Consider the following 72089-nt stretch of genomic DNA (forward strand, 5'->3'; position numbering starts at 1 on the left):
AGGAGCGTAACAGATGTGACGTCACGCCGAAGAGAAGGGCGACCGACTCTCGCCGTCGCAAGCCGCGGCGGTGCCACCACCGGCGCCTAACTCCTGCGCTCTCCGCTTGGAGTGCGATTATGGCGTTACGCTGAAGAGATTAGGCTCCACTCACGTCGCTAGAAAGCAGTAGCTGTGCCAACCACCAGCGGCTTAACATTGCTTCGCGATCTCGCGCCGTCCGTGTGCGACGGCGGTGCACATGAACGGCAGCCTGACTGGACTGGATTGTACTGGACTGGATTGGATTGGATTAGATTAGAATGGATTAGATTAGATTAGATTAGATTACATTGGATTGGATTGGATTGTATAACAGATGCATCGCCACATGTCTAACCACAAGCACCACCACCAGCTACACTACCAGCTGAACCATGGCGTAGGTACGGATATTGCTTTCGCAATTACCGGGCTTAACCAAGCTAAGCCACAGCGATTTTTTTAGAGCGCAGCTCTTTGGCGTCCGTTCCTGGGTTTCGCGTCGTCGTCGGCGTTGTCGTCGGCCTCGTAACCAGCTCCGCCCCCCTTTCATCCCCCCAGCGCTAGCAGCGACCGACTGATACCGCTGGATGCCGCTGACGCCGCTAGAGAGTCAAGATAACGTGACTGCATAGAACACCGTCGCCGCCATGCAGAAAGAGGAGGAAAGGGTCCCCCCCCCCCTGTTCTTGTGTGGCGGATAGGGTGCTCTTCAGTTGCCGACGCACCGGTTATTTCACGTAGGCCCCGGCACGTCGACGAATACGTGACCACCTTCCCACGGCTAGACCTGGTTCTTAGCGCTGCGGAAGCGAGGGTATCATATTGTTTGTGTCGGCATCGGCGGCATCAATCTATCGAAAAGGTGAAACAGCTTATTTGCTGCGCTCAAATTTCGCATTAGGAAGTAACGTAATCGTCGGTAATTTTTTTCATTTCTGCTCACAAGAATAAGAAAAAAAATATAAAATGAACAAACTGCTCACGAAATGCCTCGCCACTCACTGCTCACGAAATGCCTCGCCACTCACCGTTCCTGCTGTTCCAGGTGCTGGTGCTCACCGGCTATCACCTGCCTGTTTCACCGACTTGCCGACCGGTTCCGCAATCTTGCGGCGCTAGCTGGTTTCTGGACGGCTGCGGCTGCTCATCCGATCATCTGTGCGCACCCCTGCCGATTTTGGACACTTTCCACGGTCGGGCCTGGCAACATGCTACATTATCAGCTGACGAGGACACCTACATAAAGCACTCGGATTTCACCGCCCCCTTGGGCCACGGCACTGCTCACGAAATGCCTCGCCACTCACCGTTCCTGCTGTTCCAGGTTGGTTATTACGAGTGTTCTTGTTACCGTGATGATGATGTCTGTCTTGTAGCAGTGTCGTGGCCACCCCATATTCTGAAACGTTTCCGCTCGGCGGCAGTGTACATTTGGCGCATTTTGGTCCTGGGTGGGGACGTTGAAACAAACCCAGGCCCTATGACGAAGGGCCAAGAGGAAAAGCTCGAACTGGTATATGAAACTGTTCAAAGGCTTGAGATGAACCACACGAATATCCTCGAAAGTGTTAACAAGATTCTTACAATTCATATTGGCTTGCAAAATGAAATGAAGACTTTAAACGATCGTGTGCATGAACTTGAACTTAAAATCGAGTCTATTCCAGTTCTTCAAAGTGACTTACTGTCTTTAGCTACCCGTGTGCAGGAACTGGAACTTAAAAAACAGTCAGTGCCTACCACAGTATCTGCCACGAGTTGTACACACGATGTATCCAACATTCAAGTAAAACTTGACGACCTGGAAACTCGTTCCCGCGGGTCTAACATTCTTTTTTATGGTGTTCAGGACACTGATGAGTCTGAAACTTGGGAAGACTCTGAGCGTCTTGTGAACGAATTCTGTTCTAGCAAACTTGGTATCACGTTGTCTTCCTTAGCCCGTGCTCACCGCATAGGCCGTTTTTCTCAGGAAAAAAAGAGACCCATTATTGCAAAGCTGTTCAACGAAAAAGAAGTCGAAACGCTTATGAGTAAGGGCTATAAACTCAAAAATACCGATTTCAGCATTTCGCGAGATTACTCGAAAACGGTTCGTGAGAAACGCAGCCAACTGTGGAAGTATGCCAAATCAGTAAAAAAAGAAGGTGACAAGGTCCGTTTGTCTTTTGATAAACTGCTTATCAATGGTGTCTCGTATTTCTGGGATGATCAAACCAGTAGCGCAGTGCGCGTGTCCCTTGCCTGACGCATCCCTTCCAGTTCTCGTAAAGTGGCTGGCAAACCACCCGGGCGGCCAAACGCGCAGCTTTGCTCCAATTACGATGTCAGTTTTCTGTACACTAACATAAGGAGTGTTCTTTCTAAAAACGTAGCTCTTTCTTCTTTAATTGATTCATGTTGCTCCTCGGTCATCGCGCTTACCGAGACTTGGTTAAATGACATGGTTCCTGATGATGTCATTTTCGCCTGTGACTCCGAATTCAACATATTTCGTTGTGACCGCACGGGCCGTAGAGGTGGCGGTGTCCTTCTGGCTGTCAGTAAAGTGCTCACTGCTGTGCCTATCGAGGTCACGTCGTACATAGAATCGGTATGGGTTCGGTTGAGTTGTGGTCCCACGGTCGCCATCATTGGCGTCATTTACCGCCCTCCGGACATGAATTCTTCATTCGCAAGTCAGTTTTCTAATTTACTAAGCGATCTTACTTGTCGTTTTCCGAATTCAAGCTTCCTTTTACTTGGTGACTTTAACTTTCCGGCTATTAACTGGTCGTCTTTAACAGCCCCTGCCAATGATCCCGAAGCTCAGGCTTTCCTCCAGTCCTGTCTCGATTTCTCTTTGCAACAACTTATTTCTGAACCTACGCGTCGTTCCGCCACTACAGCCAATATTCTCGATCTTATCTTGACAAGTGATCCTTACCTTTGCTCCAACATTGCGCTCTTAGAAGGCCTTTCCGACCATTCCATAATCACGGGTAACCTGAATTTTGTGCCCCATAGAAAGGTAACTCGTACTAAACAAATAAGGTGCTACAACCGAGCAAACTTCGGCGAAATAAACGCTCAGTTGTCAGTCTTTGCTGATCATTTTCTTCGCGATTTTTCGTCACGCTCCGTGGAAACGAACTGGAACCTGTTCAGCGTGAAACTTGCTACTCTCATTGACAGATTCATACCCGTCATCAGTATCCCCTGCACTAACACAGCACCTTGGTTTAATAGGCATCTACGTCACCTTAATAACAAGAAAAAGCGCCTTTACAGACAAGCCGACAAGAACAGACACTCCGAATCTTGGCAACGGTACAAATTATGTGATAAGGAATATCAGTCTGAGTTGATATCTGCACGTAGGCACTTCTTCACACACGATCTACCGGCAATGCTAACAAACAATCCACGGAAGTTCTGGCAGATAATAAACCCCGCTAATCATCCTGACATTACTCTTACTAACGCGGAAGGCAGCAATGTTCCAGTGGCCGAATGCGCCGAACTTTTCAATAACGCATTCACATCCGTTTTTACCCGTGAAGATCTCCCTCTACCTCCTGTTTCTGTCAGCACTTCTAATACATCAATGTCCGAAATATTTATCAGTGAGACCGGTATCTTATCCTTACTAGGGAAGCTTAAAACAACATCAGCATCAGATCACCTTGGCTTTAATAACAAAATACTCAAAAATTCATCTGATGGTATTCATCGCATCTTGTCCGCTATTTTTTCACAATCTCTAGCATCAGGCGTGATTCCGCTGGACTGGCGTCTAGCTAAAGTTGTGCCAATTTTCAAGTCTGGCGATCGTTCCTCACCACTAAATTACCGACCCATTTCATTAACTAGCACTGTTTGCAAACTTCTTGAACACGTAATTCACTCGCAGGTAATTAACTATCTTGAAGAACATAATATTATCTTTAAATATCAACATGGGTTCCGTAAAGGCTACTCTTGCGAAACGCAACTTGCCGGATTCATTCAAGACATACATTCATCGATTGATGCTGGCATTCAAGTAGACTCCATATTTCTTGATTTTTCTAAAGCTTTCGACAGAGTACCTCACAACCGGTTATTAATGAAACTAGCACTGCTTAATATTAACCCTCTTGTCATTGCATGGGTTAAAGATTTTCTGTTTTCCAGGTCTCAATTTACAACTGTCAATAACCACAATTCGTCTTTCAGCCAAGTACACTCTGGCGTCCCACAAGGAAGTGTGCTTGGCCCCTTACTTTTCCTAATATTTATCAACGATTTACCGGATTCCATTTCTTCCCATATCAGACTTTTTGCTGATGATTGTGTAATTTATCGCAAAATTTATTCTAACACCGATTGCCAATCCCTTCAATCTGACCTGGATTCAGTAACAGCATGGTGCTCAACCTGGCTTATGCAACTTAATCATTCAAAAACTAAATTGATGTCTTTTACTAACCGAATGTCTCGAATTCAAACAGCATACTCCTTAAATAATAGCTCACTCGAGCTAGTCACCACGTATAAGTACTTAGGACTTCACCTTCATTCAGACTTAGCATGGAACCACCATATTAACCTTATGCTTGCATCTGCTAATCGGTCATTAGGTCTCTTAAAACATAACCTAAAGCATGCTCCTCCTCACCTCCGTGCTCATGCCTATACCACTCTAATTCGACCTAAAATTGAATATGCCTCGGCTATTTGGGACCCTTACGAATCTTACCTAATAAATAACATTGAATCATTGCAGAACCGCGCCGTTCGTTTTATTTACTCCGATTATTCAAGTAACACCAGCGTCACAGCCTTAAAGAAACGCGCAGGTCTCCAGGATTTATGTCTCCGCCGTAAAATTGCACGACTGTCACTTTTTCATAAACTTTATCATCATCCATCACTTCATAACGGCTTTTTTTCTTTGCCTACTTCGATTTTTGACCGCCGCGATCATCCCTTTAAAGTTAGACGTTTCACGTGCAGGACATTTATCTATGCGCATTCATTCTTACCACGCACAATATCTGACTGGAACACTCTGCCTTCACATATCGCAACCACCACTGATCCTGATAAATATTTTAAACTTATATCTTCAATAACTACTGCTTAACTCTTCGCATACATTGTTATTTTATTTGTTCATGGCTTCCTTTTTTGCAGGGTTTGTTACTAAAAAGATTCATTGTATTAGTTTTCTGTTTATATAATTTTAATAATGCAGTAATCTTCGTTCTTTGCAGCGCTGCCATTCTTTTGATTCTTTTGCTTACTTATATGCCATGCAAAGTGTCTTATTTGTGCTTTTGATTGATTCTTTTGCTTACTTATTTCATCCAGTGTGTCTTATTTGTGCTTTTGTTGTTTGTTTTATATTTGTGGTTATTTTTTTATTCTGTTCAATTGCCTGTGCCCCCCCCCCCCCCCCCCTATGTAATACCCTCTCGAGGGCCTTTAGGGGTATTCTGTATAAATAAAAAAAAAATAAATAAAAGCCGCGATAGTTTCAGATACTGGCTTACAGGCAAGTGGGTTTAAGGAGGGCTGAAGGAAGCGCTAGCAATCTTCTTTTAATCGCCTTCAAATTGTTGGGGTGGCGGACGCCATCCCTCGCCTCTCGTTGGCGCCATCACTGGCGCTTTTCAATGATCTGTTCAAGAAGCAAACCTTTTCAGCACATATTAATGAGTGCGTTTCAGAAAACATTGAAAAGTCGCCGCCGTGGCCCGTAGTTCATTCGGTATATCTATAGTCAACACGCGAACACTGCATAAGATGGAAAACCGAAACTAAACGACGTCGCGGCGGCTGCGTTTGATATTTTCTGAAAAATGGATAGCTATCTTTTCGTAGAATTTTGGTACTGTTCTGATGCACAGTATTGTTCCGATACAGCTAGCAACGCAAATCTGCCACAACTTGGTGTCGCTGTCGATTGAGTGCGTGGCTATTTTTGTCGGCTTAGGAACGAGCACGAAATATCACTGAACGCTGACAGTTCACATGAAGATGTCAGCCCATTTGCGCATATGCGTTGCGAAATAAAATTCTTCAAGCGCCTCCCACTCTTGCACTGCTTACACACAAAGCAGCTGCAATGCAATGGCTACTGCGAAATAGGAAAATACCATAGAGAGCACGCACGGACCGCATTCGACCGCCGCCTGCACATTCCAGCAGCCGTAAACGCTCGCGCCCGGCCACGTTGGCACAGCTGCGACATAAGGCGCATTACAGTCGGCGATCTGGAGCAGACCGTTACGGAGCACAAAATCCGTCTCGTTCGATAAGAACTCAGCATTTCAGTTCCAATCGCCCACTGACGGATGTTTTTGGGTTCACCGAGCAAGAAAACTTGAACCGTATGGTTGATTGGAATGCGCCGTTGAATTCTTGTTAGAACAGCAGGAAACTGGCCAAGTGAAAATGAGCCTTGGTTTTAAGCAACGGAGAGAAACATATTAACCTAATACGGAGTCCTTCACAAAGTCGTTCCTCATATCACGTGTGTCCCTTCGGAACATCGAGCCCAGCTGTTTACATTTTTTTTTTTTTTGTATTCATTCGGAGTAGACCTCAGGCGCGTCGTGAGAGATGGGAGTGAAAGAAGGGAAAAAGAAAGAGGCGCTTGGAGGGCTGTGAATATATTTAGACCACCAGCGGGTCTTTAACGTGTATTGACATCGCACAGCATACACGGGAGGCTTGGGTTTTGCGAACGTCGGCGGCTATGCATTTCGACTTGGGTGTGCGGGAGAAATGGTGTCAGGAGTAGTGCACTGCACGGGCTCGGGCCAGCCCGAAAGCCCGGGCCCGGCCCGGCCCGCGGGCCGGGCCGGGCCGGGACATGATTTATTTTGCCGGGCCTGGGCCGGGCCCGGGCCTGTATTTGCGGGCCCGGGCCGGGCTCGGGCTTAAAGCTGCGGGCCCGAGCCGGGCTTGGGTTCGTACAGAAACGGCTGGTGTCTGACTTTTCATTCACTATTGCAAAGTGAAGTATACAATTGCGGCATTGAAACAGAGACACGGATGAGCTATGAGTTATAGTACGCGCTGAGAAAAAAACTAAGCTTTATTCATTGACTTATTCATTTCCTTATTTCCACGCCGCGGTGCAGTAAGAGTAAAATTCAACCGGCCTTAATCGGCCATTGATCGTTCGTCATCCCAAAACATACATATACACTATTAGAAATGCATTCGGGAAGAACATATTAGTTTAGGACGCTTGTAGTCCTCAAGCACATACCGTGAAATACTCGAGCCTTTTAGCTTTTCGTTTCTGTAGAGAGGCGACCAGCTCGGCTATGAGCTCAACCTGTGAGAACGCGTTCACTAAAAAAATGTCATCCTACTGCTTGCTAGGCAGCTTTAATATACTTCGCGGGCGGCAGAATACAACTGATTTAAAAAAAATGGGGGAACGCAAAGTAGACTACTACGCGTGTATGCAGCCCTTTTTGTTTAGCTCTCGGAACTTCCGAGTTTATCATTGCGAACCTACACCAGATCGGTCTCAAAAAAAAACCGGGCCTGGAGAGCACTACTCTTTATCACTTCCTTCTGGGTTCCAGCTTTCTGGAAGTCAAACTGCGGTTTCAGAACCTTTGTCGGCCAGTTCCTTATTGGCGTAGTAGCAGTCTACTTGCTCAAAGTGAGCAGTATACCTCATGGTCAAACATAATTGCGCAAATAATTTGCGCAAAAAATTGCGCAAACATAGTTCCGCAAACATAATTGCGCAGTATACCTCAAGCGTTACTTTGAAACGGGCCGGGCCGGGCCCGGGCTGGGCTTCACTACGGGATTCACGGGCCGGGCCGGGCTCGTTAGAGTGATAACTTAGCGGGCCCGGGCCGGGCCCGGGCTTGAAGTCGCGGGCCTGGGCCGGGCTCGGGCCTCAGGTCTCGGGCCCGGGCCGGGCTCGGGCCTCAGATTGAGGCCCGTGCAGTGCTCTAGTCAGGAGTGCGCGCAGCTAGAGAGCAGCGCGCTGCCCCGGCTGCGGAGCTGGTTACGAGGGACAACGGCGACGCCGCGAAACGCGAGGAACGGGCGCCAAAGAGCTTCGCTCTAAAATTCAAGCCAGCCGACGGGAAATCTGCGGATATATTGATTGTTATAGGGAAATCTTACAATATATGAAAAAATTGTGCTCATAAACTCTATTCCGTTCAAAAATGCTTTTATCCAGGATTATTGAGTATGACCTGCACCATTTCGCGAAAACACTTTGCATTTAAAAGTGAGACTGTGCTTCACTTTCTCTTAAATTATGCAGACCGTCATTTTCTAAGATGTTAGATGTAACGATGCCCCAAATAATACTCTCTAAAACTGTCTTTCAACACACACACGCACACGCACACGCACACGCGCACGCGCACGCACGCACGCACACACGCACGCGCAGGCACACGCACACACACCCATATTCAAGAAGTGGTGACTGCAGTCCACCGAGCAGGAAAACAGCCAGAATGGCTTCTAAACGAACCTCTATATTTCGGCTGACTTGCGACAGCAAAGAACTGAATTACTCGGCGGCGACGTAGAAACAAGTTCGCTCGGCGGACGTCGAACAAAATGCCCGCCGCTAATTCTTGGATCACAAATAAAATGATAAAGCGGCGCGGCGGCAGCTTTAAAAAATGAACAAACAAACGCTACAGAAATCTGCGGCATTGCTCCCCTCTCAAAGACACATCGACCCAATGCTTTGAAACATAAGGCGACTACAAACAAATAAAACGGATTGTGCAAAAATAAACACCAAGTGTGGAAACAGTGTTTTCAGCGCGCATAATTTGACTTTAGACAGACGATATGGACAAATTCTGGTCGTACGCGGCGCCGCTGGGATGCAGTCATTTCGTCAGGGACGACTTCGTAGTCCAGTTCATCGAGCCAACGAAGAACCTTGTACGGGCCGTAATAGCGGCGCAAAAGCTTTTCACTCAATCTGCGGCGGCTAATGGGCGTCCAAACCCACAGTCGGCATCCTGGCTTGTTATCCGCGTGCGCCTTCGTAGGTTGTAGCGTCTGGCGTCGGTCCGCTGCTGGTCTTTGACCCATAAACAGGCATGTCTTCGAGCTTCTTCTACGCGTTGAAGGTAGGTGGCGACGTCGGCGTTATCTTCTTTGATAACGTTGGGCAGCATGGCGTCTAGTGTGGCCGTGGCCTCCCTGCCATAGACGAGCCTAAAAGGCGTCATCTGGGTGATTTCGTGCACTGCGGTGTTATAGACGTAGACGATGTAAGGCAGGATGACGTCCCAGGTCTTGTGCTCGGCATCGACATACATGCGAACGTATGGTCGATGGCTTTGTTCAGACGCTCGATCAGTCAGTTGGTCTGCGGATGGCATGCAGTTGTCCTCCGGTGGCTGGTTTAGCTGTAATGCAGGATGGCGTGCGTCAGTTCCGCCGTGAAAGCTGCTCTTCTGTCCGTCATGAGCATATCGGTGGCGCCGCGTCGTAGAAGAATGCACTCCACGAAAAATTTGGCGATTTCTGCTGATGTTTCGTTCGGTAGGGCTTTTGCCTCGGCTTAGCGCGTCAGGTAGTCGGTCGCTATGATGATCCACTTATTTCCAGACGTTGTCTACGGAAAAGGGCCAAGCAAGTCCATGAAAAGGCCTTGCAGGGGGTTCATGGGGTTGAGAAATTCTGGTGGTCGGGTGGGAGGGCTCTTCCGTCGTTGACAATCTCGGCAGTTTTCACATATTGCGCGACATCGGCAGACAATCGGGACCAGTAATACTTGTCTTAAATATGGCGGAGGGTGCGAGAAAACCCGTGAAGTCCAGCTGTCGGCTCGTCGTGTGAAGCCTAAAGACCTTCCCGCAGACGTGCCGGTACAACAAGAAGGTAGGCTGTTTTGCTCGCAGTGAAGTTCTTCTACGCGAGGACAACTTTCTGTACACCGAACGAAGACAATTATCGCCTGAATGAGGCGGGGGATGAAGAAACCTTGCCTTCCAAGTATTCGATGAGGCATTTTATGTCGGTGTCCGCGCGTTGCTATTGTACAAAAGAGCTGGAGCTGATGGGTCCCAGGAAGGCGTCCTCATCGTCCTCCGGCAGCGGCGCACCTACAGGGACTCGTGACAGGCAGTCGGCATAAGAGTGCTCCTACTAGTAAACTCCTGGATTCGCAGGCTCCATCGAGCGGGGTGGCCGGTGGGGTCCTTGAAACTCGCAAGCCAGCACAGTGTGTAGTGATCACTGACCACCTTGAATGGTCGTCAGTACAGGTAGGGGCGGAATTTCGACGTAGCCCAGATTATGGCAAGCCACTCCTTCTCAGTTGTCGAATACTAAGCCTCGGCCTGGGACACAGAATGGCAAGCGTATGCGATTACGTTCTCCAGCCCGTCGGTATTCTGAACGAGGACAGCGCTTAGCCCAACGCTGCTTGTGGCGGTATGAATTTCACTCTCAGCGTTTTCATCAAAGTGCGAGAGGATCGCTGGGGAATGTAAACGGCGCTGAACTTTCTTGAAGGCTTCCGCTTGCGGCGCTTCCAATTTAAATGGCATGTCTGCCTTTGTCAGGCTTAGCGATGAGCGAAAAGTGCTTGAAAAATGGTCGGTAATACACTCACATTCCGAGGAATTTGCGCACAGCTTTCTTATCGGCCGGTGGTGTAAACAATGCAATAGCGGCTTTTTTCTGCGGTTCTGGGCGTACTCCTACTTGTTAACGATGTGGCTCAGAAACAGCAGCTCTTCGTAGGCAAAGTGGCACTTCTCTGCTTTCAAGGTTAGGCTGGAAGACTTGATTGCGTCTAGAACTGTTCGAAGCCTTGTTAGGTGCTCTTAGAAGTTTGAGGAGAAATCAATGACGTCATCTAAATATACCAGACAAATTTCCCGCTTTAAGCCTGACAGCACTATACATTACTCGCTGAAACGTCGCTGGTGCGGAACAGACACCAAATAGCATCACTTTGAACTCGAAGATGCAATCCGGAGTGATGAATGCGGTCTTCTCGCGATCTCTTTCATCGACCTCAATTTGCCCCTAGCTGCTTTTGAGGTCCATCGATGAGAAATACTTGGAGTTGCAAAGCCGGTCCAGTGTGTCGCCGATGCGAGGGAGGAGGTGATAGACGTCCTTCTTTGTTATTTTGTTTATGAGGTGGTAATCAAGCCATAATCGAAGTGGCTCGTCTTTCTTCTTCACAAGAACTACCGGTGCCGCCCAGGGGCTCTTTGAAGGTTGGATTACGTCACCGCGAAACATTTTTCCACTTGGTCCCGGTAGGCTTGTCGTTCTCGCGGAGACACTCGCTATGGACTTTGGCGGAAAGGTGTGGCGTGGTGGTCGGTGATAATGCGATGCTTGGCATTCGGCATTTGTCGGACCTTCGGCGATGACGCGAAGCACTCACTGTTGCTTCGAAGCAGATTGCGGATATGGTCTTGTTTGTTCCGGGTCAGGGCTGGGTTTATGTCGAAAGTGGGCGAATTCTCTTGGTAAGGAGAATCTTCTGCGGCTGGATTGGAGAAGGCGAAGAAGTGTTGTACGTCAGATATTTCATCGATGAAAGCAATCGTAATTCCTTTGTTAACGTGCAGGTATTGCTCGCTGAAGTTAGTTAGCAATACTTCAGGTTGGCCATTGCGAAAATGTGCGATGCCTCTTGCGGTGCCGATTCTTCGGTCTAGAAGCAATTGCATGTTCCCCTCGATTATGGCTTCCTTGGCGCCTACGTAACGATGACGCTAGAGCCGGGAGGTACGCTCACTTGTTCTTCCATGACACTAAGGACAACGCGATGCTTGAAGTTTGAAGTTTATTTCAGGCAGACGTGATACAAATGTACAGGTCTGTCTAAGAGGCTGACAAAAACGCACGGATGCCTGACGAGTGTCAGCCTCTCAATACACACAGCACCTCAGCATACGGTGAAGGAAAAGAAAAGAAAAAGTGGACATGAAAACGGTTGCAGGCACAGAATTATAGGTGAAAAAAAACGAAAAAAAAAAAGAGTTCTCATCGAAGGGATGATCTCATCCGTCAAAAGCGTGATCAGTGTCAATCGCTGGTCGATGATCGCTTGATGCTCATCAAGAAATTCCATGCCCAAGATCACTTCGCGGGAACATTACCGTAGCACAACAAAGGTCACAGGATAGGTATGTTCCTTTACAGTCACTCGCGCTGTGCATCGTCCCGATGGCGTAATAAGGTGGCCCTGCGGTGGGAATTCATGGGCAATCCCAAGCGGACAGCCAGTATTTTTATGTGCTTTCTTATCCCAAGAATAAAGCTGAAATAATTGCAATATAAGGACTGAAGCAAAACAATAAAACATGCTGCAAAATTGCCTGAGGCGAAATTATACCGAGACTCATCATTAAAATTCATTGCGAAATCTAAAAGTTCAAGTCCCAAGCATTCATGCATCAAAGTTGGTCATTTGTTTAGCGGGAGCCTCCGAGGTGGATTTTATTTGCAATTACTCATTGCTAGCCGTCCCGGTTAGCTCAGCTGGCAGAACAACTGCTCCGGAGAAGCGGTTGTCCCGAGTTCGAGTCCCGGATCAGCACTAATTTTTATTTAACGACGAAGTTTCTGAGGGAGCTGTAGAGCTTTCTTTTGTAGCCGTAGCGCTGTGCTTGGGTGAGATATGAGTGAGTAATTACTGCCTCATTATTCCTGAGCAAACAATATGACAAAGGTTCAAAAAATAAAATAAGGGGCGGCCGCACTGCTTCACAAATGCAGTGCCTCCTCAAAGCCAAGCACTGTAAGATGTCTCTTCCTTCTTCAAAAATTGATTACCCACTGTCCTGGTATTGTTTGTAGCACTTTAACTGTGCGCCGCTCTTTAATATTTTAGAATCACAAACAAAAGTCCACAGCACTTATTATTGCGAGAGGTACGGGGATCGATACCCAGCGCCTCCTCCAAGCTGTTGCGACCACGGGGTGTATTCAGACCACGACGGGCGACTGAGAACCGGCTGTGTCCACTTGCCGAGCATGAGACACATCCACCTCGTTCTCCTCATCTTCTGCGTAGTCAGCGATGCCCACCAGAGAGAATAGGCGTATCCTCTTCATGGACGTCAAAATACAATCTTTTAATTATGGCGCATAACAATATCTTTGCATTCACAATACGATAGGCAAACAAGGAAATAAGAAAGAAATGAATAAGTTACGATCTTTGCGAAAGAATAAAAGAAACACACTCTTTTATTTTTTTATTTATTGATACTGCCACCCGTCAGGCCGTTACAGGGTGGAAACAGATGCATATCTAACTAAAGTCATACAGCCACAAGTATAAACAGTACACAATTCAAAGAGCCAAATTGAAAACGACCATCGTCGCAACACAGCCGTCCTGCACTGCAGATACAGGCCTAGAGCACAAACGCAAGTGGGTAAATATTTTGGCTTACAACCATAATTTTAGGCATTCATGGAGTAAATGATCCTAACTTATTTAAGAATGAGCGAGACATATAAATGCGAACATTATGAAAAGTAAACGTGAGTATCATCAAAATAAATTCCCAGTTATTAGGAAACACACGCTTTATATAGAAAAATATAATGAGAAAATCTCAACAGGGCCACTATAAAAAAAAGTCAGGTTCTCTTTGCAAGGATTAACTGGCGAAAACGTCAGAAATATTTTCAAAAAACGACAGAATGTGAACTACATTTGAAGCAGTGCGAAAGCACTAGTTTGTGCTTAGAAGACGACGACGATGAGCGGGCAGTGCCATCATCATCATCATCATCGCGGAACGCAACGATCGCGTTTCTGGGACATGCAATCGGCAAGAGACGATTTTGCTACGCTCTGAACCTCCGCTTTAGTGCGTTCGCACTAATATGCTCTTTCTACAAGCTTCTGCGTCAAATGTTATTCTTGCTACAACCCTGCATGAACAATACATAACGGCAAAATGCTGTCAGGCAGTATTCATAGGCATTATATTTACTAGAGTTGGTTCGTGATGTTTTCTCATGAAAAATTTCTTGGATGGGGAAATGGTATGACAGAGGCGCGTTTGTTGTCGTCATGGACTGCACTGGAGTTGTTTATTTTTCTTTTTTTCTAGTATGAGTGATCATCCTCATTGTTAAAGCCTACATGCCTCTTGAAATCACACTATGTATAGCGAAAGCTTGGCCTCTGAGTCCTCCTTTGCATGTGCTGTCGGTTGTGTGCACTGAAATTCCCGAAGAAACCGACCCCGCCTAAAGTTGTCCAGAAGAAGTATTGGATTTGTTAAAGCTAATGAGGTTAAAGCTGCTGCTGCTCTTAAAACCGTAGCTGTTTTGATAAGAGCTGTGTGTGCGCATATATTTAACTGCATACTTCAGCATACGTAGACACATTGCGTCTTCTTTCTTTGTTCATGTGCAAGGACAGCTGAATGTTTTTACATGGTGCAAAAAAAGCATCTGCCAAAGCCAGAATCATCAATCGTGATGATATATGGGCTGCAAATAATATCAGACCAAAGAACTTCAGCGCTCATCAATATTTTTATCGCCAGAGTTAGAGGTAATCGAGATGGTTGGCATGCTTTGTTCTCTCCAACGGCGCGAATGATGAAGACGGAGAAAGTGTACGCAAGCGCGCCAACATGCCTCCCCCTCCCCCTCTTACCTCCCTTACCCCCCCCCCCCCCCCCCCGCGCACTGCTGCTGGATCTTGAAGACTTGAAAGATTGAGCCTAGTGTGGGTAGAAGAAAAGCACGAGCGCAAGCATTACATGGTATATACGGACAGTGCGATGGAACAATTTACGTAGATGCGGCAGAATACAAACATACGAATGCCTTTCCAGTTGTGGCTGTGAACGAGAACGGCTACCACATCGTCTCGTAACAATCAAAACCAAGTGCTCTGAAACGGCAGAAGAGGCAGCTATAGACCTCGCCCTATCGCATACCCAAGAAAGCATCATTCTCAGCGACTCCAATATGGCTAACCGTAATTTCGCAGAGGGGCAAATTGCTAACACCTCCCTTAGAATCCTTAACGCCATCAAATTATCAACAAATTATTCCCAACTAATATCGGTCCTAGCCCATTCGTGCAATCCGTGGAACGAGGCAGGCCACAGTAATGCCCGAGGTTTCGTCGACCGGGCAGTGGATGAGTCTGGCTCCCTGAATTTCACGAAGGACTCCATGATCGCGTATCACGATCTAACCAATCATTTCAAACTAGGGAGGAGAACTTTCCCCCCTCCGCACAAAAGCCTGACTACAGAAGAAGAGGTCACGTGGCGTCGTCTACAGCCGAGATCGATACGCACCCCATCACTCTCCGCGCACATTTATCCTGATTTATACAACCCCAACAGTAAACACTTCGGCCAACGAGCCAGCCGAGTGAGCAAATCAGTCTGACTTTAAAGAGAACAGGCGGCCAGAAGTCATGTCCTGTCACGTTTAGAGAGTAAAGTAACCCTTTTTGTGGTGTGCCAGCAATACAAATAATAGGGAGTTTTAGTATTGCGGGCTTTGCGTAATTGCGTGCATAGCGGAATAGCGGGTCCAGAGTGCGCATGCACAGAACGCTAACTTATGAACAGAACAGAACGCTAAATTATGTAAAAAGAGTTTATATTAAATTTACAAAAGTGTTTTCAACATTAGACGTCATGTGATGGCAAATATTCTTGCTCCAACGGCTTGTAGTTAACATTGCCTTTACTAGATGGCGCCACTGTTTTACGTTTTTGTTTCATTTTATTGAAATTCCGGGGTCATTTTGCAGACGAAAATGAATGCTGCACTAATAATTCGTTTAAAAAACTCGGAAATATTATACTTTGGAAAGTTAGCGGCAATGTCGACCATTTTAGAAGGACCGTTGGCATCCATGTCAACCAGATGGCGTTTAGCGTTTTCAAAACGCTACACTGAAACTGCCTGTGGGGATAAGTTGCTTGCGGTACGCTAACGTAATTTCCCTTAGGTCCGCTATCACGCTAACGCTATACTAAAACTCTCTAATAACTGCAAGAGTCAAGAGACGTATGCACATCGTATAAACCTGAGCTTTCTCTTGAAATTTGTATTCTGGATACGCGTAGGTGGTAGTACCCTAGTTCGCTCTTTCTGACTCCCCGCTCCAGATTTTCATTTTTAGGAAAAGTGTCGCAAACAATTAGTGGACAACTCTAAAGCAATGTTTTATCTGCTTCAGCGTTACTACTCAGAGCTTCCTTCGAGATTTCTCATCGCTGTGATCGCGGCGAGTGTACCTCTTTGCAACAAACGCGTAATGACGCAATTGAACGGTTAAATGCAAATGCGTATCAACGCCAATAGCACAGTACACCTTCCACACACGATTGCGACACGCAGCTGACTTGACTGACAAGCGGAAAACCGAACAGTCTACGTCGCTGTAGTTTCATGCTCAGGCCAGACGCACGCTTCTGTGGTTATTGAAAAAAAAATCACTAACGAGAATTGATCCTTTCAGCTACCTACAGCTGGTCTAAGAAAGCGACCGCCAACGTGAGAGGCATGAGTAAGTAATGCTCACTATAAGTTTTTGTTACATGAACCAATTTACAAGGAAAAAAAATTTGATTTTTTTTCACTCAGCAGCTCCGAGCATCCTGGCTGGAACGGGCAACGCCAGGGGTGCGTACAGCCTACGGCTTGATATTTACGTGGCGATGCATGTAGTTTAGCCTAGGGATTGATCATCGAAATGCCAACCGCGCCAGCTGCCAGCGAAGAAAGGCTTAACCATCGTATTGTGATGGTAGTGACTCTCGGGCTGTTCTTAGCTTTGGTGACTGTTTTTAAACCGATTTTTCCGAACCGCACATGCCTATTTGCATTTCGAAAAAAAAAGTGCGCGCGAGAATCTCAAAAATACGGGGCATGAAAGCAGTTCTGAGGAGTGTGTATGCTAAATGATAGCGTAGAAAGTGCAGCAGTCTTTTTCGCAATCATAAGCAAATTGCATCAGCGTAGTGAAAATAAGAACAAATAGCAAGAAACAACAAGTTTTTTTTCCTGGGAATTTTTATTGACTGCTTGTGTAAAAGTATGACAAGGATTCTTTACATCTTCTTGGAAGAAAATGCAATCTTCTGCTTTACAAAGTCCATTATAAGGTGATATATCTCAGAGGACTTGTCAAATCCAGCATAGTGACCCATGCCGAACACGACCGCTGAAGTGAAGTTTCCAGCAGACTTCATGTAACCTGTTGCGCTTCTGTATGACCCGTACGGTTTCCATACAGCCCGAGGAGCTTGTCGATATTCGTTCGCGTACGCCCACTTAAGCTTTTCTAAATAGGCTTGTTAATTCACTGACGGGAAGAGGGCATCCTGTTGACCGGTGTAGAGAAGCACCCTGGTGTTGCTTAGCACATATTCTACTTTATCTGTGATATCTACCGTCCAGTCATTAATTAGCATTCCCAGGAGTGTTTCGTTGGCATATTCAATGGGGCGACTCTCTCCTGCATGAAGAGCCCTTTTGAAGACTGGGTTGGCTGCGCATTGGAAGCTCCACTTCATAGACATTGGCCTTTCGGTGTAGAGAGGACTCGCGTGGCTGTTGTATAAGGTTAGTTCTTGAAATAGAGTTTTGTTAGCTCCAGGAGTTTCAGAAGCGAATATAGTTGTAAATAACAGGAGCACCGCCCGAATGTTTTTTTGTGCGGCCAGCCCTCTCATTAACGCAAAGCGTGGCTTAAATTTTTCATATCCTTTTCTATCCAGCATCGAATTTTGCAAGAGGAAATCACTAGAGTCTGCCAAGTCGAAGATCGGCGCAAGAAAAGCAACATCCCCAATTACTCCTTGAAAGTTCAGTTGTACTCCAGTGCGACGCAACAGCATCTCATATGCGAGAGCAACCGAGTAGCGAGCTGAAAAGAAAAACATAGAGCTTAGTTATAGCTCCAATGTCACAAAGGTTTTGAAGCATTTATATTGTTCGCTTTGCGCGGTAGGCTAACTAAAAAGATTACACAAAGAAGACGAAAAAGCTATTCCTTTTTTAACCTTATTTACAATTGGTTGAACACGCCGCTCTTCGGCGAGTTGGTCGATCGTCGTCAAGAAAAAAATGAGAAAAAAAGAAGTGTACGAGTCTGTGCTGTTCTCTGTCTCGTCCATCTATTTACAGGGCAGCTTTTTCATTCCAGTGATGAAGTTACCGATGAAAGTGTTATAATCTGATATTGTATAAGTAGTTCGTAAGAAAAGATAATTACGCCTTGAAGTCTTAAACAACCAAAATAAACGCAAAATATTTGATATTTTCATTTTCACGTTAAAGAAAAACTAGCTGCGCTTTATAAATGAACTTGCACCGCTCAGTGACTAGAAATTCTTGCATTTTCCACTGCATTTTATATTCGGTGGTAGCCCGGGCACTCTACACTCAAAGGAAAACTTGCATCGCTGATAATGCGGGTTGTACTCACGACATACCAGCAGTATGTCGTGAAGAAGGGATTTCAGTTTAAGAGGCATGATCACAAGCATTTGGATAGCTACGAGGGGCATCACAACTTAGCTTGTCAAGCGTAATCTCCTAGTTATCAAAGAAACTAAGCTCAAGATTAGGCGCTGGGTGCGATACACACGTTTTCCACACGGTACCCGTGGTGCCAGTACTTATGCTCCTGAACGCCCTTCGAATGAAGAATTCCTAAGGCTGTTTTTCCCACACTACTGCAGCGTATCGGACTAACGCACATTTTTCGCTAGTTGAATGGGCAGCAACCTAGCCTACTGAGCTGAGTTGCTAAATATTACACCTAAACTTTTAGAACAACGGTAGGTTTAGAAGGGAAACACAGGCTGTTACAGTCAGATCATATTGTACACCTACCAGTTACTGTAAGCAGGACTAAAAGTAATGGAAAAACAAGCACAGGGCATCGATTCATGTCATCGAAGTGTCGATTACCAACTCCATATAGTTCTGGACATTTTTATAGCCAAAAAAAAACCTTATAAACTGTAGCGGCTGTGACCTGGAAAATTACGACAGCTTAGTGCAGACGTACACTGCAAAAAAAATTGCGATGTTTCGCTCTAAACAGCTACACTGTGACGAAAACGCGAACGGTATATCCGGTATATGCAAAGGAGATCGGCGCTTCATATATTGCTTTTCGCTTGCAAGTTTCAAGTGCCTGCTGTGGAGGCGTAGTGAGATTCCCGCTCGTTTATCGACCTATATGTCTTTAGTTAATTTTCTATTAATTGAGTTCGTTTCTCTTTTTTTGCTCTTCTTTATCCTGGCTGTTAATTACACCCTGCGAGATAAGAACAGAATTTATAGTTCAGGTGAATTTTAAGTCTTAAAGGCTGCTTCTGCGTTTCAACTGTTACACTGACTTGCTACACATCAAACACTTAAACCATTTGCATTTAATCTGGGAGGTATGACTAGTCGTAGCAATCCGGTTCTTCCCCAGAAGGGCCAGCCTTTCGCCCCCTTTTAATCCTCTATATTCCTGCTTATCTCAGAGTGAACTTCGACAGGAATTGAGGAAATTACTGCGTGATATTTTCGGAGTTCCTTTCCTTTCAATAAGAGTTTTCGTTTCCCGCTTACTCCTAATAACAGCCCCTTACGTTCTCTCTAATGGGCTTGCTAAATTGCTGTATATTTGTTTGCCGGATTTCATGTTTTTGTGAATACATTATTTCACTTACAGCAAGCAATGGCACTAAAGAAGACATCATCAAGGCAATAAAAATAATAAATGCTTGAAGTGCAGTGAACTTCATAGGTTCGAACAGAATCTTGAGATCATTGTGGTAAGACACAGAGTGTGACCTTAGAAACCAAATAACCAGCTTAGTCGAATAGGCCACCGCGAAAAGCACCTGGAATGGTCCATGCCATGAAAACCACTACAAATAATAATCCATAAAAAAGCATGGATAGGTATTTCTTATGGGTTATTATGTACTGCGCTTTTCACAGCATGACGACAGTGAGTTATAAAGTTCGGCTGGCATGAAAGTAAGAATGATGTCGCTTCAGAATTGGCCGGCTCGCAAAACAAGCGAAGGGTATAATGCGAGGGCACAACGTGAAATCCGAGGACCGAACAAGGTGAATTTCTTTAAATAAATAACTATGTGCTCTACCTGTTCCTGCTAGTGAAACACGAGATTAGTCTCACTGTAGAAATTTCGGCTTCCGAAGGTCGGCCACAAACTTCCAAGAATCGTACCGATATTGTCAAGGGTGCGAGTCTTTATAAAGTGACCGCCAGCTGCCTCTTCCAATCTTTGAAAAGACAAGCTCGAAAGCTTGCAAGAACCAACGAATTGATTTATAAAGTAGTAGCGAAGCATTTGACTGAAGTGGGTATTGTCTATCTCTCCCCAAAGAAGCTTAGAAGCGTTTTCCGGATGCGCCCCCGATTAAGCGGCCTATCCAGAATAATTGTTTTTATGATTTGAAGTTTACGCATTTGAATAAAGTTGGTATTTACAGCCTTGTGGATTTTTTTGTTCTGCATAATAAGAAAACTTTTTATTATTTAAACTATGCAGACCACGCTCGATGTGGCTGTGGGCCAAATTTTGGTTGCCACCATTTATATAGACATTTCTATTTCATACCGAGAACTTTTTTTTTTACCTTTGTAACATTTTTAGGTGAAGTGAGGGTTATATTTTCATTCACTGTTACGTCGTAGAAGCGCCGAGAGCAAGGACGTAAATAGTGGGATTATATCATGCTTAAACTCCCTTTACTCGTTTAGATAAGCGCAAGCAGATATAAAGCAAGGTTACCGCTGCAGGTCTCGACGTTTGCGCATTTACTGCAATGCCTTTTTAAGAAATCTGTCTTTAAACTGGCCACATATAGGGCCCTCACTATGAAGGAAATAAATCGTTTTTGTCCAAGAGAGTTTTCTTAATAATTTTACAAGAGCAGTTTGTGAAGTACGGATTTGTCTTGCTTATCAGCAAGAGAATCCCTGGTGAGACCGAGAAAAGGTCAACATTTACACTTGTAGTATTTGTCGCAATAAATTTCAATAAAATACCTACCTGCATAGGAGTCCCCGCCGGCGTAGAAGTCTCGCCCTCGATAATTACCAAACAACTGCAGGAACTGTTTGAGGAATTCTAAGATATCACTGGTTATAGATTGCTGTATTTTCATCTCATTCTGGACACCAAGTCAGCTATACCTGATTCGTGATTCTGCTTGTTAAAGCTTTAAACCAGATATATTCCGTATTGCAATCGCATGAGCAGGCGCAAAGAACGAGCAATGAAGAGAGGAAAACCTTCGATAATTTTCACAGGCATTCATCCGAATACCTTGATATATCGGTCATGAAAGCTAGCTGTTGATTACATACCGGAACAGCAGCATAAGCAGGGCATGTAAAATTTTATTGACCATTGCTATTTTGATTGCAGTCCGCTACGAAAAATAAATTACGCGTTTGGATTTCAGATATTTCGAATTCGTAAACTCATTATTACTTAAAGTTTGTTTTAGAATTTTGAACAACAATGTCCCTGCTATCAGCTGGTTGCATCTGCTAGCATCACTAACTTTCTAACGGTGCATAACAAACGACACTATTTAATGCAAGCCGACTAACTTGATAACATATACGGTAATTTTTATTGGTTGTTTGAGGATCATTTATAAAGAAATGTAAATGCAAAATACTGAGAGTATGATCTTCGGACTGTAATGTTTTAAGTCATTTACGAGCCCTTTCTTATGAATTAAGATGTTAGCGTTCTTCATGGCTTCTCCGGTACGCTCGAGGACATAAAGCATTGAGTATACAAGGTGGCTAGTTTTTCCAGCACAATCTCCCCACCGTCCTTCAACAGGCAGCACTTTCCAGATCCTCACTAGCTGCTTTCCCATTTGCATCACTCCTAAGGCTTTCTTTAGCTCCTCTTTCGTAAGGGCGGGATTTCCCAATGCCATGCGTTAATAGACAGTTTTAGCTGAGCGTTTTTACGGCCAGCGGAGAGGAGCGGACGAGCGAAGACGCCACTGCGCATGTGCACGTCGCTGGGCCGGCCAGCGTTTCTACGGAGCGAAGCTTACGCCCGCTGGGAAGCCCTCTCCAGCGGAGCGGCAGGCAGCGCGTGAGCGTGCGTAAGAGCGTAAGGGCTCGACTTCGGCTTGACTTGACTAGCACTGGCGAACGTAATCCGTTTAACAGACTGCTCTTTTGTACATCTAAGACGCAACACTTACCAAAAAATTAACTAAAAACACCGAATATACCTTTAGTGAACACTTTCAGTGCATTATCAGCAGTATTAATTGATATTGTTTTCATTCTGACTCGAATTGTGACCGGTAGGTGGAGCAGCAGAGGAAGCGACTCTACTCCGCTCGCGAAGACGGGCGATCCGCCCGGCTAAAACTCTTTTCTGGCGCGCCTCTGCGCTGGTGTATCCGCTCGCGCGCTCCGCACCGCTGGCCGTAAAAACGCTCAGCTAAAACTCCCTAATCTCTTATTTACCTCCTGGCTACTGCACTGGCTACTGTATATATTTGTGCCGAACTCTTCGGCGACTGTATTTATCTTATTTATATTAGTAAGGACCTTGCCATCTGTCATTAGACGTCAGTTCTCTGTCAGTGCACGTTGAAGAACCCTAGGTAGTTGGAAATATCCGGACCCCTCCACTGCGGCGTCTCTGAAAGCCTAAGTCACTTTGGGATGTTAAACCCCATAAAACCAAGGATTATAATGTTAAACACAGTCATGCGTTCGTAAGACACAGCCCAGAAGCATTACACGCTTCCACAGGTCTTGTGCTACTTTATATCTATTGCGTCTTCACTCTGCGCTGTGCTTCATTACAGCCGCGTTGCTTTCCTTCCTTCTTGAGATGTTCTTCGGGGGCCTTCCAAATATTCCCTTTCTTAATCATTCGACGCCCCCAGGTACTGCTGTACGAGAGGCATTCACGCGTCCCGGTATTGAAAGTGTTGCAGTCCCTCTATCATTAAGTGTCATGACAACCTACTTTCCAACGCTCAGTTCGAACACAACTTTTGCTTCTTCCTTCCTACAGATATCGCAGAGATTTCTTGTACGGCTATCTTATAGAGAGAACGCTGATAATGATCTTGTTCTGGTCCCAATGGCAAGCTCTGTCTGGTGAGTAGGAGCCCCCAGTAATGTAGGGTCATTGGCACCGTAGTCTTGGGCGAATGAAAGCGCGGCGGCGATGGCAGCAGGAAGAATATCATCCCAATCCACGTAGCGCGCTTCACGGCAGTTTCTTTTCATTTACCACAGGCTATGCTAATGTTCAGGCCTGTTTCTTTGTTACTAGGACCGCATAAGTACTTTGCTCCGCATATTCGAAGAAACATCGAAGTCATAGCAGTTCAGGCATCTTTAAACTTTACTACATCACGTTTCAAATGTAATCATGCTCCCTTGAGCCTACAGCCAGTACATGCTGTGCTTTTGTTTCTTGGCGAGCATTCTTAGCAGAGCACATTGACGACTGGAGAATTTTAGTTGTATTTATACTGTGCATGGGCATATGTAGCCACTAAAAGATTTTAATTCAATTTGAATTCACTTTTTATTAATTCAATGTTAGTTACTATAACCCTACAACTTTGAAAGTATATGTACTTCCAAAGTACATATACTAAAATTGGAACTTTTTCCTTACAACAAGGCGTTTTAAGGAATGGCGTCAGGACCTTAATAGCGGGATGGAGAGTCAAATTTTGGGTAGATGTGATGGCGCTGTTGCATAGCTTCTCACAAAAATAAAAAAAAAATGTAACATCAACAAACTCTTCGCATACTCGCATACAGTCAAGTGAGTTTAGGGAGGGCTCAAGGAAGCACTAGCAATCTTCTTTTAATCGCCTTCAAATTTTCCCCTCACCTCTCGTTGGTGCCGTCACTGGTGCTTTCCAATGATCTGGTAAAAAAAGGAAACCTCCTCAGCACGTATTAATGAGTGCGTTTCAGAAAACATTGAAGCGTGGCCACCGTGGCCTTGAAGCAAAAACGTTAAGAGTAAGAAAATTCTAGCCGGCTGGGGTTAGCTATTGATTCTTTTAGTCAAATCTTACAATATGTGAAAAATTGCGCTCATAAACTGTATCCCGTTCAAAAATGCTTTTGTCCAAAATTGTTGAACATTGGAAATAACAAGCATACACTCGTCGACCAATTATTCAAAAGGAAACACGACGTGCCGGGACCCGTACGGGTCCCTTGGTCACGTAGAGCGCTGCATGGAACGACAGCGGTTGAAATATACGGTTAAAACTTCTTAGTGAGCGACTGTATATTTCTGGCAGATTACCAAGTGCTCTATCAAGAGCATGTTTTGTGCTATGTATATCGAATGACTCCAAAAGGAGGCGCGATAGTATGTTGTTCTCTGTGGCAATGATAGATAGTTCGTCCCAATCAATCGGTTCTCCTGTTGATGCGTTGTGTTCCGCCAAAGCACTAGACGCAGAGCGGCCGTTCATGACATCATTCTGATGCTCTTTGAGCCTTCGTCTAACGTTTCTAGTTTAGCCAATGTAGGCGGCGCCACAGCCATGACACAGTATCTTGTACACCACGCCAGGGTATCTTGAGCGATCTAGACGGTCTTTAACTTGAACCAGCTGCTCTTTGAACTTGCTGGTAGGCATGAAAAATGTGCACGTCATAGCCTTTGAAAATGCGTGCAAGTGCCTCGCTCAACCCAGCAGCGTACGGAATACTTTCACTCTTGGTTTCTGCGTTTTTCGGTTTTGGTCAAGTCTAGATGCTTGGGCAGAGCGCTCTTGGCTCTTCACCTACTGCCGACCTACCACTGCCCTTATGCATTTACCCACGAACCTGCTCATTCTAGAAGCCTCCATCCACCAGAACCCCATGGCTGAAGCAAATTCAAAGCCTCAGAGGGGAGACGATCAACGTTTCCTGATATGTACAACCAATACTGCTACTGCTAGTTTTTGCATCAGACCGTTTATCCACCTGTGCAGTTTTTTTTTTCACCTTCGTGCCAGACTGGATGTTCATTTATTATGGGCAAATATGACGAACTGTCGCTCTTAAATACAATCACTCGTGCTTTGCAGCACTATGAAGACTCTTTGTTAATTGAATATCGCACTGTAATCCTTAACTGTTTGCAATACTGTACTCATACTTTTGATCAAGTAATGTCTTGACAATCATTCCAAAGGACATTATATTTTAAGACGCAGCTGTATTCTATGTAGTTGTGCTGAGAAATGGGCCGACAGCCTTTTGGAGGCCTTAAACATTCTCTGCGCACAGAAACAGCAAACTTTACCCTTTGTCGCTGAGTGTCGCGAATTTGCGACGTAACGTCAGCATGCTGTATTCATTACCAAAGGAAGCTTCCATAATGAGTTTGATATCACCATGTTCTCGATAGCCAGCTGTTTCCACTCATAATGGTTGGTGCCACTACGAAGCTGCGTGGAGAAAAAGAGGCTGCGAATGCACGAACTCCAGTCAGCGATGGCGGGTGCTGCCACCGGTAGAGCTTGTGTGCCGCGGTTGCTCTCCCCGAGGGAACAATCACTAATTTAACTGCCGCCTACAACGACGGTCGGCTGGCAGGTAGTGATGACGACACAAGGTCACGTGACCTAGGTTGCTTCACAAGGCATTTCTCGCTTACAACGACGACCATGAACACGTTGGATTTGCTGCAGTACGGATATTGCCAAGTTCACTAGCATCGCAATAACCTCGTAAAACGGTTTTCTCAAGATTTCGTAGATTCAGGTATTACGATACAGAGACTGGTCGCTCGGACCGTCGTCAGGTGGTGGAAATGATCACCTTTGTCTTGAGGCCAGGAAAACGAAAAACAGTGGGCACAGTTAGCCTTCGCATAAAGTCGGTTGGACCTTCGTACATCAACACCGTACCGTGAATAGGCCAAAGCACTTCTAAACATCCTGAATCTTGTGTAATTTTTGAATTCAGAAAGTTTCTCATCCTCGAAGATGTGTTGAGGCAATATAGACCGCAAGAGAAGCACCTAGTAATGTGTAATTTTGTGTGAGTTGTGTATGTGTGGCGAAATGAAAAATGTGGCGGCATCAGCGCCCAGAATATCGCAATCAATCGGCTTCGCACTTAACCACCTGCTGAGTTCCCTGTGTCTGCTCAATAGCTTTTCTAAGCAAAGAAACCACGGACTAAGTAAAGAAGCCTGCTTGTATACATGGAGAAAAACAACTCGGCCCGCTATGGGTTACCAATTTCTCCCAGATTTGCCAGTTCTGAATCTCGGTTTATCGACACTAATTGCGTAAAATTTGAGGCAAGCCCTCAACAGTCCGTCCCGAATGTAATGACGCTTTTGTGGTTTGAAACATGTGAGCGGAAGAAATTGTTTTCACTTCGGCATATAAAAAAACTCCCCCAAAAAAAGCCGCGATGGCAAATCCTCCTTACATTCAAGGGCTTCAGAAATAATCCTCTTTTTATTTAGACATGACATTTATTAGACGCCAGTCTTTGATGAACGCGACCAACCAGCTGAACGAAATGCACACATGATTTACTTTTTCGTTCAAATATTTATTGCACTTGTTACAATACATACAAGAAAATCTGCAACGCGTATAGAGCACGTTAGGCAATGTGTTCGCTTATATAGCTGGGTCAAGGCATTTTTTCTTCTGACACGTCATTGTTTAGAGAACGAACACGTTTGAAAAAGAAAGGAAAAAGTCACAGTCGCCGTATGTGCGGTGAATATTTCAATTGAAGCTTATTTTCAACATGATACCATAATTTGAGTGCTCTATAAGGAAATCGAGAATTAAACAAGCTGTTTCCTGCAGAAACACAAAAAAAAATTTACAGAGAACTAACATGAGCAGAACTGGTTCGAAACGGAAGGTATCGCTACCAAGGTGATAAATTTCTAATCTTACACTTACAGCTACTTCACTTTGAGAGCTAGCCAATCACTCATGTGCAAAAAGCAAGCTACTAAGCTCAGTGTCATCTTGACAATGCCAAGAATTTAAAAATACAGGCATGATACAGTTTTACTGTTCTTTGTTAGAAGCAACCATACTCTATAAAACGGCACTGTTGCAGCATTTTGTTTTCATACTATAAAAGGATAAGAATCGCCCATGTGGCGCAGAGATTTTTATAGAAGCCGGCCCTCGAATGATATTTTCGCGCCAGAACCACGCCTCTCTTTGAAAAACCCGCCGGTATATCCAGTTTTTATATAATTCCAGTCTTTGATGCAACCCGGCCAACCTTACGAGAATGCACTTGAATGCATATTGTAACCGAGCAAATAAACAAGGGCGTAGAAAAACATGACAACGGACTGGCAACACCTTGCCTTATCCTGTCTCTTCCTTCCTACATGTCTGTCTGACTGCGAGGTTGCAATAAGCATTCCAACTTTAATTATTTCAGTGTTGGAAGCATCCTGGCCAACCTTACAAGAACTAACTTAAATGTATTTTTTAACGGCGCAAACAAACAGGTGTGTACGAAAACAGGACAAGGGACGGGAACCACCTTGCATTGTCCTGTCCCTTCCTAAGTGGCAGTCTGACTGCGCAGTCATAATACGCATTCCAATAAGAACCACCGACAATGACAGCCTGTCTTTGCTAGCTCTCTTACACGAATTCACGATTCAAGTTCAACGCAGCATTAAAAAGCAGCTCCGTCGCAAAATGCGTCATTGCAACCGAATGTCGATCGTTTTATCGCGATGTATAATCCAGCTGCGCTTAACTGTCATCTACAGTTCAGAAGCATAACAGCGTCTTCAGTTTTCGTAGAATGCAATCAAGAGCAGCTTGCGACGTGAACTAATCGTGAAAGAAGACCTTCTATCAAACGAAAGCCTCACAAACGAAGTCTGGTTATTCGAAACGCACATTCACTGAACAAAGAGAAAGATAAACCGAAAGCTCAACGAAACGTGTATCGTGGAAAGCAGAGAAGCTATTTCCACTCTATAACGCCCCCTACTCTCGTGTAGTTCATCGCGGGCTCATAATGCGCAGCGCTGGATGTCTGCAGAAAAGCAGACTCAGCAATATACGTAAGCGCCCACTGCAGTGACCATCTGTACACTCTTAAAAGCCGTCAATAGACTGACGTCAACCGGTTGGCCCTTGTGATCGCTTGGCACAGCCAATAGGCTTAATATCACCATCATTCCTCCAGTACTTTCTGAGAAGTTTCCTGCCGAATACCAGGCCCACACCACATGGGAATACGCAAGGGGTACGCTTGCGTCCAACACAGGTGTCGCATTCCCCCAACGCCAATATTCACCGACGGACAAATTAAGCTGAGCGTACTTGTCTGAGACGGTACCGCGCAGACGAGCATTCCGCCCTGGCCTCTCTGAGGAGCGGTTTGAAATTCAACCGGCTTAAACTTGACCCATTTTCTCTCTGGTGCTCTGCGGGTCCTTTTTAGCCATTTCAACAGTGTGCGCTCTCCTCCAGTCATCTGCAGGTGTCCGCGGGAGCAGCGCAACTGCGCATGACCGAACTGTTGCACTCGAGATGTAACACGTGATGGCTGCGGTCATGACTTGATAAGGATGCATGGCGAAAGCAGCATGCGGAGATTCCGGCGGGAGCGCTGAGGGGGTGCGATCATTTTTTTTTGTACTTTCTACTTCCGAGCTTATTCACTGGTGTATTTGTTACTGCGTTATAAGTATAGTACTCTTCAGGCGAAAACCCAGTGCCTGCCCGCCTGCCCGCTTGCCCTCTTGCCCATTTGTTCGCATGCCCGCCTTCTTGTGCGAAAACTCCACCGTCTCGAATGAATCCCTGGAGGACCATCTGGGGTATCTATCTCCTTGCAATCATCGGTAAATATGCATGTTCCACCAACTAGCTGCCACCCACCACGCAAGCACCCACCGCTAGTCCTCTGGAGGCATCCACCTCACAGATACCTACACCCCATAACAAGGTGCAGTTTTGGGCTTGCTGGTATTGCATTTTACAGAAAAACACAGCCAGGAAGGACATGTTGGAGTAAGGCAACGCAGGAAGGATCCAGAGACTTCAGGCCGTAGGATCTCAGAAAAGGTATCCGAAGGATGACAAAGAATGGTGCAAGCTGAAGGTGTGAAATCGGTACGAATTCAGTACGGTCGACACACTGAGCACTGATGTGTGCTGTATGACACCTAAAAATACATTCGTGAGCCCGATCTTTCGATAATCTTTGCACATAAATAAAGCGGCTTCATTGTTTTACCCAAACACTTGACTGACGAAAAGGCCGAGCAGGCTATTCAGAAAAGGTTCAAAGAAATCGCCACAAAGCCGAAGGAAGTAAAGGCCGGGGCACTTGCTCCACTCAGTGATCAAGATTTGAAAAAGCTGAGCAAAAGTGCAAAGAATATTGAAGGTTATCTTTTTAATGCATTTTTTAATGCGAAGACACATATGCCGCGGTGTCCCTTTACAGACATTGTTACTGAGCATGAAACGGGGCCAGTTGACGTCAGCAACGTTTTGCAGATTGAACTCAACAAGCTTCAATTTAACCTTTTCAACGTGAAAAACACCGACCAAATTGTTGAAGTGCTTCGCGAAAATGTGCACGGGGTGAACTGTGGCGTTTCGGTGGACACTTAAGAATAATTTTATTCAGTACCGCTTCGTGAACTACTCATTGCTGTTAGCGAGGACATTCACATTTCGGACAGTTGGCCTTTGAGAACGCTCGTACTATGTCGCTGAAACGTTTTTAGATTTACTGACTTTTTACTTAGAATCTACCGTCATCAATTTTAAGGGCAAATTCTGCTCCAAGGACAGATAGAATGATGAACGGAAAGGCGACACCAAGTATGCTATCCTACACGTGGGAAGGGGAATGAAGGAAACGGTAGAAAGGGGAGAGAGGAGGGTAGATCACTTTTTTACGTGTCCGTAGTCCGTAACAAACAGGGTACCCGGTAGTCCGTAAACAGGGTAGTCGGTAACAGAGTACGCAGGGCATACTGTGAGAGCTTATAACCCTGAACCTAATTCTGAGTCTTTCAAAAACTTCAAACGTGTCTTTACAGCTGTCCTGTGCGAGGAAGGTTTAGTTCAAGGACCCAGAATATTGACTTCTGTAAGGGGACGAGGATCTAAGCTGCGGAGCGTTGCAGCCAGAAGGACACACTCGTGGTCAAACGGAAGGCAGTCACAAAGTATGGGGGCTTAATTGTCTCATCTCACCCGCATTTCTCCCGCGAAGGAAAGTCTGCCACTGAGACTAAGTGGAAGTAGGCATTTGTGAACGCCACTCCCAGCCACAGGCGACACAAGAGTGCAGCATCGCAGCGGGAGATGTCGGACGGCTGATTGAGGTGAAGTAAAGGATCGAGGCGATTTAAACGGCACACCGTAGTTTCCAGGGGTAGACCGTGACGATAAAGTCTCCTTTCGGCCAAGCACTCGCAGATGTCTTGCTGCGTATTCTACCTCCACAAAAGAGGAATTTGTACTTCTTTTTTTTATGTGGTGTCCGCATTGTGCGAAATCTTCTTCGTGAAATTTGACCGCGCTCTAAATCAGAAACTTAAGAAGCGTGTGGTTAAGGATTTTAACTATATGTGGACAACTTCTTGGTTGTTTTGCAACTTAAGGAATAGAGTATCCTTTTTATCGCTGACGAGGCTATAGCGAAGTTTATATCCGTTTCTGTGTCCTTCCACATGACTCACTATAGTTTTTAGATACCCTCTGTGGTTGTTTTTTTAACTTGACTAGCCACATTTCTCGGACCTATCAGCCACGTTCCACTAAGGCCCTCTTGCCATTTGATTCGTTACATTGTAAGCGTGTGAAACGTGGAAATGCTTCGTCATCCTTCGGTTTGGTTTGGTTTATTTGGGTTTTACGTTCCAAAGCGACCCAGGCTATGAGGGACGCCGTGGAAGAAGGGCTCAGGAAATTTTGACCACCTGAGGTTCTTTAACGTGCACTGACATCGCACAGTACACGGGCCTCTAGAATTTCGCCTCCATCGAAATTCGGCCGCCGCGGCTCGGAGCGCACCCGCGCCTTTCGGGTCAGCAGCCAAGCGCCGTAACCACTGAGCCACCGCGGAGGGGTCATTATCGTTTCGAGCGACGCTTAATTAGTCTTGTTGCCACAGAGGGGGTTCAAGTTTTGCCTCAAATTTGAACGCCTCAAAAAAGCGGGTTTCCCAGTGTTGGTTGTCACTGCAGTGGCAGGAGGTCTGTTGAAGAAACTTCGTCGATAAGAAACGCTAGCCAACGCCAACAGTGTCCAGAAAGAAAATCAGAATAAGGAATTTGCAGCGTCGCCCTTACGTCCACAGCATCTCTCACAATTTGAAATGAGGAGCAGAAAAGTTCCGTATATGTAGTTTTTACTGTGCCCAGTAAGTTTTCAGTTCTTGCACTTTTACTAGCAAGAGTTCCGCAAAAAATCAGCTTGTAATATCAAGCACACAACGAAGTTTGTGGAGTGCACAGTGGGCGTTGTTTATAAAATCCCCAGAAGTTGCGGGCGTGTTCACAAATTGCAAACTAATCGGTGCCTGAACGGTCGTTTAAGAGAACATGCTAATCCGCTTGAGGGTTTCAATGGTAGATATTCGCGAATGAATTGCGAATCTCGATGTAAAGAAAAGTTGGCAAGAGTAATTCTTGAGCCGTCACTTATTCACAAGTTTATAAATGACATCTGTATTAGTGACATGTCGCTTGCTCTCCTGCAAAAACTTCAGTTGTTTAATTGACGACGAAACTGTTCCTCCCTTTCTGCGCTCGGCTGTAGGGCGCTCGGTTGTATCTTTTCGCCCGTCTGAGTGCCTGTATTTTTTGTTTGTTGTCGTTTTTCTATGATCATCATTTAGCAATCACAGACTCTCCGAGTACCGGTTTTGCTGTGTGGCTGGGATGCGCATTGTTGGGCATTCTTTTTACCGGAGTATGATCTTGGACTAAAACCATCTGTTGTCAGATAGCGCTCGTCCTGTCTGGTTCTTCTCCCTCCTCTGCTTCCAGACTATGTCTTTTTGTAAAACGCCCGCACCCTCTCCACAATCCAGAAAACTCCGCCGACCCCACATCCTTGAAATGTTTCCACCTACCAGAGTCTCATGGCGAATGCGAATTCAACGTTACATTACGAAAGCGATAATGTAAAAACAAATTGTGTAATCAGTGCTGCTAATGCAGATTTGTCCTATCACATCTTACTATCTCCTGTGCACTTGGCTTTGCTTTCCTGCATATATTCACTCTGTAATTATCATGGATAAATATTACCAAAATTTTGCTTCAAATTTTCTTAAAGTTAAAGGCCATTCATAAACTGAATCTCGCAATGCAATCACAAAATTTTTGCATCTACTATGTGCTACCTACTAATTTTAATCACAAAATGTTAAAATAATAATTTGCAGCTTGCATTATACAGGGTGATATTTTTTATATGCAGCTGTTTTCCATAAACAGACGGCTCTCGTGAACACGTTTTTATTTTGCACTCATCCTTCAGAACATCGGGGCCACTTCAGACACTTATTCAGTGCAGTGAGGCGGCTAATTAAAACAATAAGTGTATACACTTTTAAAATTGACTTTAGATTGCACGCAGCAGTACCAAAAATTGAAGGGCAGTCTTCGTATGCAACAGCGTCGCGGTAAAACGAAAGACAAAAATATCATTGCGAGTTCTAAGGGCGAAACTATTTCACCCTCGCACCTTCCTTCAAAACTTGATTGGCCGGGAAAAGAGCGACGGTGACGTCGATGTCTCCGCCTGCTCTGGTGACGCATAATGACCAAAATAGAAGGCGCCGACCAAAAGAAAGGATGGGATGACGTTTCACGTCAGCATGTCGTCACCAATCATGTAGGCGTTGCCTACGGTGTCACTACGCGGCTCCGCCTTCTTCTTCTCTCTTTTCTTCTTTCGGCGGCGACTTTCAGTCGTGCGCGATCAGAAATCCTGCTCGAAATTTTGCTCGCCTTCCACGGCCACGGAAAGGTGTCATGTTATGCATGCAATGAACAGTGTCGACTGCGGCCAGTTTCTGGAATGCGCCGACAGGCACAAATTTATTCGGAGAGGCTATAGGCCCCTGAATGCCCATGGGTGTAGCAGCGGTTCTTCTCAGTCTCGCCGATAATCGAGCATGCCTAAGTTGCATGGGGGTTGAGACCACCGATTCGTTCAATAAAATTACAACGCCGGGAGTAGCGCTACTAGCCCTCACGTGAGCACGTGTGTGGAAAAGTAACTGAGAAACGAAGCTTGCAAAGACATTTTAAGGCGGAAGCCTTTAATGCCTCATCGTTGTAAGCAGCAGTTGTCGACAGAAATGTCACGTTTTTCAATTGGCCGAAACGGTCGTGTCGTCACAGTGCGCGAATTTCAAACGGGGCCAATTGCACCTTGGCTAGTAACCATGCAACCAATTGAAGGGATCGTATAGTGATGCTCCAAGTAAGTGGGACTGAGTTTAGTTAATTGCTTAATTACCCTATTAGCCTAATTAACTTTTCTAGTTAGGCCGTACAAATAAATAAAATCGAGTACGAAATTGGTCGAGCTCGGGAATCGAACCCCGGTCTTCGGAGTGCGAGACGAGCATGCTATCCACTCCGCCATGCCAGCTTGATGGTTTGGAATGAACAAAGGCGCGTCTAGTGAATACGGTGTCTTCGCTCACTCCCATCCTCCTCCCTTCCCTTCCTGCGAGGTTTAGGTGTCCACCGAGATATGAGAGACAGATACATTTCCTTTCCTCAAAAACCAATTTACCGACGAGCGAGGCGTAGAACCGAATGGGCGATGGCGTTCTATGGACTCCCTGGCAGCGTTGCAAGACGCTGTCGCGTTCCAATCTTAAGGCGAAGCTTAACATCTTAACCACACATCAGTGACCGCACTTAAGGTCAAAAAAGTGCCATGTTGAATTTTGACAAGTGTCCACCGAGATATGTGAGACAGTTACTGCGTAATTTCCTTTCCTCAAATACAATTTTCATTTTCTTCCTTACGGGCCATCTTTGTCTTTCTTCCTTCCCTCCCACTTCCTCCCTTCCTCAACGGTGCGGTTAAGGTGTCCACCGAGATGACAGGGTGGTGGTGGTGAAAACATTTATTACGAATGAGCAGGAGGTATGTTTGGATCAGCCCGTAAGGGACCGATCCTTACAAACACTAGGTGGAGGTCCCTAGTATGGGACCCCAGTGGCGGTTGCCGCCGCCCGGGCGCGCCCGACTAAGGCTTGTTGGGCCTGTAAGTCGTGGCAGCCGAGCAGGGTCGCCTCCCAGTCCTCCCGGGTTGGGTTGGGGATGGGGGGAATAGCGGGGTTGGAGGGGCAGGCCCACACCATGTGATAGGTGTCAGAGAGAGAGAGAGAGAGAAAACTTTATTTACAAAGGAATTCGGGGCACGCCCCAGGGTCCCCGCACGACCCCACTGCACTCAAGTGTTTATGTTCCTGAGGTCCATAACACTGGCAGCACGGCCGGTGGCGATGGTCTGCACGGCCGGGTCCTCCGAGTGCAGCAGGGTCTCCCAGTCCTCCCAGGTCTTGAGGTTCTCTAGGTCCCGCGGGGGAGGGTCCGCCGGGCAGAGGGAAAGGATGTGGAGGGAAGAAGCGAAGGGTTCTGGGCATAGGGCGCAAGCAGGAGTGGGGAAGGAGGGATGATAGTGGGTTAGGGTAAGGGGCGAGGGGAGAGTATGTGTTTGTAATCTGCGCCAGAGTGTTGCGTGTCTGTTATCTAGGGAAGGGTGGGGCGGGGGGTAGAGCTGGCGAGAGGCTCTGTATGCCTGGGTCAGCTCACTGAATGAGTGCATGCGATCCTTCGTGAATCCCCGATCCGAGGCCACCTGAGCCCGGTTTAAAGAACCTCGGGCTAAAAGGTTGGCGGCCTCGTTTCCGGGATTTCCGGAGTGCGCAGGCACCCATATCAGCTCCACTTGGCGGGGCGGGGGGGCATCGGGCGAGTCCAGTATGCCAAAAGCAGGGACATGAACTCGGCCTCGAGCAAAATTTAGAATCGCAGTTTTAGAGTCAGTTAAAATATACCGGGCTTCCGTGCGGGTTATAGCAAGTGCAATGGCGGCTTCCTCTGCAGCCTCTGGGGACGTATCTGGAGGAGACACTGCACTACAGTGTGGGCAGCTGCCGCTAAAGGAGGGGTCAAAATGTTTTAGCGCTGCCGGGCACAGCAATGTATTGGTGAGAAGGCGGAGAAGGAGCCGCTCATCCGCCTTCTTAAGGCCTTTACATGGGCTAGAGAATTACTGCGCCATTTCCTTTCCTCAAAAAGCGTTGCGTTCTAAGGGCGAGGCATCGCGCCGAACGGGTGGTGGCGTTCCGTGGACTCCCTGGCAGCGCTACAACACGCTGTCGCGTTCCGCTCCTAAAGGCGAAGCATAAGCGTCATTAATTATCAGTTCATTAGTATACAGGAATTAATCAGTAATTAACCAAAAATTAGTGATTTGTCATCACTTAGTAATTAGTACTCAATTACATGTGACGCCACCAGTGCCACAGAAGCAGTTAAAGTGGTGCGGAAAACGCTTCCGCCTCTACCCACTTCAGACAGTCAAAAGTGCCCCCTGAATTTTTTAGAAGGCCACTTGTTTATGACATTGCCTGGCTTCTTCACTAGTTAAAATAAAAACAACCGGCTCCACAATAAGAGTTACAATACTTGGTCAAAGTGCTGTCCACCCTTGGACACAGACTTTATGAGTCGAGAATTTGCTTCCCGGATTATTATTCCATGCTTAATGGTGTTGCAAGCGAAAAGAATGATCCGCTTAATGTCTTCAGGCTGAGGCCTGCCTTATGTAGGCTTTCTTTTTCCCATTACCGCCCCCCCCCCACCCAAAGAACTATAAAATTGGAAGGGACACTTAAGCTCTCCTTTATTGGTATGACGTGATAGTGCAGTGTGTTTAATTGAACGAAGTAATTATTTAGCTTAATTACCAATTACCTCAGAAATAATTATCACTGTGATTCAATTGATTAATTAGTTATCTAACAAATTAAGTAAAAATTGTATCCCGTTACATTCAATCAATTACTCTCAGACAGATTAATTTGTGTAATTATTTAACAGTCCGAATTATTTTCTTAGTTCAATTAGTGAATTACTTGTCAGATTCATCGGTATCCTATAATAATTGATGATTTTAAGTTTAAAATTGCTAATTAATTAGTATTTTCCTGTACTTACTAGACGCTCTAGCATGGGACCCACGTATTCGGATGTGGATCAAGAAACGAACTCGAAGCAACACAATTGGCCGCAGTAAGAGAAATGCTTTCGCATTACTGCACCTCAGCAGACTGAAGTACCCCCTTGGAAATTTTTCATCTCGGCGAGTTCTAGGAAGTTATTACTGGAATTCACAGAACGCTTGAAGCATAGCAGTAGCCTGTGCTACATTTCCAAAAGAGGAAAAATGTCACAGCATAAAAATAAGTCATTAGAAAGATAACGCTACAAAACATTAGCTGTATATCGTAAGGCTCTTTTTTGGGAGCAAGTGCAGATTTGTCATGCAAGTGACACCTGTTAGGCACCAAAAGAGGATGCAGTAAAGCAGTAAAAAAGACAGTAACGAAGTACACAGCATAATTTGAAGTTTTTCATGTAAAATACATCTCAATCTAGATATGACACGAACAGCTGTGGCTACTTTAGAATAAACATACTCTGAGTGCTTATTCCATGTTAAGTGCATTAAAAAGACAACACCAAGGATTTTTACTGAGTCAGCTTTTCATATGACGTCTAAGCCCAGATGTAAATTGACTCGCTGGAAAATTCGTTTTCCCTTCTGAAAGGTTTTGCTTGCAATTATTTTAAGGAGGTTAACATTATCCCATGTTTTAATGTCAGCTGAAGCTGTATTAGCTTTAGATTCGATGTCATTTTCAGAGCCGCCGCGGTGGTTCAGCGGTTATGGCGCTCGGCTGCTGACCTGAAAGACATGAGTTGGACTCCTGCCGGGGCCGTCGAATTTCGATGGAAACGAAATTCTAGATGCCCGTGTACTGTGCAGTGTCAGTGCACGTTAAAGAACCTCAGGTGGTCAAAATTTCCGGAACCCTTCACTACGGTGTCCTTATAGCCTGTGTCACTTTTGGACGTTAAACTCCATAAACCAGTCACTTTCAGAACTACCGACGACGAAAAGCAGACGCATCAGCCACATGATATACAAACTGTACGTTGCTGGTACAGTGTACTATATCATTAATATATATACAAAAGAAAAGCGGACCTAGGATGCCTCCTCGGGATTTCCTGAGCTAAGAGTTAGTGTAGATGATTTAGGTTGATTTCAGGTGGCTCAGTGGTTGCGGCACTCGGCTGCTGGCCCGGAAGACGCGGGTTCGATCCCGGCCATGGCGGTCGAATTTCGGTGGAGGCGAAATGCTAGAGGGCCGTGTACTGTGCGATCTCAGTGCACGTTAAGGAGCCCCAGGTGGTCAATATTTCCGGAGACCTTCACTACGGCGTCCCTCACAGCCTGAGTCGCTTTGGGAGGTTAAACCCCCATAAACTAAGCCGAATACTGCGTCCTATGCTGCGTTTTACACAAATTTATTAACCATGAACGTGCGTTTTGTTTTGTGCGTGCTTGTGTTGGCTTCTGATATATTAACTGAAGCCCCTCAATATACCAAAAGTAACACCATCGCCTCCCTCCTCTGCCTGCATCACTGCTCACCCTCTCCTCTTCGACCATGGCTCCCTTTCGCAGTGCTGAACTAACACACGCTATCCGGAGCGCACACCTCATCGGGAACACGATGCAAAGCGTAGGGGTTGCGGTCCACCCCACACAGCCGTTTCACAATGTGGCACCACTCTGATATCCAATAGGCCTTGGAATACCAGCGGCAATAAGAGATAACGCTAACAAGGGCCATGCTGCCGTCACTGACTGTGAACGCTGCGTAGGAAATTGTAAATAGTTAGGGTACGTTCGAAGAAAGGCGACCTTTATTACGCGCTGCGAGGCTACGTGGTAAATAACCCTTTGCCATTTTGTTCTCGTGTTCAGAGACACTGGGTAAGAAGCTCTAGATGTGCTATATGATAGAAAATAGACTTTATGGATTGGATAAGTGATTTAGGAGAGATACTTCAGAGCAAAAACAACTTTAGTCATCTCACTATTGTGCGCACATTGTCTAGCGGTTCTGCGAACACGCGCACGGCACAAGCGCAACTGCTGGTAGGAGACAAGTGGTAATACGTGGCCGAAACATTCTTACGTGTGGCTGGTTTTGTTTTGTTTATGGGGCTTAGCGTGAAAAAGCGGCTCAGGCCGTGAGGGACCACCTGAGGTTCTTTAGCGTGCACTCACATCGCACAGTACACGGGCCTTTAGCATTTTTGAAAATGAAAATTAGTTTCGAGGAAAGGAAATACGCAGCAACTGTCTCACACATCTCATTAAAGACCCGAGCCACACCGTAAGGAAAGCAATAAAGGAGGGAGTGAAAAAAAAGAAAGGGAGAAAGAGGTGCCGTAGTGGAGGTCTGCGGAATAATTTAGACCACCTGGAGATCATTAACGTGTACTGACATCGCACAGCACACGGGCGCCTTTTGTGTTTCGGCTTCATCGAAACGCGGCCGCAGCTGTCGGGTTCGAACCCGGGTCCTCCGGTTCAGTAGACGAGTGCCTTAACCACTGAGCCACCGCGGCGGGTCTCTAGGATTTCGCCTCCACCAAAATGCGATCTCCGCTATCTGGATCGAACCCGCGCCTTGCGGTTCAGTGGCGAATTATCATAGCCATTAGGCGCACGCATGTTTTGCCAGTCTCCCATCGAAAAAAAATTAAAAGCTTCAAAATAACCATACAAAAGTGAAGAACTCCTTTGCTTCATTCGAGAGAGAGAGAGAGAAAACTTTATTTACAAAGGAATTCGGGGCACGCCCCAGGGTCCCCGCACGACCCCACTGCACTCAAGTGTTTATGTTCCTGAGGTCCATAACACTGGCAGCACGGCCGGTGGCGATGGTCTGCACGGCCGGGTCCTCCGAGTGCAGCAGGGTCTCCCAGTCCTCCCAGGTCTTGAGGTTCTCTAGGTCCCGCGGGGGAGGGTCCGCCGGGCAGAGGGAAAGGATGTGGAGGGAAGAAGCGAAGGGTTCTGGGCATAGGGCGCAAGCAGGAGTGGGGAAGGAGGGATGATAGTGGGTTAGGGTAAGGGGCGAGGGGAGAGTATGTGTTTGTAATCTGCGCCAGAGTGTTGCGTGTCTGTTATCTAGGGAGGGGTGGGGCGGGGGGTAGAGCTGGCGGGAGGCTCTGTATGCCTGGGTCAGCTCACTGAATGAGTGCATGCGATCCTTCGTGAATCCCCGATCCGAGGCCACCTGAGCCCGGTTTAAAGAACCTCGGGCTAAAAGGTTGGCGGCCTCGTTTCCGGGATTTCCGGAGTGCGCAGGCACCCATATCAGCTCCACTTGGCGGGGCGGGGGTGCATCGGGCGAGTCCAGTATGCCAAAAGCAGGGACATGAACTCGGCCTCGAGCAAAATTTAGAATCGCAGTTTTAGAGTCAGTTAAAATATACCGGGCTTCCGTGCGGGTTATAGCAAGTGCAATGGCGGCTTCCTCTGCAGCGGACGTATCTGAAGGGGAGGTAGTGTGAGGAGGGTAGATGAAGAGGAGTCCACCGCAGCTGCTGTCGCTTCATCACCCGTGCAGGCAGCGTCCACCCATACGGCGTCCGGCTGGGGGCCGTACGCTCGATGGAGTGCCTTCGCACGGGCTCTGCGGCGCTGCTCATGGTGGGACGGGTGCATATTCCTCGGGAGCGGCCTGATGAGAAGCTCTCGGTGAAGGGATCGTGGGATGGCGAGAAGGGTTGGGTCGTTGGCCGGTATTTTGATTCCCAGGGAGTCCAGGATATACCGACCTGTGGAAGTTTTTGTGAGCCTGACGTATTGGGCCTGTCGGTGGGCCTCCACCAGTTCCCCGATCGTGTTGTGGAGGCCCAGGCCTAGTAATCTGTCTGTGGGTGTGTTGAGGGGAAGATGAAGTGCTACCTTGAATGCCTTGCGAATCAAAGCATCCAAAGCGTTTATGTCATGTTTGGATAGTTGTAAGTATGGGGTAGTGTACAGTACGCGGCTGAGGAAAAAGGCTTGAATGAGGCGGCATAGGTCGCGCTCCTTCATGCCTCTATGATGTCCCGAAACCCTGCGGATGAGGTGCGATATCGCGCCTGCAACCTGCTTGAGTTTCTTGAGGGTAGTGGTGTTTTTGCCATCGTTCTGGATGTGCAAGCCCAATACACGGAGGGTGCCAACCTCAGGTACCGGGTAACCATTCAATTCAATGGCAATGGGGGAGCGGGGACAGCGGTGGTTCTTAGGCCGGATGAGGAGCAGTTCGGACTTCTCTGGGGAGCAAGACAGTCCGATGGTCCGTGCGTAATTTTGGGTGAGGGTAGCTGCTTCCTGTAAGGTGTTCTCTATGTCGCCGTCATTGCCGTGGGTGGTCCACAGGGTGATATCGTCCGACGTGAGAAAAACAGAGAGTAATGCGTCTTAAGTTTTGATTAACATACACCATCCAACTTTTTCTTCGCCTTCCTGCCCTCGAAAAACCAGCCCTGTTTAGCAAAATTTCTAATTAAGGTTTTGACACATTTTTTTTTATGGCAAACATCCCCAATTGGTCGAAATTCTTCCGGAGCGCTTCACTACGTCACCTCTTTCTTCTCTCACTCCAACCTTCCACCCACCTTAACCGTGCCGTATACGGCCTTCAATTTCACCATATATTGTTGCCTTCTCTAAACAAAATAAGACGTTAATTAGTCAATTTTAGGTTATTATTGATCTAATTATTGATCTACATGATGTACATAATGTTCACCTCACTGTACGATCAACCTGCACATACCGCACCGACGTATCTCTCAGTTTTTCAAAATAAATATCTGTAGGCGTTAAAAAACATCACCTGGTGTCGTGTCCGGTCGCTGTGTTGAATGCAGCGAAAGACGCACACGGTACTTTAAGACTTCGTTTATTTAAAGCCGATGAGGGTGCGACCAGCGTCGACCGAGGCAGGAGCCGAACTGGCCGCCCGAAGAAAGGAGGGAGCGGAGAAGCGTCCACGGGAGGGAGTGGCTTCCCAAAACAGGAGGAGGATGCGGGGGCGCACCATGGGGGGGGGGGGCATCTGGCGACAGCGTGCGACGAAGGGCAAGTGGTCGTTAGGAGGAGGATGCGAGTGGTCGTTAGGAGGAGGACGCGGGGGCGCACACACACAAAAGCAATAAGGGGACACAACACTTCCTTCCCCCTTAGAAAGTTGCCTGGTATCGTGCAGGGGGTCGGCGCTCACGCGTGGAGGCGCGCTGGCTTTGTGCGCTCGGGGGAGAAACACTTGTAGGCTGGCTGTTGTTCGCTGTGTCTCCTAGGTCTGTCCTGGGCGAAGTCTCTTCTTCCGGGAAGAGGTGCCAGGCTATGTGGGAAGATGGTGCACGTGTTCTCTCCGCTGGCGGACAGCTCTCAGACGGCGTCGTAAATCTACGCAGCTGGTTGAGATGTCGGCGTGCTACTGTGCCATGTATGTTGACGAGCCAAGAGCGCAGGCCTATGCGTCTGACAATTGTAGCTTCCTCCCAGCGTGGCTTTTTCAGAAACTGTCGGGCGAGGACGCGCTGCCCCTCATTAAGCGTGCCGCAGCGCGGAATTGCTTTTTCTTCCCGGAACGTCTCTGCCTTTGGCTCGGGGAGGATGGCTGTGAGCTGGGTTCGCATTTCACGCTCGAACATCATTTTCGAGGGGGTCTCGCCTGTTGTGCTCTGAACCGTCGTGTGCTGCTTGAAGAGAAAGCGCGCAAGGCGGCGCTGCAGCGAGCCTGTCTGATCTCTTTCAAGGGCGCGTTTTAGCTCGGCTACGTAGCGCTCGGCTTGTCCGTTTGTCGCTGGGTGGTAGGGGGCCGATGTAACTGATGAGATCCCGTTGTCGCGATAAAACTTGAGGATCTCCGCAGACACAAACGGTGTTCCGTTGTCCGACACTACCTTGCGCGGCAGGCCGAACGTTGCAAATAGTGATCGGAGGTTGTCAATGACTGCTGCCGAAGTCGTCTGTCCCATTTGCCTTATCTCAAGCCACTTTGTGTAGGCATCTACGACCACAAGGAAAGTGCAGCCCTCAATTGGTCCTGCAAAATCAATGTGCAGTGTGTGCCATGGTGTGTCTGGCTTTTCCCATTCTGGGACAGGAGCTTTCGGCGGGGCGCTCCGGCTGCTCTGGCAAGGCTTGCATTCTCGCACCACTGTTTCGATGTCGTTGTCAATGCCAGGCCACCACATGTAGCTTCTGGCACACTTTTTCATTGCAACGATGCCCCGATGTCCGGCGTGGATGAGAGACATAGCTTGTGCGCGTAGTTCTCTCGGCATCACAACTCGGGACCCAAATATGATGCAGCCGCGATGGGTGCTCAACTCTGTAGCTCGCCTGCGGTAAGCGTCGAAGTTGCCCCCTTTGAGTTTATGCACGTTGCCTTGTTGAACAGCTGTGTAAACTAGCCGGAGAGCTGCGCACTTCTGCGTAGATGCTGCAACTGTGCCTGCTGTAAGCGGAGGTTCTGGCAGTGCTTCGAACATCAGAACGTCTCCTGGTGGAAATGGTTCGTCAACAGTTGCGTCTAGTGGCAGACGGCTTAGCGCATCGGCGTTTTGATGTTTACTCCATTTCATCACGCCTAGTGGACAAAACCAATTTCTCCCTAGAAGGCTTGATCCTGTGCCCTTCACAACAAGCAGAGGTAGCGTATGGGTCTGGCCGTTGTAGTTAACCTGCACGTTGGCAGAGCCCAATAGTGGCAGATTCTGTCCTGACCACGTTCGCAGGTGCGTGTCGTCTTGTTGCAGGGCGGGTGCGTCAGATGGCCATGAAGTTCGGAACGTGTCCTCACTGATCAGAGTACAGGCTGCGCCGGAGTCCACCTCGAACTTAATCAGCTGGTGATGTACGCTTACTTCTGTAAAAATCTTCGGTCGCGTGCCGAGATTCATGGTGTTCAGGTCGTACAACACAGATGGTGTTGCTGATGTTGTTCCATGGAGATCAGATAGCGGCGTATTCTCTGAGGCGTTGACGCTGTGATTAGGCTGGGAAGGTGACTTTATCTTGGCAAGTCTCCGTTTCGTAATGCATGCTCTTTCGATATGCCCTCGCTTGTGGCAAAAATTACACGTGGCTGACTGGAATCGACATCCCTGGGGGTTGTGTTGGTCGTCACACCGCCAGCAGCGTTGTGCCTTTTTGACCGATTTTACAACAACAGAAGGCTTGCGCACCTGGTTGCTTGTCTGGTGTACCGGCTCGGTGTTCCGGCGAATCCCTCTCTACTGGTGACCGGCGCTCTCCGCTCGAACGGCGATGTCGTAAGCTTTGCTGAATGTGAGGTCCTTCTCAGCGAACAGGCGCTGCTGCAGTGACTCGTCACTCAGTCCGCACACAAATCTGTCGAGTAACATCACGTCCAAGGGAAGCATGGTGGTGTTAGCAGAAGAAGCTGCGTCTCCCTCCTGCCCGGTAGCTGTTGTCGACAGCGTTCCAAAATTGCAGTCGGCAGCGAGCTTCTTGAGCGCGGCTACGTAGGCGCTCACAGTTTCTCCTCCCAGTTGATCTCGTCGTTGGAAGCGAGCCCGGCTGTAGACCTCGGATGGCCTTGGGTCGTAGTGCTTTTGCAGCGCTTTTACGATGTCGTCGTAAGACACTGCCGCTGGTGTGCTTGGCTGAATAAGGGCGCAGACAGTATCGTAGGTCTGCTCCCCGCACAGCGTCAGCAGGTTGGCCCTCTTCAAGGCTGGGTCTGTGATGTTGTTAGCTTCAAAGTAGAACTGAAGGCGTCCAACCCACGATGACCACGATGAGCCGTTGAACTCTGGTATCTGATTGGGAAACCCTCGCGTAGCCATGGCTTGTCAATAGCGTTGCGTAGCGCGGGTCGAATCCACTTTCTCGTCGCCACTGTCGTGTCCGGTCGCTGTGTTGAATGCAGCGAAAGACGCACACGGTACTTTAAGACTTCGTTTATTTAAAGCCGATGAGGGTGCGACCAGCGTCGACCGAGGCAGGAGCCGAACTGGCCGCCCGAAGAAAGGAGGGAGCGGAGAAGCGTCCACGGGAGGGAGTGGCTTCCCAAAACAGGAGGAGGATGCGGGGGCGCACCATGGGGGGGGGGGCATCTGGCGACAGCGTGCGACGAAGGGCAAGTGGTCGTTAGGAGGAGGATGCGAGTGGTCGTTAGGAGGAGGACGCGGGGGCGCACACACACAAAAGCAATAAGGGGACACAACACCTGGTATATACCCGCTATGTACATGCTATTCTTAGGTGTTAATGACCTCTTTACACAAGCAACAGGGAAATGCAATGCTTTCGAAAGCGAACGCGGTAATGTAACAGAACCAATGCATCTTGTGGCATTGCGCACTCATTTACTGAGCAAGTCATCAGCAGTAATTATGAAAATGCTTTATTAAACCGGCTGCAGATCGATTTGGTGGTCAGCACTCATATGCGTGGTGCAAGGCAGCATTATAATCTCACGCACGGTGAGAAGAAGTGGAGACGAACACAAACCAGCTGAACCAGAATGGATCACCACGCCGATGCTGATCAAGGCGGTCATCTTTTAGGAAACGACTACCAATATTTACGGCGTCCAAAGGAGCTCGCAGTTGCGTTAAATGACCACGTTACGCTCTGAAAACTTTCGGCAGAAGTGAGCAATCTGATCCGCGATTTTCTGTTGTCATTCAAGATGCAGTAATATCGAAAACCACATGGGAACACTGCGTTGTGTGTTGTGGTGCTGATGGTCGCACTACCGCTGATAAATAATACACTATAGATGCGCAGGCAAGGGATGTATAGAAGTGTATTGGGTTTTTAATTGTTGCGGTTATGCACTTCCTGCTTCTTCGACAGTATACGAGTGGTCAGAGCTGCTGCTGCGAACTGGTTTTGTTTCTTTACGGAAATCTTCATGTGGAGAGGAAAAGAAACTGGATGTTCTCCACGAAAATATTTGTACAGAAAATCAACAAAAGCTCGCATCTACTTGTAGCTGCAAATACTCGTAGAATATCATGCACAGCTACGTTGTCAACAATGACGGAGTGCGCCCAGACCCGTCCTACAACACACTTACCCCTGTCTATATAATTGCGCGTCCCACGCGCTAAAGCAAGAAAAAAATGACAACGCACATATTTATAACGAGAAACACCACACGAATTTTTCTCAGAAGTCTCAACGATAACCTCCGCATGACAAACAGTATGATTCATAGCCCACCAGCAGCTGTCCGGTACTTGCAGCTACATGGTGAAATGCTGAAGGAAAACATCACCACACAACGGCCTTAAGAGATACCACGTGCAAAGGTCAACCGCAGCTGAAAGAACAATTATCGCCAGAAACACAACAATTTGAGAATTTGGGATTTGAAAGTTGCAGCTGCGTATGGTCATCAGCGAATACCTCAAAAATGTCACGAGCCATTGTTCGATGTATGGCAAGAAAAGGTCGCATTGCTTTCTGGTATGATGTGAGGCTCTTGCAAACATGAAAAAATTTGAAAGAAAGACATACTAAAACGGGTAATGACTCCTGTGGAGAAACATCTCCCCCTTTCGCTCTCGCCACGTTCCTTGCGGATGAGTCGTTGGAAGTGAAACCTCCGGAATAGCATGCTGCTTGATGATGAATTCGTATATTTTCTATCTTTGCTGGCTAGCTGTTTAAAATGTCACGCGTCATTCCTGTGAGCGCGGCGTTTAAGCGCGCCGCGCGGCAGTAGAGAAACGTCGGCTGGCTTCGGGTCTATTCGATGAGCGTTGCAAAGGCCACAGTGTAAGCGCTACTGTTTTCTGAAATTCAGGATTTCCCAATGAAGACCGGATACTCCAGATGGCGTCATTCTCGTGGCCAAGCTACCCAATTAAGATCAACGCTGAAAAAGAAATACTTCAAAGGTTAACGTAAAGCCACATAGCCATCATGGCGCACATTACAGGAAATAACGAAAGTCATAACCAGAAAGAGACACAAACCCCCACCCAGCTTACCGAATTTTTACATGACCTGTCAAGTGCTTTTTATAAGGGATATTCTGTTGACTGTATTTTTCTAGATTTTAAGAAGGCCTTTGACGTCGTATCACATTCCTTGTTAATACAAAAATTATACTGGTACAACATAAATGAGAATGTTATTAGGTGGATAAAGGAATATTTGAGCTTTAGGCGTCAATGTGTTGTTGTCAACGGGAAACAGTCGCATGAGGTGGCTGTAACATCAGGAGTGCCCCAGGGATCCGTCTTGGGCCCATTACTGTTGATAATTTACATGACTGACATCTTTTGAGGTATTTCTTCATGCATGCGTCTTTTTGCGGACGATTGTGTATTGTATAGGATTATTAACGATCAAAGTAACTGTGATGCATTACAACAGGATTTGTGTAAAGTGGCCCAGTGGTGTGAGAACTGGAGAATGCATATTAACTTACAAAAATCTGTACATATGTGTTTCACTAAAAACAAGGTTCCCCATATTTTCACTTATAACATAAATAATAGCAGACTGCTTTCAGTGTTGGAATTTAAATATCTTGGTGTATATTTAATAAGTTCAATGTCTTGGCATCGTCACGTGGATTTCGTTACTGCCAAAGCCTGTCGTGTTTTAGGCTTCCTGCGACGTAACGCTAAACTTTTCCCTTTAAAGACTAAAGAACTGCTGTATAATACAAACGTTAGAAGCATACTTGAGTATGCTTGCACAGTCTGGGATCCGAAATCCTTTCGTGACGTTCAAAAGCTAGAAAGAGTTCAGAATTTGGCCGTTCGTTTTGTTTTCAATAACTATGGGCGATATTTTAGTGTAACGAGCGCGAAAAAATCTTTGGGTTGGGACTCCCTTCAAAAACGTAGGAAAGTTCTGCGTTTAAAATTATTTCATAACATATTTCATTCTAGAACTGGAATAGACAAAACCAAATATATAGTCAACCCTGATTACGTGTCTTTACGAAGAGATCATCCACTTAAAGTCAAAGAATACAGATGCCGGACTGACCTTTTTAAAATGTCTTTTTTCCCTAAAACGGTTTCGGAATGGAACAAGCTGTCTGAGGAAGTAGTGTCTATATTATCAAATGATTCATTTTCTTCCATGCTGTGACATTTTTTATGTATAATAATTCCGTGTTCTTTCTATCTCATTGTTATCTTTTTTTGTAACCACCTGCATGAGGTAGCATTTGTGTACTTTTTCTTCAATCCCCCCACTGTAATGCCAGACAATGGCGCTGTGGGTATGATGATAAATGAATAAATAAATAAATAAATAAAAAGAGCATAATCGCAACAGCGAAATACTTCATGACTACAAAGTATTGTCCTTCGATTTAACTTATGCGGCTCTAGGCCCAGAAGTGAGCAGGCTTTCAAGAGGTTCAGACAAGTACTTCATAACTTAACATTACAAATAGTAAACTATTTCCAGCAATGGCAGCGACTTACTACTATCCAAAAAGAAGCTTGAACACGTCATTAATTACTTTTATTGCTTAGTCATACTTCCACAAGTAGAATAAAGGCTTTATATATATATATATATATATATATATATATATATATATATATACATATTGCAACGGATAATCTCCGTGAAGACGACGCAGAGGAAGTGCCCGGTGTGTGCGCGCTTGCCGCTCGGGGATAGCTGTGATCTGAACCCTGTGCTCCGGTCGTCCTTGTGCCGACATAGACTTCGGGCCACGTAACATCTTTGGTGGAGGTGCGGGGTAAACGATCTCCACGCCACGCAGCTCCGAAGCGGTCGTCAGGCCGGGGCTACTACCATCATGGCTCCACCCGGCGAGTCACGAACCACTCCCTCTGCTCCCTCTGCTCCCTTCGTGGTCATGGCTCCTCCCCGTGACCCTGGTACCTTTTCTGGGAACGACGGCACCGATGTCGACGACTGGCTCAGCCTATATGAGCGAGTGAGCACCTATAACCGGTGGGATCCCACCGTGATGCTAGCGAATGCGATCTTCTATCTTAGTGGTACGGCCCGGGTCTGGTACGAAACCCACGAAGAAGAACTGACGAGCTGGGACACTTTTAAAGAAAAGCTCCGTACTTTGTTTGACAGACCCGATGACCGGAAGCTCTCCGCGAAGAAGCAGCTCGCGTCGCGCGCCCAGTCGTCAACCGAAAGCTATGTGGCATATATCCAAGATGTCTTGGCGCTTTGCCACAAGGTAGACGCCGCCATGACCGAGTCCGACAAAGTGAGCCATATTCTGAAAGGGATTGCGGATGATGCTTTTAACTTACTGGTTTGCAAAGACTGCACCACCGTGGACGCAATCATAAAAGAATGCCGTCATTTCGAACAGGTTAAAAGCCGCCGAATTCCACAGCAATTCTCTCGGCTCCCTAATACTGCCGCTACTTCTTCCTGTGAGGAACACCGATTACCGTCCCGCGCCTCTTCCGATGATGACTCCGTTACCGGCACTGTGACCCGCATCGTTCGCCGCGAACTGGAAGCCCTTGCGCCTGTTCTGCCCCGTCCGACCGCACCTGATAACTCTCTACCCACCGTGTCGCTGATTCAGGCCGTCGTGCGTCAGGAACTCGCTAACCTGAACCTTCCTCCGGCTGTGTGCACCATCAGAAGCCCGGACACCCCCCAGCCACCTCTCTCTGTTTATCGTCGCACCTATTATTCTCCGCAGCGTTATCGCAATCCAAATGAGTGGCGTACGGCAGACGACCGCCCCATCTGCTTCCGGTGTTCTCGCATTGGCCACATCGCCCGACATTGCCGCAGTCCATGGTCTTCACCAGCCCGCAACGTCTGCCCCTCCTTCTACAGTTCTACCTCGACCCGCACCTTCTCGCCCCGAGCCCCGTCCGAACCATCTGAAGCGGCCGTTCCCCCTCCACGCCGATTCTCCCGCTCTCCGTCACCGCAGGGCCGCCGCTCTCGCTCCCCACAGTCGCCTTCAACCAGCCGCTCCCATTTGGAAAACTAAATGATGCAGCTCCCGGAGGTGACGCTGCATCAACGACCCGGACCACAAATCCTCTCTCGACCTCTCGACCAAATCTCCTGGACGTCTTTATCGACCGTGTTCCTGTGCGCGCCCTGATTTGACACCGGTGCTCAAATATCAGTGATGAGTGCTGCCCTCCGCCGTCGCCTACGCAAAGTCCTCACGCCTGCAATGTCCCGTGTGCGTGTCGCGGATGGTGGCACGCCTGCTGTCGACGGTACGTGTACCGCGCGCGTTACCATTGGCGGCCACAGTATACCGGTTCAATTCACCGTGCTGACCACCTGTGCCCATGACCTCATTCTTGGCTTGGATTTTCTGACTGACCATTCCGCCCTCATTGACTGCTCAGATAGCGTCCTACACCTCGAACTTCCACTGCTGGATTCAGAACCCGTCGATATATCCCTGCGACTGTACAGTACCGATTATGCTCGCCTGTCATCCCGAACCGCCTCTTTCGTTCCACTGGCCCCATCTCGCCCAGTTCCTGATGGCGACTATCTCGTTACGCCCAACCTTGACCTCCTGCTGACCCGTAACGTTGCCCTACCTCATACCATCGCCACCATCCAAGCTAACGCCCTTTCTCTGCCTTTCCTCAACTTCGGCGTCTCTTCTCAAGTGCTCCCGTCCGGCATCTGCGTGGCTACCCTATCTCCTCTCGCTCCTTGCCACGTCGCTCAGTTGGCCAACACCCCTGTTCACGACACTGCCACCCCGCGCCGGCAGTCTCCTCAGTCGCCCGACGCCTTCACGACCATGATGGCCACCGACCTCAGTCCCGACCAAACTGCCCAGCTTCGTGCCCTTCTCGAATCTTTTTCGGATATTTTTGATGTCAACAACACGACGCTGGGCCAAACTCTCGCCGTCAGGCACCGCATTGAAACCGGTGATGCCCCTCCCATCCGCCGCCGCCCCTATCGAGTCTCTCACGCCGAGCGTCAAGTTATCCACGTAACAATATAATCATCCAAAAGAATTTCCTCTAACATACATCTTTAACCGGACCGAGGGGGCCTCTCACCTCAAGTCCAAGGAACTCAAAACTCAACCCGACAGTGGCAGTGCGAGAAAAGAAAATAAAATCGACAGGCTGGGTTAAGTTATCGCGTTATAATCCATATATTCCAGTAATCAACAACCCAACAACTGAGGATTGGGAAGCGCCGCTGTCCAGCTCACGTTCGGAAGACCAGCTTTCGCTGGTGAACCGGGCAAGAGCGGCGGCAAAAGAAGTTAATGGGCTCTAGGAATGAGGTCCCAACCAACCATTTTATGCATTAAACGTTTTTCTCACACACCCATTCACTCAAACAAGCTTACCCCACCAAATTTATTTGAACTAGCGGAATGAGCCTAATTGGAATTAATTCTAGTCCAGTTAATTCTTTCGTTACCAAGAGCAAAATGACGGTTCTCGATAGGTTTCAGACGTAATTTTTTACTGCAAACTGTGCGAAGTGTAAAAGAAATTCATTATGCCTGAAAGTGATACCAATGAAATTTGCATTCTGAAGGCGTTGACTGCACACCACAAATACTTTTTGTGAATATTGCGAGAAAATTGCCAAACACGCAAAAAAATTGTGGTGGCAAGAAAATATCTTCAGGACACAAAGTATTAAAAACGTTGTGGAATGTACACACCGTTTCAAATTTGTTTATAAATTAAGCACCTCAAGTTCAAAGTTAAAAATTTTAACTTTTTCAGCTGGATGTTTTTTGTTTTACACTTCATAAAAAAGGCCGTTTTCAGACTGTCTCCGAGCGAACTCCGAGCGTTTCCTCGGAATTTTTTTATTCTCAGCAAACGCCATCCCAACACTGCACTCTCAACGCGAGTTGCCGACTTAACAATAAAGATTGGCCGCCAAATTAGCTTAGTTAGGCCTGTTGCGAAACATGTACACTAGCCCGGCTATCCGGTTCGGACTGCGCGGATGGTCCAGGCTCATCCATGGCTAGGCTTCGGTGAAGACGCCGGTTAATATACACCCAGACACGTTCTCATACGATCTGCAAGGCAGGGAGAAGTACTCGCGGAGTTATCTCCCTCCGCTTCAACGCTGCGACGCGCCTCTTTCTGATTCGCTGCAATTTCTATGATGCGCACAGGCTCATTGGCTAAGCCGTGCGGGGCGGAGTTCTGGCATTGGCTACAGATGGCGTCTCTCTTCCTTTCCACGGTGCACCTCCTCCTTTCCTCTTCTCCACCATTGCGGCGCAGTTGCTTGGCTTGGCTCTTCAAGGTAATATTTAGCCTGACAAAGGCGCAATCTCTGTGTGGGGTTCTTAGAGCTCCGCAGGGCTCGAAGAAAGCTTCTCACTCATTTCCCCGAAATAGCGTGACAGCCGTTTTATGTAGGGCAGGCACGCCACCGGCGGTGCCTCCGAAAGCCCACGAGAAGGGGAACAATGAGCGGTACTTGCTCTGCAGGGGCTTCGCACGACTGCAAAAGCTGCGCAGATAATCGGTCCAATAACGGCATTGCATGGTTTCACTCTAGTCCTTTGTAGAACCAGCCTTTGCCAATACATTTGCAATACTGGGTCGAATACCTGTGCTGCTTGGGTTGGTTCACTACCTCCTTCTGATGACGCTGCCCGCATCTAGATCCGTTGCTACCGATGCGCATCGCAAGGGGCTGCCACTTAGACACGTGGTGCATAAGGCTGAGGAGTTTGGCCAATACTGCGCTCGTCAATCAACTGTCGCTATTGACAAGACTATAGGCAGTGTTGAAAAGTTTTTCATTGTCTCTGGGGTAGAGATGGATTGCTCTAAAAGATCGCGTCTGGCCTTTGGTACACGGGGCTGAATGCCCTCTCGTTATGCTGGAAGAGAATAGTCTTGTCTCTCTCCTAAGTATTTTTGGTTTTTGACGGCACTTGTTCAAGTAAAGCGCAATTTACTTGATGGAGAGAGTCTTAGCCCTAATGGTTATGTTCAGACTTTCATTCCGTACTACCTTTCAATTTCGGATTAAGCCAAGGCCTATAGCATGCTTCTGGCAACAAAAATATATTGACACGTAGTGATGACGGCAGTTCGGCCGTAAGGAAGACAGAGAAAAGGGCTTCCGTAAGAAACTCTTTCTTGAGCTGACCTGCCACTGCAAAGAATTCAATGAACCGGTGGCGGCGTAGCAGCAAGCGTGCTCGGTGGTCGTCGAGCGCAGTGCGTGCCGCCCTCGGCCGCGCTCAATTAAAAGCTGCCAAGGAACCATCGAGATAAGGCGCCAAAGCAACTACAGAAATCTGGAACAGGATGGAAGCAGCTGCACAAGGTTGCGATCATTCGAGGTATGTCTGATTGCTTCTCGCACCAGAAACGAAATAAAGCAGAGTGCGGGCCGCTTTGAGCGTGAACTAGCAGAGTACAAACATTCACGGCATTACTCCTCTCTCAAAGAAACATCGGCTGGACGCTCTACAAAAAAAAAATTATACGTCAAAATAAACAGCGACAGGATACAGGAGAGTGCAAGCACAAAGCGTTCATAATGGTGCATAGTAAGGCTTCAGGCACACAACATGCATACATCTGGCCCTGAATGACGCCGCTGAGATGCTGTCGCTAGCCCGGGGTCACTTCGTAGCCAAGCTTTCCACGTCGACAAATGATCTTGACCGAGCCGAAGTAGCGGCGCAGATTTTCACTCAGTGCGGGGCGGCGAGTAGGCGTCCACACCCTTACATGGTCACCCGGCTTGTATTACGCGTTCCGCCAGTGTAGGTTGTAGGTTTTAGCGTCAGGCATCGGTACGCTGTTGGTCTTTAAAGCGGCGCCAGGCCAAGCGCCGTGCTTCTTCCGCGCGCAGTAAGTATAGCCGGCAACGTCGAGGTTACTTTCTTCGCTAACGTTAGGCAGATGGGCGTCTCAACGTTATTGGGGCCTCCCTGACATGGACGAGCCCAAAAGGTGGCATCTGGCTGGTCTCTTGCGCTGCGGTGTTGTAAGCGAAGACGACGTAAGCCAGGATGACTTCACTTTATTCACCTTAAAGACCCCCTTTGGGGGTTATTGCATAAGGGGTGGGTAATTATATTAATCAATAAGTACAAGTCATTCCCTTGAAATATGAGTGCTTACAGCCTCTGGAAATGCAGATCGGGACGTGATGACAGCAATATCGGTGGGGAGGGCATTCCAGTCCGCAGCAGTTTGCAGAAAAAAGGAACCTGAAAAAGTTGCTCTACGAGACACAGGGCGGGCAATCTGAAACGGATGAGCAGTGCGATGAGGTATGCGGTTCGGATGAGTAATGTAGGGTGGTTGTTTTAGAGAGCCATGGAAAAACTTGTGTAGCAAACAGAGGCTAACAATGCGGGGGCGCGCTGCGAGACATTCAAGACGGGAATTCGTTTTCAGAGCTGGAACGCTGGTGGTATATGAATATGCTGAGTGAACGAAACGAATCGCGCGGTTTTGAACTGATTCGAGTGAATTTGTTATGTATACTTGGTGTGGGTTCCAGATGGGACTGGCGTACTCAAGTTTGGCTCTAATGAGGGTTTTTGTAAGCGAGAGGCTTCACGTGTTGCGTCGCATTTCGAAGATGACGTTTCATGAATCCTAGAGATCTGTTAGCAGATGATATGATTGTGGTAATGTGTCTTCACCAAGAAAGATCGCTGCAGAGGATGACACCAAGATACCTACACGATTGAACGCTTTCTAGAAATGAGTTAGCAGTTGCATAGAAAAACTAAGGGGGTTGTGTTAACGGTGAAAGGAGGTGAGTTCGCATTTGTTAGCATTTAGCGTCATTAACTTGAGGTAACACCATTTATATACGCTGTTAAGGTCGTTTTGAAGGGCCATTTCATCGGAAATGTTAGTAACAGTGCGATAGATTGCACATGACATATGTGAAGCTAGAGCATTATATATATTAGAAATAAGAGTGGGCAGAGCACAGATCCATGAGGGACACCAGATTTAGCAGCGAGAGGGCTTGAGCGGTGCTTGTTAATAGAAACGAACTGAAGGCGGTTAGCTACAAATTCTGTAATCCATTCCAGGATATTAGGGCGTAAACTTAAAAGGGCGAGTTTTAGTATTAGGCGCTGATGAGGTACCTTGTAAAATGCCTTCGCGAAATCTAAAAATAATACATCGGCCTGCAGGTTACGGTCAAGGTTAGCATGCACGTCATGAGTGAAGATCGCCAGTTCGGTCTCGCAGGAGAGCCCCCTGCGAAATCCGGGTTGAGCCGAATGAAGAAAGTTAAATAGATTTTAGGCGCAAAAAACAGACAAGACACATACGTAGGTGACAGGACGAAACGCCAACTTCCAACTGATTTTCTTGCATGCATGAAAAGTGCTTATATAGCTTGTCGTCACATGCGCAGTTGGGTCACCTAAAGCTCAGGAACGACACGATAAGGCGCGCTCCAGGAATTTCTTTTCACAGTTATACAATACAATTGATGTGTCGCTTACGCACAAGTCGCCTTCCTTTTTGATAAAAAACGCTTCTATCAACTCCATAGCATTAGTATCATTGCTTTTGCCCAAAATGCGCACATCAGTGAAGCATGGCGTAAGCGACTTATGCGTAAGCGGCACATCAATTGTAGAGTATAACTGTGAAAAGAAATTCCTGGAGCGCGCCTTATCATGTCGTTCCTGAACTTTAGGTGACCCACCTGCGCTTGTGACAAGCTATATAAGTACGTTTCATGAAGAAGGTTGTTTGCATCTAGAAAGTTTATGATATGGGAAAAGAAGACATGTTTCATGATTTTGCAAGGCACGCTGGTTAAGGAGATGGAGCGACAATTTAGCGGAAAATCCTTTTTACCTGATTTCAGGGCCGGGATGACCCTCCTCACCTTCCAGGCGTCATATACATGCCTGTCGACAGCGATTGCGGAAATAATAATAATGAAAGATAAATGGCGAAAATGTGTTTTGTGTTTTTCAATACGTTTGAGATTATTTCATCCACTCCAGCGCCTGACGAAAGTTTAATTGTGCCGATAAGGTTTTGATACCCAGCGCTGTGATTTCAATGGGCGACATTGCTGGCAGTGTTACAGTAGGCGGGGTGGGAAATGGTGAGCCAGCTTGGACTGTGAAAACAAATACAAACGCGCGGCTAAATATCTCAGCACATTCAATATCACTGCCATCCTCACCTGCGGCATTCGTTAGAGTGGCAGGGCATGTTGCTTGCTCGTTTTGTTCCCAGAACCTCCTTGGGTAATTCGTTAAGATTTTTTGATATATCACTTTCAAAAAAATGCCGGTTTGGCGCAGCGAATTGCATCATGATACGTGTCCTCGGCCTGATAATACCGATCCCATGCATCTGCGCCTGGGTTCCGTTTTGCTGCGCTATAAAGCCGTTTTTTATGCGAAGCATATTGCTAGAGCTACCATTCACGCCGTCGCCGTGTGACCCCCACGTGACACCGTGACGTCACACCACGTGACACCGTGACGTCACACCACGTGACATCGGATGAGAGAGCCGGCCTCCACCTCGCGCCGTCGCCGTGGGACCCCTAGCCGTCACACCCGCCCATTCCCGCGCATTTCGAACGCGCGTTCACACTCGGTGTAGGTGAAACGCTCGCTCCACCGGGCAGGCAGACGCGGCTTCCGTGGCAATCCAGGCGCTCACCCAACGCACGTCTCGGGGTTAGTCGGCGTCCCGCTGTAGCCATGCCGTTGTCTTCCCCCACGACGAAGGCTTCTAGTGGTTGTATTAAAATGACCAAGTATTCAACCAAGGAAAGCCATGTATTACCAAGCCTAGCCACTAATATGCTTCGCATTCCCCAGGCTTAGCCAAGCTGAGCCTCAGCAATTTTTTTTCCTTCTTTCTAAGCGCTTAAGATTGTGTGAAAGGCACAGTTTTTGGCGGTTTGCCAGAAAACTTAAAGGGAATACATTTGTTTGTTAGTTCTTCGATCTCCTTCTTGAAAATTGAACACTTATCAGAGACAGACCGGTGGTGAAATGCGGATTTAAAATACGGCAGAAATTCTTCTAGCTCGTTGTTAATGTCTTCGTTATTGCCTGTATCGTGCAGTCATGAAATTTGTGAGTGTGAACTCGGCAGCGCGTGGCAGATAGCCTCGAACCCTACTCATGGCGATACGTGGCGGCCGCCTTCATAAACAAAGTAGAAATTGAGGTGTGACCTTCGGCTTGCTGGAAGCTTTCGAGGCGGCATAACCCTATCCACCACGTTGCGAAAAGCAGCCGCCGTGTATCGCCACAACTAGGGCTCGAGGCTATCTGCCACGCGCACCTGTGTTCACGCTCATAAATTTCATGGCTGTACATTCGGACAGTTTTCTTGAATGTTTGGCGGGATGTGAAAAAAAACATGAATATTGCATGAATAACCTTACGATCACTGATTTCATTCAGGTATGCAATCGATTATAAGCTTTCAGTGTTGTTGGTCACTCTTAAATCCGAAATACTTGAACATCCGTGAGAGATGCGTGTCGGATCGAGCACCATTTGCCTCAAGTTGAAATTTAAGCATACATCTACAAATTCTCTTGCTTCTGGGCTACCGGTGGTTAGTGGGCCTACTTTTTGCCAGTTGATGCCAGGGTAGTTAAAATCGCCTAGAGGAACTATTCGCGCATCAGGGTGTTTTTTAGTAATTTGGACTAGTTAAATGTTCAGTTTAAGCGCGAATGCCGGGTTTTTGTGGTGGCCCTGTAGCAGACGCCGAGTAGAGCGATTTTCGGTGGAGCGCAACATTATAACCATTCTAGATTTGAAGTGATGGCAAGAAGGGAACATGATATTTGGTTGATGACGGCAATAAGGACCCCTCCTCTATGTGTGCCTTGATGATCATTGTCGTAAACGTTGAAATTTGGTAGCTCATCCAGATTTTCTTCATCCGTCACATCGCTTGTCAGGCACGTTTCAGTTAAGATTATTATATTGCTGCCTGAAGATGAGAGGAGACTAGAGGGTCACAAGCCCCGGAGGAGCTCTGGACTAGCCTAGGGGCTGGGTACTCTGAAACACTAAGTTTATACAGGGGGCTAAGATACAAATACCCCCCACCACACAAAGAGCTAAGCAAGGAAGAAGCCGCAAAATGGCGGAAGCTACAGACAGGCTCCTTCCCCAACTTATATATACTAAGCAAGATGTTCCCGACACAATACCGCGCCACATGCCCTTGGTGCGAAGCGAGGCCAACACTATACCACATAACATGGGAATGCGACAGAAACATATCGTTCCACAAACACGACACACCAAGTGCGGAGCAATGGGAGAGCCGGCTCACCATCTGCGAGCTAGAGGCCCAAAGGGCACTCATAGCACACGCAAGCGAGGTGGCCAGACTCAGTGGAGCCCTGGACTAGGGGACCACCCAAGGCTAAGGAGGCAACCTCAAGACTTGAAGAGAAGACTTGAAGAAGACCTCCACCGCAGGCTAAATCTTAGAAATCAATAAAGTTTCTACTCACTCACTCACTCGCGCTTTCGCAGGAGACTGCGTATATTGGTATAGATTACTGAAAAGGAAAGATTAACTTCGACGGATAGCCTTTGATTGCTTGCGCGAAATCCGACGGCGACATGATTCTTATACGATTTCTCTGACGGTCTCTTTGTCTTGGTCATACATTCTCTCTTTGGGTTCCATGTGCAGTGTTTTATATTGAAGGGAAAAGGGCCCTGACTTGATCATGGCGAAAGCCATGAGGTTTTTTCGGGCATTTCGGGCGGGTCGAGAAAAATCTTCGCCAATACTACAATCTGTATTTTTAAGCTTGGGGCCATTTGAAAGAAAGACTCCTTTGAATTTGAAAGCAGATAGCCTCGGTATGATTGGTCTTTGGCGGTCAATGCTGTAGCGGCCAAGGCGATGTGCGCGCTATATGTCTTTAGGCTCGATTACGAGGCTGAAGCTATCGAGGCAGTGCTGGAATATTATTTTTTCGGATTGGTCATAAGGTTAGTTTTCATTTGGGTCGGGAAGTCAATAGAATACTGGGTCGCTTCTTCTTGAGCGGTTCTCGAGATCATTCATAAATGTGTATATCTCAGAAAGCTGCTTGGTCGATCTTGCAGTGTTAGTTTAGAGTTTCCACATCACTGCAGCGTAAAGAAGACGAGCACAAAGGAAGAAAACACTTACGACACGGACAAACGCTGCACTCACAACTGATTTTATTTCGCCAGCAATGGGAAATATAAAGATTCCGCTTCTAATGCGCGCGCAGGAAAGTACACATGCCATGAATAACAAAGATACATGAAACATCAGATACATCTTATCGTGTGGCAGAGAAAAGATCACATTCCGCTTTGTACAAATGAATAGAGGTATCGCTTACACAAAAATCACCCTTTTTCTTTATATGGTACGCTTCTAGTAGTTCACGTGCAGTTTGATCTTTGCTTTTTCCTAGAATCTTTGCACCGTCAAAATGAGGCGAACAATCCTGGCAAGACCTGCAATGTTTTACTAAGTTAACATCTTCATCGTTCTTAAAATTCCTTTCATGCTCCCTCAATCGATCATTGACACATCTGCCAGACTGGCCGACATAGGCTTTTCCGCATGACAGTGGAATTTCATATACCACTCCTGACTGGCTTTTTGTGTAAGCGATACCTCTATTCATTTGTACAAAGCGGAATGTGATCTTTTCTCTGCCACACGATAAGATGTATCTGATGTTTCATGTATCTTTGTTATTCATGGCATGTGTACTTTCCTGCGCGCGCATTAGAAGCGGAATCTTTATATTTCCCATTGCTGGCGAAATAAAATCAGTTGTGAGTGCAGCGTTTGTCCGTGTCGTAAGTGTTTTCTTCCTTTGTGCTCGTCTTCTTTACGCTGCAGTGATGTGGAAGCAAAGTAACCAACTTGCCCAGAAGCTCGTTTTACTTAGTTTAGAGTGTTTCGATTTTTGTTCGCTGGGTGCTAAGGACCTCAAATCATGTTTCAAGATCCACAATTCCTTCGCTTAGGGCAGATATTGTTTTATCTCTTGTTACTAGCTGGTATTTCAGGACTTGTACTTCGGAGATAAGTTTTGACTCAGCAGCGCTCAAGTTTTGCACTGCGGCCAAAAGAGCATCAGTATTACATGGTGCCGGTTTTGTTTCAGCGTCGCCCGGGAGTAGTAGTAAAGCATGAATCGCATTGACACATTCAAAAGCAAAACAGAAGCAGCACTGTGGACTCGGCAGCCGCACCAGACAATAATTACTTGTTTTCCTAGCAAAAAGAGTATTTCGACAACCGACCTGCGTGACGAAGGTAAGCGGATAAGCGGCCAGTGTAGTGGCACAGCCGAAGAGCCCACAGTTTGCCAATGGTGGGTGTCGCTGTTTTATAGCTGACGCTAACGGTGCTGTCGGTGACGATGGAGTTGCCTACGCAGTTTCTTTGGTCGAGTATTCGAAAGATGGCGTTGCCGGGTGCTCCTAAGTGTCGGTGGCGACCGGGTGACGAGCACAAAGTTGGCCTTCTTGGTGTGGCGTCCCCATGTCTGCTGCGATGCCAGGTGGTACGGCCGTCAACACCGGCTAAAAAGCGGAGATGATCTGAACAAAGACCTGCATGACGAAGGTAAGCGAATTAGCGGTCCGTGCAGTATCACAGCCGCACAGACGTCCCTAGTCTTGCGTTCGGCGTCGACATACGTGACATACATGATAAGCATGCCTGCTATTTTGTTTAAGCTCTCCGTAAGACCGCTGGTTGGCGGATGGTACGCAGTCGTACTCTGGTGGCTCGTTTCACCGTTTCGAAGGGTGGCTTGCGTAGGCTCTGCCGTAAATGCCTGTCCTCTGCTCGTGATGAACGGGCAATATTATTTTTATCAGGTAGTCGCTCACTACGATGACCCACTTGTTTCTAGACGTTTACTTCGCGACAGGGCCAAGCGGATCTATGCCAATCTGTTGGGAGGGTTTTGATGAGAGTATCGGCTGACAGATGGGGCCAGGAATTCAATCAAGTTCGTTTATTTTTCTGAGAGGTTACAAAGACAAGTCTGATTGGTCGCCTGGACTAAAAGCTGCACTCAGCCATTTAACGATGGCCAAGGGCCATTCTATCAGACAGCATTCGACACAAATTATCAATATTGGTAAACAGAGCTACACACTCACAAAAGTTGAAAGAATACGTGCAAAATATTAGCATCGGAAAAGCACTTTCATAAGAAAGGCCAGAAAATATGTTATAATACGGAAGCACATGACGGGAGAATTGAACTCAGGAAAACACCTTTAAGAGATTTCAGTACATCAAGGCGACTTGCACCGTTTCATTGAATATTGCAGAAAAAAATCAGATCCTCTGTTAGATGAAAAAAGACTCATTAAGGCATTTGTTTAGAAGTGGCGGTAGAGTATGTTTAATGACTGAATTTTCAGTCATTAAAACATAATATCATGCCCACTCTCATGCCAGCTTATTGCCTTCCTTGACTTTCAAGTCATCCATCAGTACAATGCACTGCGTATTCGCTTTTCTCGTTGCTAATTGCACGTATATATAGAAAATTTTGACTCTTCCGTCATTATGACCGAATTCATGGTGGGCAAAGCCTTTGCAATGTTAAATGTTTACCTCATAATTAGGTTTAAATGCACCACATCCCCCGCCCCTCTTCCGATAATGTTGCATAATTCTTGTATCTTACCTGTGATACCCTTAATGATCAGAGATCACTTATCTCTCGCCAGCCCGCTAAACCAATTTAGCAAAGTACCATGCCGCCCTTTGGCACTCTATAGTCTTGACGTGTCCTCCTAATCTATGTCCTATGACAGCTTCTAGAATACACTCTAGTTACTTGTATAGAGCAGCTAGTCCAGCGTCACTGAAATGTTCTAGCCGTGAAAGATGCCAGGCCAAGTGTCAATGATGGCTTGTCTGTATGCGGTGACTCTCTCCTCCTTCAGAAACGACAGTGACAATCATAAATTTTATTGTGCCATACTAAGCATTAGCCAAGGAGAGCACAATAGACAAAGGCGTCTCCATCTACGCAACTTAAGGTCACGTACCTACGTATTTTTCGAGTGTATCGCCACAGAGAAACCGAGCACAAAGCCAGAAGAAAACTTGTACCCATGGTTAACCGGGGGATGCCTGGTAGTGGTGGTGAAAACTTTGATTTGGTGGAACACAGAGACAGAGAGTTATGAAGTACTAACCAAATTACATTCTTTTTTACCGACCAGAATAAAACTAGTTATTTCTAACTCACTCATCCTTTCGCACATTAGCTATTTTCATCTGATTTGAGAGACTACCACTGCCTGTAACATAAACAAGCTGTTGTTAGTGCAGAAAAAGTCAGTGCGCGTCGTTTCCGACTCCTCATATGATGGTCATGCAGAACCCCTCTTTGACAATCTGAAAATCCGTCCAGTTCACTTTCTGTATATTGACACATTATTCAACCGATACTTTAAAACAAGAAACCAAGGAAATAATTTCATTGCAACATTATCGAACCTGATGAGAAATGATAATGTTTATGAAACACGTCACCATGAAATATGGCTCATTCCATCAGTGCGCACCAACTACGGCACTCAGTCATTACGCGTGAGAGTAGCGTCCCTACTAAATATTCGTACTCTATTTAAAAAATTCAGTAAGCTAAAAGGAAACGTAGAAGAAAGTCTACATCTTTTCCTACACATTTCACAACTTTCACCAACGTGTCACTTTCTCTTGTTTCTCCTAACGTTCTTACTATTGGTTTTGTTATTGTCAGGATATGGTGGGCGGCCTGATGTTTGATTGGCGCCGAAGTTATAATTAATCGGGCCAACCTGCCCACCACTGCACTCTCCGTAAATTAGGAGGGGGTGTAGCGACAAATTTCTCCACCCCGCGTGCGGAAGATGAGGTTAGACTGCTGACCGGCGATAGGGGCCACGCCTGATTAGCCGTTGACCGGAGGCATGAGGCGTAGGCAAGTTTCTTTAGAAAGCCCTTTACTCGAGCAAACAACTGCAACCAAAAGGGTACAAAACAAACCCAGCAAAACAGCGGCAATACAGAGACGCGACACGAATTACAAGCACAAAATCAGAAGCACACAAACAACTATTAACAATAAGAAGGAAAACAACAGGGCGAGAACTATACAACAAGGTTACACGATTAAAGCAATGTACAAAAGAATAGGACGAGAACAGCGACAGAACAAAGAAAAGAGTGGAGCGAGTGGTGAGAATCGGTGACTTAGCTGCGTAGTGGCAAGGTCCGGTCGCAGGGAGCGTCGGGCTGCGGAAGCGCGCGGTGCTGATGGGGGGGTGCGGATACGGGCGAACTTGGGCCACGGGTTACGCGTCTTCCACGCGTCTTTCGGGGCCGCCGTCGCCGCGCTCTACGCGTCAGACACCGCCTAGGCTCGCTTGCCGACCACTGCCCTGGCTGACCCTACACACGTCGGCACGCACCGAAATCTCAAAACCAACTGACTCGGTCGTGATTTTCCCGCCACCGTGTTCACGTGACAAACCACAAAAAAAAAACAAATAAAAGCAAACGAATCCTCTCGGCCCCGTGCACCAACGATTTACAGATGTTGAGAAGGGGGGAGAAGAAACATGAAGAAACTGAAGGGGATGTGAAGGAAAGATATGGTCCTAACGAGGAGCGATGTTAACTTCCCAAGGTTGGGACGGGTGCTAGGGCATTCACCGGCCGCTTCCCGTCCCCCCCTCGTGAAAGCACTCGCTTCCCGGCGATAATCCTGAGGAGGGGGGCGGCGTAGTCTTGACCCCCCCAGCGTCGCGAGGGGTCAACGCCCACGCGTGGGGGGAGGCAAAGTCATCGCCGCTGCGTCCCGACATGCCCGCATACTACCGGCGCCGTGGCCAGCCGTGGCCACTTTGGTCGGAGAAGAAAGAAGAAAAATAAAGCATGCCCGCACTTTGTGACACAACCCCCACGATAAGAATGTTATTCTTAATAACATTTCAAAATCAAATACACAAGTGTCGTGCATGCACAAATGCGTCTTGCCGAGGAAGGAAACACAGATAAAATACGCGCACTTCACTGTCAGGAGCGCGCACCAGTTCTTCGTCGCACAACGTTTCCCACGATGACTCGCACAGTCGCGCACTGAACACTTCACATTGTCGCGTCCTAGTCACTGCAGACTGTTCTACAACCGAAACAGTTCACATTTTATCGAAACAGTTCGACACTCACATGCTAAGCAGCACACAAACATCTTGTGCTGCACAGCATTTCCACAACATAGGAAAACAAGCCCTCAAACATGGAGAAAGAAAAAGGAATGTCTACCTAGAATGGGAGAAGTGTTGCGACCTTCCGGCGCGACAGTCAAGGGCGACCTTCCGGCGCGACGGTCAGGGACGGGCTAACCCTACCGCCCATTAGTGTTCTTTTTTTGTGTGTGCCATCTCCCACTTGTCATTTTTAGCCACATGTCCTTCTGGCCCGGGGAGCGCCTGGGGGGGCGTTTGGAGGCTCGCGCTCTGGTCTTCCGAAGTAATCAGTTATGAGCCGTGCCGGCTCACCCAAAGCGGAAGCTCTTTGTGTGAGCGCGGGCGCCGATGCCCCCTCAAAGGTGCCGCGGTTGGAAGGGGTTTTGGACAGGTGGGGAGAGCGAGTGCCAGTTGTACTCCGGACGCCGAACGACGAGCAGCTAGCTTCGCTGACTGCTCGAGCGTTCCGGAAGATGTGCAGTTGCGTTGCATTTGATTCTTGTATTTAACTTATAAATAAATTCAACGAGTTAAGTTTCAACGACTGGATCAAGTCTGATCATTTGTGATTACGACAACGAATAGCGGCAGCTACGCATAGTTACAACAAAAGTTCTGGTGCCGAAACCCGGGAACGGATTTCTTACATCGACCGAACCCCAACGACAACGACAAGATGGAGGTGCTGAAGAAGAAGAGGAAGGCTGTCAGATCATTAGCGACGCGTCTTACTAAAGAAGCCGACGACGTCTTGGCCGCCGAGACAGCACCCGACATCGAAAAGGTGAGCGTTCTTCTCGAGCGCTTACAATTGGTGCAACGGCAGCTCAACGATGTGGACTCCGCGATCGAGCCACATATCAAAGATGACGACGCAGACGCTGAGTTTGAACAGGTCCTTGAGTATACGGACAAGATTGCCACTAGCATCTGCAGATTAAGACTCAAGATAAATCCTGACAGCCGGAAGGAATCAGCGACCACCTCAACGACTTCCGCACATCGCAAGATAAAACTTCCGAAATTGGAACTTTCGAAATTCGACGGAAGAAGAAAAAATTGGCAGCCGTTCTGGCAGCAGTTTGAGCCAGCTATTCATACGAATCCGGACCTCTCCCCTGTTGACCGCTTTAACTACCTAAAGTCGCTGCTTTCTGGAGAAGCTGAAGCCGCCATCGCCGGGCTTCAAGCTACAGCTGAGTGCTATACCGATGCCATCGAAATCCTCAAGCAACGATTCGGCGACCAAGCGGCCTTGATACAGGAACACATGCAGGGGCTCATCGATATCCGGAGTGTGATGTCTGCGGGAAAAGTGCGTGACTTACGGCGGCTCTACGACGACGTGCAAGTGCGTATGCGAGGCTTGAGAGCGTTAGGTGTTGGCGACGACAGTTACAACGCGATGCTGTATCCCGTCCTGCTTCGTGCACTTCCAAGGGAGCTCGTCCTCGCCTATCACCGCGCGCACGCAGAGGACCAACATGCACCGAGTACAACGTCATCGACAACGGCAGAAGATTGTGCCCGGTCCACGACATCCTCAGCAACAGCGACGGTCAGCCGGACACCACTCAAGTCTCTACTTCGGTTCTTCAGACTGGAGTTGGAGAGCCGCGAGAAAGCCTTCGAGCATCGACCTGAAACTGCACCCGGTAAGCCAGCGTCTCATTTTCACGGGCCAAAAGGCGAATCAAGAGGGAGCATTCGACCCTCCTCGGCCGCAGCTTTGCATGGCTCAGCGTCAAACACCTCCTGCCCAATCTGCAGATCAAGTAATCACGGAGGCGAAGATTGCAATTCAGATTTGGATGTAACGCAGAAGAAAGCAATTTTAACGTCCAAAGGCAGATGCTTTCGCTGCACAAAACAAGGTCACAGATCCAAGAATTGCAGAATGAGACTGATCTGTAAAAAATGCACACGAAGGCATGCGACCTCCATGTGCGATCCCGCCTTCATTAATAACTCATCGAAAGGAGAGGGAGCTACCGAAAGAGCTGGAGGAGTCATCCTGCATGCTTCCGAAGCCGAGGAGAATCGCCCCAAACAAAATGTGCTAATGCCAACGGTGACCACTTGGAACAAAGGGACTAAAGCAAAACGAATGTCTCGAATATTATTTGACAGCGGAAGCCAAAGAAGCTTCATTTCCGAAGATTGCTCGCGGCGGCTCGGTTGCCGACTGCTAGGAACCGAAATACTCACTATTGGAGTTTTCGGAGTACAGAAGCAGCGCACATTCCGACGCGTCGAAGTGCGTCTACTCGGAAAAGATGACCCCAAAGCAGAATGTAAAATTGAGGCCTTGGAGGTACCTACTATATGCGACCAAGCCATCCCTGGTCCCGACGAGCAGATCAGGAAGACTCTGCGCAAGCTCTCATTGTCACCGGGTGACGAATTTCAGCATCCCCACACTGCCCTGATCGATGTCCTGGTCGGTTCAGATCACTTCTGGGAATTTCTAACTGGCAGGATGGAGAAATTGGATGCTCGGCTAACGGCACTCGAAACAGTGTTTGGATGGGCAGTGCAAGGCAAAACTTCATTTTCCTGTCAGGAAGCGACTTGCGCTCATGCAGTCGTATTGAGAACGACGGTTGCAGATGAACAGGTAGAGCCTGTTTTGAACCTTTTCACACCTGTCGAGCTTGAAGAACAAAGGGGAGTAAAAGCCACGAAGCCCGTCTGCGGAGAAGAAAGCGAACTCCTAGACTTGAATCGATTCAACTCCGTAACTAACGTAAACCGGGTGACAGGTTGGATTCTGCGGTTTGTAAATAACCTGCAAACGAAACAAAGGCATACGGGACCCCTAACGGCTCTTGAATTGGAACGTGCACAACTTTATTGGCTGAAGCAGGCACAGAAATCGACATTCAGTACCGAGCTGCAGCGCGTAGCCAAAGGAGACAGGACGCCGCGTGATTCAACCCTCAACGACTTCGTTTTACGGAGAGATGACAACGGGTTGCTACGGATACGCAATCACCCCTGTTCAGCGGACAAGGACTACGACGAGCGGCAACCTATCGTCCTACCGAAGCAGTACCGATACACTGTCTTGTTAGTGCGTCAGGCTCACAAGAAGTTGTTGCATGCAGGAGTGCGGGACACGCACGCCCAACTGCGCGAAGGGTTTTGGATAGTGCGTGGCCGGCATTTGGTGAAAAGTGTAGTGCGCTCCTGTGTTGTGTGCCGGCGGCTGAGTGCCACCCGCGTCGAATTGAACACGGACCAACTCCCCCCCGACAGAACTTCTCAAGCAGAGCCTTTCGAAGTCGTCGGAGTAGATTTTGCGGGCCCACTCCTACATTGTTCTGTTCACTTGTGCTGTGACGCGTGCTGTGCATTTAGAACTGGTGAAGGACATGAACACGAAGCCTGGGGACATTGTTTTGGTCCGCGAAAGCTTTCCTCGCCTCCTGTGGAAAAGCGGAGTCGTCGTAACGTGTGTTCCACGGACGCGACGGAAAGATAAGGTCTTGCGAAGTCCGGCTGCCGAAGGGCAAAGTGGTTAGACGACCTGTACAACCTTTGTACCCGATTGAGCTGTCAGAAGCGTAGAATGAGTCGTTGACCCATTCGGCGGGGGAGTGTTGCGACCTTCCGGCGCGACAGTCAAGGGCGACCTTCCGGCGCGACGGTCAGGGACGGGCTAACCCTACCGCCCATTAGTGTTCTTTTTTTGTGTGTGCCATCTCCCACTTGTCATTTTTAGCCACATGTCCTTCTGGCCCGGGGAGCGCCTGGGGGGGCGTTTGGAGGCTCGCGCTCTGGTCTTCCGAAGTAATCAGTTATGAGCCGTGCCGGCTCACCCAAAGCGGAAGCTCTTTGTGTGAGCGCGGGCGCCGATGCCCCCTCAAAGGTGCCGCGGTTGGAAGGGGTTTTGGACAGGTGGGGAGAGCGAGTGCCAGTTGTACTCCGGACGCCGAACGACGAGCAGCTAGCTTCGCTGACTGCTCGAGCGTTCCGGAAGATGTGCAGTTGCGTTGCATTTGATTCTTGTATTTAACTTATAAATAAATTCAACGAGTTAAGTTTCAACGACTGGATCAAGTCTGATCATTTGTGATTACGACAACGAATAGCGGCAGCTACGCATAGTTACAACAAGAAGCGTTCATAGCTCATAACCGTCTAGGTTCCGGCAAAGATAACCAGTGCCGGTCTCGTCTCTTTCTTTACTCCGGCATTGAGAGGGACTTCTCCGTACCTCTTGGTGTAGAACTTCCCGGATAGGAACTTTCCGTTTCCTACCTCGACATTAAGGCAGCTGGCGCGAAAAATCGCTCGGGCGTCGCACAAACTTTTCGCTGCAGCGTGAAAACGGTTCTTGCCGTTTGAGCAATTTCCGAGTCGGGTACGAGTCATGCAGATCAGGTGCCCTATAGTTTTCAGGCTGCTAAGAAGCACCGCAGGTGTTTCTTCCTCCCTTTTCTGATGCGCAGCTCTGGAAGACGGGCACTGCATCACAGGGCTTACTTGCTCGCTCGCGTTTGTCGAGCTGCACATATCCCCAGTGCGGTAACCTGGCTTTTCGGGGAAACGGTCTCCATGGCGGGTACTCAATGACTCTGCGTCATTTGCCGGTTGTGCGCCTGTCTGTGCGGTGACGGCAGTCTCGCAGCAACCGGCTAGCCCTACCCCCACGTAGGACTCTACACCTATCTGTACCGCTGGCTCCTCGCAAAATGGTGCTTCCGAAAAAGCGACCGAGTCTGTATCGGTTGCTTGAAGCGGTTCAAGCCGCGCGGGAACTGTGGCATCATGATGATGCGCTGATTCCCCTACGGGGCACAACGGTGCTCCGTTCTCCCGGTCCGGCTCTACAGCCGACGCGTCCGAGCAATGCTCCTCGACTCTGACCGCTCCTTCGAGATCGGCCTTACTTTCCTCGACATCATGAGGGCCGGGGCATTCCACGATAGCTTGTTGCCCGGTCAGCCGCTCGGGAGCCGCGACTTCGCCGGGATCTTTGTTCCCGAAAGTCTGGCCCAGTGTACCATCCTCCGGGTCAGGCGACACTATTGCCTCCAATGTGACGTCTGATGGTGGTGCCGGCACTCGGCAGAACCGCTCTTCCAGCGTATTCGCGTCAGGTGTTTCCGGACTCACCTCTACTCCGATCGCATGGTCGAGCTCACCAGCTCGTCCTTTGACGATACAAAGTTCCCCCCCTTTGAACGTCTGCTCACCATGCTCGGGAGGTGTTCGTAAAACCACCTGGTTTGCTGCCGGTGTCATTTCTGCAACCACCCTGCAGTCGCCTTGCCGGTACTTCCGTTCTCCAGCCTCAAGCACCTTACGTGCTGCCTCACCTGGCACTTCGCTTCCGTCTGAAGCGACATGAGAGCCTTCGCTCCTGATAGCATTGCTTCGAGCTCGGAGAGCCTCAAGTTCTCTCTGCAGCTCCAGCAGCCTGCGCGCTGAGCGCGCTTTGTCTAGCTCGTCCTCCTGACGACGGCGCTCATCCTCCTCGCGACGACGTTCGCGTAGCGCTATCCGCTCGTCGCACACAAATTGGCGAAGGGCTGCTCCCTCGAGACCTAACGCCTTTCCGCGCCCGATGAGTCTTTCTAGGTCCTCCATCGCGCCGACTCTACGCACCTTTCAATAGGGCGCGTACGTCAAGTCTGGCCTGAACCCTACGCCTCCCGGTCAGGGCTAATCATGGTCAGCAAGTCCTGTCCGCGGACGCCAATTGTCAGGATATGGTGGGCGGCCTGATGTTTGATTGGCGCCGAAGTTATAATTAATCGGGCCAACCTGCCCACCACTGCACTCTCCGTAAATTAGGAGGGGGTGGAGCGACAAATTTCTCCACCCCGCGTGCGGAAGATGAGGTTAGACTGCTGACCGGCGATAGGGGCCACGCCTGATTAGCCGTTGACCGGAGGCATGAGGCGTAGGCAAGTTTCTTTAGAAAGCCCTTTACTCGAGCAAACAACCGCAACCAAAAGGGTACAAAACAAACCCAGCAAAACAGCGGCAATACAGAGACGCGACACGAATTACAAGCACAAAATCAGAAGCACACAAACAACTATTAACAATAAGAAGGAAAACAACAGGGCGAGAACTATACAACAAGGTTACACGATTAAAGCAATGTACAAAAGAATAGGACGAGAACAGCGACAGAACAAAGAAAAGAGTGGAGCGAGTGGTGAGAATCGGTGACTTAGCTGCGTAGTGGCAAGGTCCGGTCGCAGGGAGCGTCGGGCTGCGGAAGCGCGCGGTGCTGATGGGGGGGTGCGGATACGGGCGAACTTGGGCCACGGGTTACGCGTCTTCCACGCGTCTTTCGGGGCCGCCGTCGCCGCGCTCTACGCGTCAGACACCGCCTAGGCTCGCTTGCCGACCACTGCCCTGGCTGACCCTACACACGTCGGCACGCACCGAAATCTCAAAACCAACTGACTCGGTCGTGATTTTCCCGCCACCGTGTTCACGTGACAAACCACAAAAAAAAAAACAAATAAAAGCAAACGAATCCTCTCGGCCCCGTGCACCAACGATTTACAGATGTTGAGAAGGGGGGAGAAGAAACATGAAGAAACTGAAGGGGATGCGAAGGAAAGATATGGTCCTAACGAGGAGCGATGTTAACTTCCCAAGGTTGGGACGGGTGCTAGGGCATTCACCGGCCGCTTCCCGTCCCCCCCTCGTGAAAGCACTCGCTTCCCGGCGATAATCCTGAGGAGGGGGGCGGCGTAGTCTTGACCCCCCCAGCGTCGCGAGGGGTCAACGCCCACGCGTGGGGGGAGGCAAAGTCATCGCCGCTGCGTCGCGACATGCCCGCATACTACCGGCGCCGTGGCCAGCCGTGGCCAGTTTGGTCGGAGAAGAAAGAAGAAAAATAAAGCATGCGCGCACTTTGTGACAGTTATCCTGTATTCACCAGTGCTCCCCTGCTGTCGTCCTCTGTTTTACTCAACTATTTTCCATGTATCTACCTTGTATCATTACCGAGAATGTTTTTACTAGTACATTGTGAATTGTTGTCCACAGTTATTAATAACAGAATTGTTCATTTAGTTTTCAGTCATGACTCTTTATGTTCTGAATTACAAATGTGCAACTGACGATGCCAACCATCATTTATACATGTCCATACGCAAATGAATATTTAAAGGGCACAGACCCCGTCAAGCTGTCTTCAGCTTTTTGTCTGTGCTCCAGACCTCTGTAAATATGTCGAATAAAGGTGAATGAATAAATGAGATGCGCTCCGCTGCATGGTCGGCATCCCTAGTCCGGGACATGACGAGGCCCCATCTCTGGTTCTGTTCACCAGAGCCCGCTCGGACTCCAGCGAGGAGCAATTGAGGAGGGCAGTCTCTCATGCCTTTCGGGAAGAGGTACGGGAAAGGGAGCAGGTGGGGATTTTTAGTGCATGCCCACACCAGGTGGAAGATATCACAGGTCTCCCCACAATGCGGGCATTGCCCATCCGTTTTTGTGATCGTGATGTTGGGTGGACGCTGGCAGAGTAGAGTACCTGTCTGCAGTCGCCTTAAAGTTCGCTCCTCCGTCTTACTCAGCCCCTTTGCAGGAGCCGAGAACAAGAGGCGGTTGTCGCTATAATGTGTTTTGACTTCGTTAAACCACAGCAGCGGCTGGTTTGTCTTCGATCCAGAAGAGCTGGCATAGGAGCCCGGTGGTTAAGCGCTCGGGCAGCCTCGTCAGCGGCCTCATTACCTCGTAAGCCCTGGTGGCCAGGAGCCCAAATGATTCTTTTCGGTCTTGGATCAGTGGCTGTCCGTCTTAGAATTTGCATGGCTAAGGGGGCGACCTCCCCTGCAAAGTAATGCTTTTTGGGAGTCCGTGATGCCCGGCGGCGCTGGGGAAACATACCTGCATCGAAACATAGGAGGCCGACGCCAAGCCACATGCTATCGCTGCGTCCACGCGTCACCGGACCGGGAGTTAGTTTGAGTGTTGATATAGAAGGTAGAAGTCAGTCAATACACCAAGGTGACCAAATCTAGTGCCGTGGGGTGCCTTGTGGAATATTTCCACCGGTTTTAGGCTGGACGCCAGGCATTGTTGTGCAATTCTATTGATACTAGACACTATTTTATCCTGTAGAAAATTGCGCCGGCACCGGGCTTTGAACCGCACTTTTCTTTCATGGGATGCGGGTGCACTAGCAGTGCCACCTTGATATACTTGTGTGAGAAATGCCTGCTCTTAATGCTCTGTCACTCTCACCAGATAACACATGCAGTGCATGAATCCGCATTTCTATTGCGTTCCGGTGCCAAAATCCATGCAAGAGAGATAATCGAGGCCGTTTTTTTTCCTGAAACATAAAGAAGTCTACTTGAATTAGCCTGTGAACCTATGACGCAACTGAACAAATGAGGCTATTTTGCGCGGAAAATCTTCCTTGAGTAAGTCGGCCCACGCTGCCACGGTGTGGCGTCTATTTCCTGAAAATAGCTTATAGCTTAATCGGTAGTTCGCCGCGCTCCTGCGAGGCATATACAAATGTGTTGTATATGCTCAGGCGGGATTGGGAATGAGTAATGCCACCATGACATGTCAGGTAAGCTCAGCGGCATTTGTACCGGGAATGGTAGGCCAGTTTTACGTTATCCTTTTACGTGCTGGTGTTTGCTTCATGTATTTCATATAGCACTGGCAGTGGCACATATACAGATTCAGGAATAAATTTATTCGACAACCCAATGTTGC

General features: G+C 47.7%; 1 pseudogene; it reads right to left on the bottom strand.

Moving 5' to 3' along the window:
- Positions 1–17081: 17081 nt before the first annotated feature.
- On the bottom strand, positions 17082–21174 carry LOC149335866 (putative serine carboxypeptidase CPVL; annotated as a pseudogene).
- Positions 21175–72089: the final 50915 nt, after the last annotated feature.

The sequence above is a fragment of the Amblyomma mixtum genome, chromosome 7 (assembly GCF_055824585.1).
Source record: "Amblyomma mixtum isolate Tamu chromosome 7, ASM5582458v1, whole genome shotgun sequence".
NCBI classification, from domain to species: Eukaryota; Metazoa; Arthropoda; class Arachnida; order Ixodida; family Ixodidae; genus Amblyomma; species Amblyomma mixtum.